Source organism: Microtus oregoni, unplaced genomic scaffold (assembly GCF_018167655.1).
Source record: "Microtus oregoni isolate MIOR12 unplaced genomic scaffold, Mior012 000117F_ref0000505, whole genome shotgun sequence".
Classification (NCBI taxonomy): domain Eukaryota; kingdom Metazoa; phylum Chordata; class Mammalia; order Rodentia; family Cricetidae; genus Microtus; species Microtus oregoni.
In genome coordinates this window covers 1,346,444-1,417,186 of record NW_024544746.1, presented here as the reverse complement: position 1 = coordinate 1,417,186, position 70,743 = coordinate 1,346,444, and the positions used below count along the sequence as shown (strand labels likewise).

At 47.7% G+C, this 70,743-nt stretch overlaps 3 protein-coding genes across 3 annotated transcripts; all 3 read right to left on the bottom strand.

Moving 5' to 3' along the window:
* Window positions 1-22,999: 22,999 nt before the first annotated feature.
* Window positions 23,000-25,711, bottom strand: LOC121444138 (T-cell antigen CD7-like). The gene is made up of 4 exons (XM_041645932.1): window positions 25,582-25,711; window positions 24,274-24,570; window positions 23,923-24,056; window positions 23,000-23,365 (listed from the first exon to the last, which is right to left on the bottom strand). The coding sequence occupies exons 1-4, from the start codon at window positions 25,685-25,687 to the stop codon at window positions 23,261-23,263; spliced, it is 642 nt and encodes a 213-aa protein (XP_041501866.1). The 5' UTR covers window positions 25,688-25,711; the 3' UTR covers window positions 23,000-23,260.
* A 6,065-nt stretch (window positions 25,712-31,776) lies between these two features.
* LOC121444130 (secreted and transmembrane protein 1b-like) lies at window positions 31,777-44,524 on the bottom strand. The gene is made up of 5 exons (XM_041645919.1): window positions 44,418-44,524; window positions 36,321-36,476; window positions 35,749-36,060; window positions 34,880-35,151; window positions 31,777-32,024 (listed from the first exon to the last, which is right to left on the bottom strand). Exons 2-5 carry the CDS (start codon window positions 36,412-36,414, stop codon window positions 31,944-31,946), a joined length of 759 nt encoding a protein of 252 aa, XP_041501853.1. The 5' UTR covers window positions 36,415-36,476; window positions 44,418-44,524; the 3' UTR covers window positions 31,777-31,943.
* Window positions 44,525-50,546: 6,022 nt separating this feature from the next.
* On the bottom strand, window positions 50,547-53,991 carry LOC121444087 (secreted and transmembrane protein 1A-like). Its single transcript, XM_041645842.1, has 4 exons — window positions 53,863-53,991; window positions 52,945-53,241; window positions 50,962-51,015; window positions 50,547-50,710 (listed from the first exon to the last, which is right to left on the bottom strand). The coding sequence occupies exons 1-4, from the start codon at window positions 53,951-53,953 to the stop codon at window positions 50,547-50,549; spliced, it is 606 nt and encodes a 201-aa protein (XP_041501776.1). The 5' UTR covers window positions 53,954-53,991.
* Between the last annotated feature and the right edge of the window lie 16,752 nt (window positions 53,992-70,743).

The following is a 70,743-nucleotide window of genomic DNA, read 5'->3' as shown; positions in this document are numbered from 1 at the left end:
CGTGCTGTGAGGAGTGGGATGTGGGGTGGGGCTAACATGGTTGTCGTGGTGATCATTCCACACTCTCTCCATGCTGCCTTGGATGCTGCAGAGCTCTGGGCCCTTGTTTCTTGAGCACTGAAGACTTTGGGCTCACCTACTAGCCAATGGACCGGGGACATGAGGGTTTCCGGCAATATGTACTTGCTGATTTCAGGGTTACCAGGGTTCATCTTCTCCCCCCTGCCCGCCTTCTCTTTCAGCTTCCTCCCATCTCTCCTTTCCTCCCTCCAGTGTCCCTCCCATGCCCAGGTCACAATTCAATTGTCCTTACTGTTGTCTGGGGCATTGCTCTACTGGGCGTGTCCTTGTAGATGAGACCGAGACCAGAGGTCATGGTATAAGTAAAGGACTGTGCCATGTTCCCCAGATTGGTCATGACTCCCCCTAGCAGGAAGAGCAGAGAGGGACCAGCAGCAGTGTGCATGATTGATGGTCCCACTGGTAATGCTATTGGAGGGGTCAGGCATGGCCAGGGACTTGCCACACAGGGGTGCCCACTTGGTATAGAGCCCCTTGACCCTCAGGTTCATATAAGGGTTCTTTGCCAAAGTGGGTGCATTTTGTGGATCCACCTTTGACCTGGTATAGGGGTGTGAACTGTTCAGTGCCTAAGTTGAGGATCCTAGCTGGTATTGAGCAGTGGGGGCTGGTGTTAAACAGCAGGAGCCCTGAGAACTTGTTGGGTTTCTGCAGACCCAGCAGGTTCTTCCTGCGTCAACCACAGTAAACCAAAGCCATAGCCACAGCTAGAGCCACAGCTCAGGCAGACAGGTGCCCATAGGCAGCTTGTCCTCTTTAGGTTGCTCTGCATTCTGGGGAAGGGCAGCAGGGGAGGGGCGCCAGCTAAGTCTTTCTGGGAGCAATGAGTGGTAGGGGGACTTCATCACAACCTTAACCCCTTGACCAGTTGATGGGGCCATGTGGGGCTGGGAACTAGGTGCAGCATGATCAATTGCTAGGAAAAAGTCCAGGAGCTGAGTATATGGGGCAAAAATTACAAATTCTCACACCCACTAGGCTAAATTAGGAGGAACTCTAATGAGTTCAGGGTAAACTCAGGCAACATTGTAGCTTCTAGACCAGCTCAGGCTGCAGAGTGAGACTGTCTCCAAAACAAACTGCAAGAGGTTGGAGAGAGGGCTCAGCTGTAAAGAGCACTAGCTGCTCTTGCAGAGGACCCAAGCACCCAGGCAGTTCACAACCGTCTGTAGCTCCAGCCTCAGTCTGTAAGTGACAACCTCTTCTGGTTTTCATGGGCACCAGGTACACAAATGATGCAAAGGCACAAGCAGCAAAACACCCACACATATAAAAAAATAAGAGACCTAAGAGTTCAAGGCTGGCCTGAGCTATATGAGTCCTAGTCTCAAAAACACAAGCAAAAATCAACAACAATAAAACCAGCCAAAAAGTAGCTGAGAGATGGCTCGTCAGTACAGCGCTTGCTGGGGCATAAACATGAAGGTCTGAGTATCTCTTTGCCAGAAAGACAGAGACAGGAGAATCCCTGGGGTTTGCTGGCCAGTTGGTCTAGCTGAATCTGTGAGTTCCTGGTTTAATAAGAGATCCTGTCTCAAAGAATAAAGTGGAGAGTGTCAGTCCTCTGATCTGTGCACACAGTAATATATACAAATAAATCAATAAATGAACAAAACCTAATTTTGTGAGCCATGGTTTTGGACTGAGTTCCTTCACGAGGTCCTAGAATCAGTCAGGACCCAGGCTAATCTCAGACTTACTACTTGCCTGAGATTGGCCTTGAACTCCTGACGCTCCTACCTCTACCTCCTAAGTGAGGAGATTACAGGTGTGTGCTACCTTGCCCACCTTTGTTAGGAAAAGCTTGCTTGCTTTCTTCCTTTCCTGACTTCCTTTCTTTCAGTTCTGGGCATTGAACCTGGGGCTTCACGCTTGTAAAGCAAGCACTCTACCACTGACACTACTGAGTGACAGCCCACTTGTTTTTCCCTTGAAAAAGTTTTAATATAGATTCAAATACAAGAATGGGAAGAGAAGTGTGGGGAAGGTTTGGACATATTCTAGTGTGAGCATAAAATTCTTAATGAAGAGTACAATTTGCTTTTTGTTTTTTTCAAGACAGGGTTTCTCTGTAGCTTTGGAGCCTGTCCTGGAACTAGCTCTTGTAGACCAGGCTGGCCCCAAACTCACAAAGATCCGCCTGCCACTGCCTCCCGGGTGCTGGGATTAAAGGTGTGCGCCAACACCACCTGGCTACTCTTAAACATTTTTATTGGTTATGTGGATGCTGAGAATTAAACCTGGATTCTTTGGGAGAGTAGCAGTCCTTTAATGAAGAACCATCTCTCTAGCCCTGAAATGAAAACAAATAAATCTTTTCTTTTTTTTGAGCCATAGCCAGGTGGTGGTAGTGCACGCCTTTAATCCCAGCACTCGGGAGGCAGAGGCAGGTGTATCTCTGTGAGTTTGAGACCAGCAGTTTGGTCTACAAAGCAAGTTCCAGGACAGCTAGGGCTACACAGAGAAACCCTGTCTTGAAGAAACGAAAAAAGAAAAAAAAAGAAAAGAAAAGAAAAAAGGAAAGAAAGAAAAGAATCACATTCCATTGTTCTCACAATGGCTTTATGTATGATTTTGAAGTTACACTAGCCAAAGTGTTTACAATTAAGAACATTTCCACTGACTTTTTTTTTTTTTTTTTTTTTTTTTGGTTTTTTGAGACAGGGTTTCTCTGTAGCTTTGGAGCCTGTCCTGGAACTCGCTCTGTAGACCAGGCTGGTCTCGAACTCACAGAGATCCGCCTGCCTCTGCCTCCCGAGTGCTGGGATTAAAGGCTTCCACTGACTTTTATCTAAGAAAGTTCACCAAGTGAGATCGTCAGTGGTGTGTGAGACGCATCTTACAGGTGATACTGGGAGATAAGATTGAAAACAGCTCGGGAAAGCGCAAAGGGAAAAACCTTCAAGACTTCTTTTGATAGCAAACGTGTTCAAACTCTCACTCGTGAGATTCTCAGAAAGATTCCCGGTTGGTAGATGAGAAAGGAGTCTCTTAAACTCAGAGTTCACAGACATTCCGACCTTTAGCACAAGTCATTGCCCTTTTAACGTTTTTCAAAAAACGGTTTATTTATTTTATGTGTATGAGTGGTTTGCCTGCCTGTATGTTCGTGTGCCACGTGAGTGCCTGGTACCTTCGGAGGTCAGAAGGGGGTGTCCGATCCCTGGAACTGGGGTTACAGACGGAGGGTCAGCGCCACCATATGGGTGCCAGGAACTGAACCCGAGGTCTGTGAGAGCAAATAGTTCTCTTAACCATCTAGTCATCTTCCTAGCCATTAATTTAACATTTTTATTTGAAACATCTTTCAAGAAAAGAGTACAGTCCCTGTGGGTAGTCATCACTGTGATTTTTGTTAGCTGTGTTAACATTTTTGACTCTTAGGCAGTGGCGGCACATGCCTTTGGTCCCCGCACTCGAGAGGCAGAGGCAGAGGCCGGCGGATCTACAGAGCGAGTTCCAGGACAGCCAGGAAAACCCTGTCTCGAAAAAACAAAACAAACAATTCTTGACTCTCAGTGCGTGGCACGCCTAACCCTGGTCAAGAGCTCCCTTCCTTTCTCCTTGTCCTCTGAGGTTTCTGTCACTCCGGCTCCGCTGGGCTGGCTCAGGGTTGATGGGAGGCTGAGCTGAGGCTCACCAGTGCCCCTTGGAGTTAAATGGAGGTGACTAGAATGGTTGGCTGTGTGTAATCCACCAAAGTTGTAACAGTCTTGGGAAAGGCTTAGTATGCATCCACACCTTTTACACACACACACACACACACACACACACACACACACACACACACGCTTTCACTTACCCATGATGCAGCTGCCTGTCAGATCTGTAACCACGTTGTTCTATTTTACTATTTTGAGAAACTCTCAGGAATCATTTTCCAGAATCCCTGTGTGTGTGTTGTGAACAACACCCACGTCTGGAAATCCCCAGTAGGTTGCTCTTATCTGGGTACCCTAGACACATCTCTGTTGAATCAGCATGTAGACTCCATAACTTTACTCTAGAAAAGGACTCTGTGGAAATGTGGTCACCTGAAGAGGCAGAGAGAAGGCTGTGACGTCATCCAGCAAACAATAGTTATGAGCAGCCAGGCGTGGTGGTACACGTCTCTAATCCTAGCACTCAAGAGGCAACGTAGGCAGGAGAATCTCTATGAGTTTAAGGCCACAGCTGATCTACATAGTTGGTTCCAGGACAATTAGAATTATATAGAGAAACCCTGTTTCAAAAAAAAAAAAGTTATAAGTAGATAGTTTGTTTTAGAGAATTGCTAGTTCCTGGGTATTTTCCTCCTGGCAATTTTTTTTTGAGAGTATTTTTGCAGCTAGCTGAGGTTAAAGGATTGCATGCTGGGCTATGGTGGTGCATGCTTTTAATCCCGGGACTGGTGAGTCAGAGGCAGGTGGATCTCTGTGAGTTCGAAGCCAGCCTGATCTATAGAGCGAGTCCTGGCATAGCCAGGGCCACACAAAGAAGCCCTGTCTCAAAAAACAAACAAACGAAAGGACTGCATTACGATTAATTTCCTACCATGTAAAAGTTTAAATTCTGTATCAAGAATATATGAAAATGAACTTGCTGTGGGTCCTTACCCAGTCTGAGTGGCGATACATACACCATCAACGACAGCTATGCTTCTCTTTACAACCATAGCTTCACTAGGAGATGCGGATGTGCAGAGGTAACAAAGTTATTTTTTTTCGTAGTCTAGGTTTTAGTTTTGAAAGTTTATAAATTAAAAATTATTCACACAAATTTAAAAATTTTTCCTTGTTCTTTTCTCTAAAATTTCACAATTTATCTTTCCTTTAAATTATGAGAAATACACGTAAGGTCCTGAATTGCTTATATATTCTTTAAAACATTAACCTTTTAGGACTTTTTGTATTGAAAAATTTAGAATGGGAAGATGGCCCAGTGGTTAAGATCAAATACGGCTCTTGCAAAGGACCCGAGTTTGATTTCCAGCACGCATGTCAGACAGCGCACAACCACCTATAACTCCAGATCTAGTTACGCTGGGGGCTTTAACGAGCATGGACATTCATGTGCCTTTCCCCACACACATATGTAATCCTAAAAACTAATAAACTTTTTCTAAAAAACTGGGCTGGGATTGGGTTTGACACGCTGGCACATGCCCTCAATCCCTGTACTCAGGAGGCAGAGGCAGGAGGATCTCTGTGAGTTCAAGTCTATCCTGGTCTACACAGCAAGTTCCAGGACAGCTAAGCTACGCAGAGAGAGCCTCTCTCAAAACCAAAAAAACAAGAACATAGGACTGGGGAGATAGTTCAGTCGGCAAAGTATTTGAATCGCAAGCATGAGGACTTGAGTTTTGTCCCCAGAACTCACATCAAAATCCAGGCATAGTGGCAGACGTCTAGAGTTCACTGGGCAGCTAGCCTAACCTAACCAGCAAGACTCAGGCTACTGAGAGACCTTGCTTCAAAAACTAAGGGAGCCAGTGCCTGAGGAGCAATACTTGGTGCTCACCTCTGATCTCCATATATACGGGCACACGCATGACTCTGCATACATACAAACATTCACACAAACATACACATTATAATTTCCTTTCCAATCTAAACAAGTAGCCCAGGCTATCTTAAACTCATGATATAGATGCCGATGACTTTGAACTCCCCGATTCCCCTGCCTCTACCTCACCGAGATGGCGCAGTTTTACATCTGTGGTTTGGTGTTTATTTTCTGGGTGTACTTTCTCTCAACCTCCATCAACTGAGTCATTCCAGATCCATGGGGACCCAAGAAGCCCTTTGGGTTGTTCTTGTTACCATTAGCCTGAAGGTGAGCCTCTCCAGAGCTGGCCAACCCGGCATGAGCCTGGTGTCTAGACCTTGGGCATTTGCTGAGTGGGAGACTAAATACGAGCATGATAAGATGTGGTTATCTCTGGTTGTAGGATTAAGAATAATTTTCACCAGGTTTTGGTGGTGCGTGCTTGCAATCTCAACACTTGAGAGACAAACAAGAAGATTAATGTGAGTTCAAGGGCAGCCTGGCTCAAAATACTTGCACGAACAAAATATTTTTATTCTCTCCTTTATATGTTACAATGAATGTGCAGCTAATATTACTCCCCAAAGCAAAAAACGCTTTTAAAAATGTTTTATATTGAGAGGCGCAGCGGCGGCGGCGCCAGACGCACAGAGGCGCAGCAGGGCGCCAGACGCGGCGGAGCACGGCCAGACCCAAGCGGCTGGGACAGGCGTGCAATAATGAGAGCAGATCGCCCTACTACAATTGAATCAAAGAGGTAGGCCTTTGGTTGGCCAGGTCACTGGCACAAGGGGAGCCTGGTCCTGTCCTGAAGATCCTTCGGAGGGGTGAGAGGGTTCTTGGCCTGCAGCAGGAACCACGAAAGAGAGTGAGGGCATTTTGTAAGCGGAGCCCTTGGCCAGCAGGGAAACCTGATCCGGTTTCTAAAGGATCCATTGGATAGGATCAATAGGAGGAGATGGGCAGGCGCCAAGGCAAGAACTCACCCAATAATCCGAAAAACAACATGAAAACATCAGAACCCAATGATCTTACAACAGAAGTATTTGAACAACCTAACACAGAAGAAGTGGAAAAAATCGACTTTATGAAGATAATAGAGTCCCTTAAACAACATGTAAAAAATGCCCTTATAGAAATGGATGAGAAGTATAACAAAAAGTTTGAAGAAATGAGTAAATACGTACATGATACCCTGGGAAACCAAGAAAAAACCATCAAACAGGTAATGGAAACAGTTCAAGAATTGAAAACTGAAATGAAGGCAAAGAAGAAAATACAAACTGAGGACCAGCTGGATATGGAAAATCTAGGCCAACGAGCAGAGTCTACAGAAACAAGCATAATCAATAGAATACAAGAGCTAGAAGAAAGACTCTCAGATGCGGAGGACACCATAGAGAAAATAAACGAACAGATCAAAGAAAACAGCAAAGCCAACAAATTCTCAACACAAAACATTCAGGAACTATGGGACACAATAAAAAAACCAAACCTAAGAATAATAGGAATAGAAGAAGGAGAAGAGTCACAGCTCAAAGGCCCAGAAAATATTTTCAACAAAATTATGGAAGAAAACTTTCCCAACTTAAAGAAAGATATTCATTTAAATATTCAAGAAGCATACAGAACACCAAACAGACTGGATCAAAGAAAAACATCTCCTCGCCATATAATAATCAAAACACAAAATATACAGGTTAAAGAAAGAATATTAAGAGCTGCAAAAGAAAAAGGACAAGTAACTTATAAAGGTAAACCGATCAGACTTACACCTGACTTCTCGATGGAAACTATGAAAGCCAGAAGGTCCTGGATAGAGGTTCTGCAGAAGCTAAGAGACCATGGATGCAAACCCAAACTACTATACCCAGCCAAGCTATCGTTTACTATCAACGGAGAAAACAAGACATTCCAGGATAAGAACAAATTTAAACAATACGTAGCCACAAATCCAGCCCTACAGAAAGTAATAGAAGGAAAATCGCAACCCAAGGAATCCAACACTGCCAACACTGCCTACAATAACCCAGGCATCTAATGACCCTTCACGAGCACATCTCAAAGAAAGGAGACACATAATCTCTACTACCAAAAGCAATAAGAATAACCGGAGTAAACAACCACTGGTCATTAATATCACTTAATATTAATGGGCTCAATTCACCTATAAAAAGGCACAGGCTAAAAGATTGGATACGAAAACAGGATCCAACATTCTGCTGTTTGCAAGAAACACATCTCAACCACAAAGACAGGCACCTACTCAGAGTAAAGGGTTGGGAAAAGGTGTTTCAAGCAAATGGTCCTAAGAAAAAAGCAGGTGTGGCCATACTAATTTCTAACAAAACTGACTTCAAACTAAAATCAATCAGAAGAGACGGAGACGGTCACTTTATACTCATAACAGGAACAATTCATCAGGAGGACGTCTCAATCCTGAATATATACGCCCCTAATATAAAAGCACCTACTTATGTAAAAGAAATATTACTAGAACTCAAGGCAGACATCAAACCACACACACTAGTAGTAGGAGACTTCAACACACCTCTCTCTCCAAGGGACAGGTCAATCAGACAGAAACCTAATAGAGAATTAAGAGAATTATTGGAGGTAATGAAGCAAATGGACTTAACAGACATCTATAGAACATTCCACCCAAATAGGAAAGAATATACCTTCTTCTCTGCAGCTCATGGAACCTTCTCAAAAATTGACCACATACTCGGAAACAAAGGAAACCTCCACAGATACAAAAAAATATCAGTGTCCACCTGTGTCTTATCAGATCATCACGGATTAAAGTTAGAAGGCAACAACCACGATGCCCTCAAAAAACCGACAAACTCATGGAAACTGAACAGTCAACTACTGAACCACACCTGGGTCAAGGAAGAAATCAAGAAAGAAATTAAAGTCTTCCTTGAATTTAATGAAAATAAAGGGACAACATACTCAAACCTATGGGACACAATGAAAGCAGTGCTAAGAGGAAAGTTCATAGCACTAAGTGCCCACTTAAAGAAAACGGAGAATGCATACATTGGGGACTTAAAAACACACCTGAAAGCTCTAGAAAAAAAAGAAGCAGACGCGCCCAGGAGAAGTAGAAGACTGGAAATAATAAAACTGAGGGCTGAAATCAACAAAATAGAAACACAGAAAACAGTCCAAAGAATCAATGAAACAAAAAGCTGGTTCTTGGAGAAAATCAACAAGATCGACAAACCCCTATCCAAACTAATTAAACGACAGAGAGAGAACACGCAAATAAATAAGATCAGAAATGAAAAGGGGGACATAACCACAGACACAGAGGAAATTCAGAGAATCATTAGATCTTACTACAAAAGCCTGTATGCCACAAAACTGGAAAATACAAAAGAAATGGACATTTTTTTAAATAAGTATCATATACCAAAGCTAAACCAAGACCAGGTGAATGATCTAAATAGACCGGTTTCTCGCGAAGAATTAGAAATGGTTATCAAATATCTCCCTTCGAAAAAAAGCCCAGGACCAGATGGTTTCAATGCAGAATTCTACCAGAACTTCCAAGAAGAATTAATACCTATACTCCTTAAGGTATTTCACAATATAGAATCAGAAGAGTCATTGCCAAATTCCTTTTATGAAGCTACAGTTACCCTGATACCAAAACCACAAAAGGACCCAACCAAGAAAGAGAATTACAGACCGATCTCACTCATGAACATCGACGCAAAAATCTTCAATAAAATACTGGCAAACCGAATCCAAGAACACATAAGAAAAATTATCCATTATGATCAAGTAGGCTTCATCCCAGAGATGCAGGGCTGGTTCAACATACGCAAATCTATCAATGTAATCCACCATATAAATAAACTGAAAGAAAAAAACCATATGATCATTTCACTAGATGCGGAAAAAGCATTCGACAAAATTCAACACCCCTTTATGATAAAGGTCTTGGAGAGAATAGGGATACAAGGGTCCTACCTAAATATAATAAAAGCTATTTACAGCAAGCCAACAGCTAACATTAAATTAAACGGAGAAAAACTCAAAGCCATCCCACTAAAATCAGGAACACGACAAGGATGTCCACTCTCGCCATACCTCTTCAATATAGTGCTTGAAATTCTAGCAATAGCAATAAAAGACAACATAAGGAGATCAAGGGGATTCGTATTGGAAAGGAAGAAGTTAAGCTTTCGTTATTTGCAGATGATATGATAGTGTACATAAGCGACCCCAAAAATTCTACCAAAGAACTCCTACAGCTGATAAACAGCTTTAGTAACGTGGCAGGATACAAGATCAACTCCAAAAAATCAGTTGCCTTCCTATACACCAAGGATAAGGAAGCAGAGAGGGAAATCAGAGAAGCATCACCTTTCACGATAGCCACAAATAGCATAAAATACCTTGGGGTAACCCTGACCAAGGAAGTGAAAGATCTACTTGACAAGAACTATAAGTCTTTGAAGAAAGAAATTGAAGAAGACACCAGAAAATGGAAAGACCTCCCTTGCTCTTGGATTGGGAGGACCAACATAGTAAAAATGGCAATTCTACCAAAAGCAATCTATAGATGCAATGCAATCCCCATCAAAATCCCATCAAAATTCTTCACAGATCTGGAGAAGACAATAATCAACTTTATATGGAAAAACAAAAAACCCAGGATAGCCAAAACAATCTTATACAATAAAGGTTTGTCTGGAGGCATTACCATCCCTGACTTCAAACTCTATTACAGAGCTACAGTATTGAAAACAGCTTGGTATTGGCATAAAAACAGAGAAGTAGACCAATGGAATCGAATAGAAGACCCTGACATTAACCCACAAACCTATGAACACCTGATCTTCGATAAAGGAGCTAAAAGTATACAATGGAAAAAAGAGAGCATCTTCAACAAATGGTGCTGGCAAAACTGGATGTCAATCTGTAGAAGAATGAAAATAGATCCATATCTATCACCATGCACAAAACTCAAATCCAAATGGATTAAAGACCTCAATATCAGTCCGAACACACTGAACCTGATAGAAGAGAAAGTGGGAAGTACTCTACAGCACATGGGCACAGGAGACCACTTCCTATGTATAACCCCAGCAGCACAGACACTAAGGGCATCATTGAATAAATGGGACTTCCTGAGGCTGAGAAGCTTCTGTAAAGCAAAGGACACTGTCACTAAGACAAAAAGACAACCCACTGACTGGGAGAAGATCTTCACCAACCCTGCTACTGACAAAGGTTTGATCTCCAAAATATATAAAGAACTCAAGAAACTAGACCGTAAAAGGCTAATCAACCCAATTATAAAATGGGGCACTGATCTGAACAGAGAATTCTCAACAGAAGAACTTCAAATGGCCAAAAGACACTTAAGGTCATGCTCAACTTCCTTAGCGATCAGGGAAATTCAAATCAAGACAACTTTAAGTTACCACCTTACACCTGTCAGAATGGCTAAAATAAAAAACACCAATGATAGCCTTTGCTGGAGAGGTTGTGGAGAAAGGGGTACACTCACCCATTGCTGGTGGGAATGCAAACTTGTGCAACCACTCTGGAAAGCAGTGTTTCGGTTTCTCAGGAAATTCGGGATCAACCTACCCCTGGATCCAGCAATACCACTCTTGGGAATATACCCAAGAGAGGCCCTATCATACAACAAAAGTATATGCTCAACTATGTTCATGGCAGCATTGTTTGTAATAGCCAGAACCTGGAAACAACCTAGATGCCCTTCAACGGAAGAATGGATGAAGAAAGTATGGAATATATACATATTAGAGTATTACTCAGCAGTAAAAAACAAGGACTTCTTGAATTTTGCATACAAATGGATGGAAATAGAAAACACTATCCTGAGTGAGGTAAGCCAGACCCAAAAAGAGGAACATGGGATGTACTCACTCATATTTGGTTTCTAGCCATAAATAAAGGACATTGAGCCTATAATTCATGTTCCTAGAGAAGCTAAATAAGGTGAATCCAAAGACAAACACATAGGCATCCTCAGGAATATTAACCTTCATCAGGCGATGAAAGGAGACAGAGACAGAGACCCACACGGGAGCACCGGACAGAAATCTCAAGGTCCAAATCAGGAGCAGAAGGAGACGGAGCACGAGCAAGGAACTCAGGACCACGAGGGGTGCACCCACACACTAAGACAATGGGGATGTTCTATTGGGATCTCACCAAGGCCAGCTGGCCTAGGTCTGAAAAAGCATGGGATAAATCCGGACTAGCTGAACATAGCGGACAATGAGGAATACTGAGAATTCAAGAACAATTGCAGTGGGTTTTTGATCCTACTGCACATACTGGCTTTGTGGGAGCCTAGGCAGTTTGAATGCTCACCTTACGAGATCTGGATAGAGGTGGGCAGTCCTTGGGCTTCCCACAGGTCAGGGAACCCTGATTGCTCTTCGAGCAGATGAGGGGGGGGGACTTGATCGGGGGAGGGGGAGGGAAATGGGAAGCGGTTGTGGGGACGAGGCAGAAATCCTTAATAAATAAATAAATTAAAAAAATGTTTTATATTTTATATATTTTAAGGATTTACTTTAATGTACTTTAATGGGTCTGTGTATCGCCCCTCCCTCCTCCCCACACACCCCAGTCCAGAAGAGGCCATCAGATCCTCTGGAAATGGAGTTTCAGGCAGTTGTGCGCTGCCCAGCATGGGTCCTGGGAGCCAACTCAGGTTCTCTAGAAGAGCAGCCAGTGTTCTTAGCTGCTAGGCCTTCTCGCTCCCTTTTAATGACTTTGCATTTACTGAGTATGCTTGCGAGTGTGTGTGTGTGTGTGTGTGTGTGTGTGTGTGTGTGTCTAGGTATGCTTATGTCACAGTGTATGCATGGAGGTTCGGAGGAGAGCTTATGAAGTCTCTTCCCTCCTTCCACCATTCAGGCTATCAGGCTTGGTGATAAGTGTTTTTACCCACTGAGCCAGCTCTCGCCAGCCCTTTCCACATCCTCCATTGTCTGTCTTTCCTTCCTTCCTTCCTTCTCTCCCTCCCTCTCTCTTTCCTTCCCTCCCTCCCTCCCTCCCTCCCTCTCTCCCTTCCTCCCCCTCTCTTTCTTTCGTTGTACTATGGGTTGAGCCAAGGGCCTCGGGCACACATCCTAGGCAAGTTCTATCACTAAGCTACATTCTCAGCCCCCAGTCTCACAGAGTTGCCAGACTGGCCTGTAGGCCAAGTTAGCCTTGAACTTCTGATTCTCCTGCCTCAGCCTTCTGGATATCTGGAAGGACAGGTCTGGTTCACCCATTATGGCTTGCCCTCCTTTTTAAATGCCCCGATGGTCTTCTCTCTGACTTTCTGGGGTTTCTGCACAGATCTCTGGGCCGTCCACAGCAGCTACCCCTTTAAGACCATGGACTGCTGGGAAAGCTATGAAAGGAACAAGAGATGGGCTCACACAGAGAGGCACACTCTAGGGTCCTCTATCCTGAGCTGGGCACGAACCTGCAGCCCAGGTGGGAGAATGGGTGGTCAAGGGTTTGAGTCCTTTCCTGGGGGAAGGGGCAGATCTAGGTTTTGGCACAGGGTCCTCAGGTTGGGTCCAGACAGAGGCCAGGCTGAACTTCAAAGATAATGTACCGGCCTGGGGCCCCCTCAGATGTGAGGACCAGGGTTATCACCTACCTGCCTTATCACAACCGCCCTCCTGTTTTGTGGTATCTTGTTGTTTCCCTTGCAAGAAAACCGAGATACTCATTCTTGACTCTGAGTTGAAATGCTCTTTCCTTTTGTCTGCTTACAGCAAAACACGCGCTGACATTTTCTGCAAGTTCATGAGCTGCACGGAGGGCCCTGGGCTCATAGACCTCATCCTGTTTCTCGCTGAGCAGGGCCTGTTGACACAAGCTAGAATTAAATATGGTTAGCCGGGCGGTGGTGGCGCACGCCTTTAATCCCAGCACTTGGGAGGCAGAGGCAGGCGGATCTCTGTGAGTTCGAGACCAGCCTGGTCTACAAGAGCTAGTTCCAGGACAGGCTCCAAACCCACAGAGAAACCCTGTCTCGAAACCAAAAAAAAAAAAAAAAAAAAAAAAAAATATGGTTTCACACACTCTGGTGGTAGCGTCTGAATGAGTGTGAAATCCCTGTTGACTGGGTCTGTGAACTGGATCTGCAGGGGGCTCAGAATCTCCCCCCAAACACAAGCATGGTGGTATACACTTATGGCCCTAACACTTGGGATGCTGAGGTCAGGAGTTCAAGGTCATCCTTGGTTGTCTACTGAAGGAAGTCTGGGCTGCGTGGGACTCTCCCTGTCTTCTTCTCCTCACCCTACCCTGTGAAATTTCTGCTTAAACTATTGATTTATCTATTTATGTCTGTGGTTACAACATCCTCAGCTGCACAAATTTTACGTCTTCAGAACATATGTTTTCTTTTTTTAAATTGTTTTTATTGAGCTATATATATTTTCTATGCTTCCCTCCCTTCCTCTCCCCTCCCCTCTGCTTCTACCCTCTCCCATGGTCCTCATGCTCCCAATTTACTCAGGAGATCTTGTCTTTTTCTACTTCCCATGTAGATTAGATCCATGTATGTCTCTCTTAGGGTCCTCTTTGTTGTCTAGGTTCTCTGGGATTGTGATTTGTAGGCTGGTTTTTCTTTGCTTTATATCTAAAAGCCACTTATGAGTGAGTAATATGATATTTGTCTTTCTGGGTCTGGGTTACCTCATTCAATGTGATGTTTTCTAGATCCATCCATTTGCCCACAAATTTCAAGATGTCATTATTTTTTTTTTTTGCTATGTAGTACTCCATTGTGTAAATGTACCACATTTTCCTTACCCATTCTTCGGTCAAGGGGCATTTAGGTTGTTTCCAGGTTCTGGCTATGACAAATAATGCTGATTTGAACATAGTTGAGCACATGTCCTTGTAGTATGATTGAGGATTCTTTGGACATATACCTAAAAGTGGTATTGCTGGGTCTTGAGGGAAATTGTTTCCTAATTTTCTGAGAAAATTATCCAGTTATGTCAGCACCATTTGTTAAATATGCTTTCTTTTTCCATTTTATATTTTTTCCTTCTTTGTCAAAAATCAGGTGTTCGTAGGTGTGTGTATTGGTATCCGGGTCTTTGATTCGGTTCCATTGGTCCTCCTGTCCGTTCTTATGCCAATACCAGGCTGTTTTTAGTACTGTAGCTCTGTAGTAGAGTTTGAAGTCAGGGATTGTGATGCCTCCAGAAGTTCCTTTATTGTAAAGGATTGTTTTGGCTATCTTGGGGTTTTTTTTTTTTTTTTTTTTTTTTGCTTTTCTATATGAAGTTGAGTACTGTTCTTTTGAGTTCTGTGAAGGATTTTGGTGGGATCTTGATGGGCATTGCACTGAATCTGTAGATTGCTTTGGGTAAGATTGCCATTTTACCATGTTAATTCTACCTATCCAAATGCATGGGAGATCTTTCCACTTTCTGGTGTCTTCTTCAATTTCTTTCTTCAAGATTTAAAGTTCTTGTCAAAGGTCTTCCACTTGTTTGGTTAGAGTTACTCTAAGATATTTTTTGTTATTTGTGACTATTGTGAAAGGTGATGTTTCTCTGATTTCTCTCTCAGCCTGTTTATCATCTGTGTACAGGAGGGCTACTGATTTTATTGAGTTAATCTTGTATCCTGCTACATTACTGAAAGTGTTTTTTTTAAAGATTTATTTATTCATTAAGTTTACAGGGGTCTGCCTGCATGTTTGCCTGCAGGCCAGAAGAGAGCACCAGATCTCATTACAGATGGTTGTGAGCCATCATGTGGTTGCTGGGAATTGAACTCAGGAACTTTGGAAGAGCAGGCAGTGCTCTTAACCACTGAGCCATCTCTCCAGCCCATTATTAAAGTGTGTATGAGTTGTAGAAGTTCCTTGGTAGAATTTTTAGGGTCGTTTATGTAAACTATCTTATCACCTACAAATAGTGAGAGTTTGACTTCTGCTTTTCCAATTTGTATTCCTTTTGATCTCCTCTTGTTGTCTTATTGCTCTAGCTAGGACCTCAAGAACTATATTGAATAGATATGAAGAGAGTGGACAATCTGTCTTGTTCTTGATTTCAGTGTGATTGCTTTGAGTTTCTCTCCATTTAGTTTGATGTTGGCTTGCTGCATATTGCCTTTATGTTTAGGTATGTTCCTTGTACCCCTGCTCTCTCCAAAACTTTTGTCATGAAGGGATGCTGTGTTTTGTTGAAGGCGTTTTGAGCTTCCAATGAGATGATCATGTGCTTTTTAAAATTCTGTTTATACGGTGGATTACATTGACATATGTTTGTATGTTAAACCATCCCTGCATCTCTGGAATGAAGCAGACTTGGTCATGGTGAATGATTTTTCTGATGTGTTCTTGGATTTGGTTTGCCAGTATTTTATTGAGTATTTTTTTTTTTTTTTGGTTTTTCGAGACAGGGTTTCTCTGTTTTATTGAGTATTTTTGCATCAATGTTCATGAGGGAGATTGGACTGTAAATCTATTTCTTAGTAATGTTTTGTGTAAATGTGGTTTGGATATCAGGGTAATTGTAGCTTCATAAAAGAGTTTGACAATGTTCCTTCTGTTTCTATTGTGTGGAACAATTTGAGGAGTATTGGTTATTAGTTCTTCAATAAAAATCTTGAAGAATTCTGAGCTGAAACCATCTGGCCCTGGGCTCTGTTTTTGCTTAGGAGACTTTTGATGACTCTTTCTATTTCTTTAGCAGTTATAGGTCTATTTAATTTGCTTATCTGGTCTTAATATAATTTTGGTAAGTGATATTTATCCAGAAAATTGTTTGTTTTCTTTAAGTTTTCCAGTTTTATGGAGTACAGGTTTTTGAAATATGACCTAATGATTCTCTGGATTTCCTTCATGTCTGTTGTTATGGCTCCCCTTTTCATTTCTGTTTTTGTCAATTTGGATATTCTTTCTCTGCCTTTTGGTTAGTTTGGATAAATACTTATTTATTTTGTTGATTTTCTCAAAGAACCAACTCTTTGTCTCATTGATTCTTTGTATTGTATTCTTTGTTTCTATTTTGTTGAATTCGGCTCTCAATTTGATTATTTCTTACCATTTAGTTCTCCTGAGTGAGTTTGCTTCTTTTTGTTCTAAAGTTTTCAAATATTCTGTTAACTCACTAGTGTGGGATTTTTCCAGCTTCTTTATGTAGGCATTTAATGCTATGAACTTTCCTCTTAATATTGCTTTCATTGTGTCCCATAAATTTGGGTATGCTGTGTGGTCATTTTCATTGAATTTTAGGAAGTCTTTAATTTCTTCCTTGACCCATTGATGATTCAGGTGTGCATTGTTTAATTTCCACGTGTTTGTGGGCTTTCTGAAATTAGTATTGCTGTTGAATTCTAATTTTAATCCATGATGATCGGATAAGATACATGGGGTTATTCCAATTTTTTTTTGTATCTGTTGAGGTTTGCTTTGTTATTGAGTATGTGGTCAGTTTTTGAGAAGATTCCATGAGGTGCTGAGAAAAAGGCATATTCTTTTATGTTTGGATGGAATAGTCTATAGATGTCTGTTAGGTCCATTTGATTCATAATGTCTGTTAGTTCCCTTATTTCTCTGTTAATTTTCTGTCTGACAGACCTGTCCAGTGGTGAGAGTGGAGTGTTGAAGTCTCCCACTATTAGTGTGTGGGGTTTAATGCATGATTTAAGCTTTAGAAGTGTTTCTTTTACATAGGAGGGTGCCCTTGTATTTGGGGCATAGACTTCAGTATTGGCATTTCCTCTTGATGGATTTTCTCTGTGACTAATATGAAATGTCCTTCTTTGTCTCTTTTGATTCATTTTAGTTTGAAGTCTATTTTGTTAGATATTAAGATAGCTATACCAGCTTGTTTCTTAGGTCCATTTGATTGGAATATTTTTTCCCAACCCTTTACACTGAGGTGATGTCTGTCTTTGATGTTGAGGGATGAATTCTGTTTTTGTATCCAATTTGTTAGCCTGTGTGTCTTCTTAAAGATGAGTTGAGTCCATTTATATTAAGGGATATTAATGACCAGTGATTGCTAGTTCTTTATATTAGGTTTTGTTGTTGGTGATGTTATTGTGTGTGTTCTTCCTTTCTTTGGAATTTGCTGCTGTGAGATTATCTATTGTCTGTGTTTTTGTGAATGTAGCTAACTTCCTTGGGTTGGAATTTTCCTTTCAATATTTTGTGTAGGGCTGGTTTTGTGGCAGGCTATTAGTTAAATCTGGTTCTATCATGGAATATCTTGTTTTGTCCGTTTATGGCAATTGAAAGTTTTGCTGGGTATAGTAGTCTGGGCTGGCATCTGTGGTCTCTTAGTATCTGCATAATTCTTGACCAGGACCTTCTGGCTTTCATTGTCTCCAATGAGAAGTCCCATGTAATTCTGATAGGTCTGCCTTTATATGTTACTTGGCCTTTTTCCTTTGCAGCTCTTAATATTCTTTCCTTATCCTCTATATTTAGTGTTTTGATTATTATATGGTGAGGGGAATTTTTTTGATCCAGTCTGTTTGGTGTTCTGTAAGCTTGTATCTTCATATTTATATCTTTCTTTAGGTTGGGAAAGATTTCTTCTATAATTTTGCTGAATATATTTTCTGTGCTTTTGAGTTGGACTTCTTTTCCTTCTTCTATCCCTATTATTCTTAAATTTGGTCTTTTCATAATGTCCTATATTTCATGGATATTTTGTGTTAAGCTTTTTTAGATTTAATTTTTTCTTTGACCAATGAGTCTATTTCCTCTATTGTATCTTCAGCGCTTGAGATTCTCTTTTCCATCTCTTGTATTCTTCTGTTTATGCTTTTGTTTGTGGTTCCTGATCGTTTTCTCATGATTTCTGTGTCCCGAATTGTTTACACGGGCTCTGTTAGAAAATATTCTTAATACCAGAGCCCAGAAGACATTGGGTCTGTTGGGACTGGAGTTACAGATGGTTGGGAACCTTCATGTGGCTGCTAGGAATTGAACCCTGGTCCCTGGAAGAGCAGCCAGTGCTCTTCACCTCTGACCTCTACAGACCCAGTCTCTGATTTCTTATATTTTTGGTAATGACTCCTACACTTGTTTGTACCCTGGCTTGAGTACTGCCCCTAAGAGTGACTGCAAAGTTGACTTTTGATGGTGTGTTTTAAGAGCTTAGATGTCTGGGTATCTATTCTGTCCTGAAGTTGTATAATTTTGTTGAATATGATTGTCCAGGGATCAAGTTCTTGACCCCCAGTATTTAATTACTCAGTTGTCCTCATCATGAGGAGCTTGGCACCATCTGGGTCTGGAATCTCCTCGCCATTTGGCTGTTCTCATAGGCTGAACCAAAGCAACGCTCACCCTCCCCTTTCACCTGGCGCCCCACAGGATCTCTCTGCTTGCTTCTAACCCTTCCCTTCCCTTCCTCCCCATTGGCTGCTACCTCTTGGCCAGGTTCTTGTATCAAAGTATAACATTAACAAAGAGGCTTGGAGGAAGGGAGGAAGAGGAGGGGAAGGTGTGTGGTGGTGTGTGGTTGGTGGCTTCCCTTCATCCTGGGATGCCTTAGGCTGAGGTTGACGTCTGTTTCAGGATGCTGATCTCGTGAAATTCTCAAAAGGAAGGGGTTGTGGGGGGAAAGTTCTCCCCTGTGGGTGAGGCTTCCCCTGAGGTTTTTTTTTTCCCCCATGTAATCTATTCCCTTGTCTGTCCAAACCTGGGTGGCTGAGGGCATATTGCTCTGTAGTGAGCCGGACGGGATCGCCATTACAAGATGGCGCTGACATCCTGTCTTGTTGGTTATAAACAACTCCATATTTGGCTATGGCTTTGAGAGCTGCGTGTCCCCGCTTCCCGCATGCGCGGTGGATGAGGATCCTTGAGCCTATCCCGATGCGGTCTGGTGTCAGCTGTTGGTGGCAGCCAATCACAGGGCGACCTGTGTGCCAATTCCCTATTTAAGCAGCTGCCTAAGAGCCCTTCACCCCTTCTCTTCATGCTGTCTCTCCCCTTAGCTCCCTGCCCCTTCGCTCCCTGCCCCTTCACTTCATGCTCTCCCTGCCCCTCCCTTACTGCCCCTTGTTTTCTTGCCCCCCTCTTGTTTCCTGCTCCCCATCAATCAAGGGCACTCCAGTAAAGTGTGTTCTGAGTAGAATCCTGATGTGGTGGTTGTTCTTTCTCGGTCGAGAGGTCCGCCACATTGCTCTATGGTGGTGTTGCATGCAGCATCTTGGTTAATCTTTATGGCATCCAATCACTGCATTGTCCCATGTTACATATGAAGGACCCACATCCTTGAGAGAACCTCCCCAAAGCCCCAAGGGCCAAAAATAAGGCTTATGTGTGGAGTAGCCAAGATCTAGAACCAGAAGTCAGCAAGCCCCTGGTGGCACTGCCCTTGGCTGAGTCCCAAGCCATAGATGTCTCCACTTCCTGCAGGGAAGTGGGAGGCACAGAATTTAACACAGTGGGGCCGGAACTCAGACCTAGCACACGCTATTGTCACTGGAGTCACCAGAATATTACCCAACATGCAAAGCTCATAGTGGTGCTCACTAAGTGGGTGCTTCTGAGCCTGGGTGGGGACGGGGACGTAATTGAAAGACTCATTCCCATGTACCACACCATCCAGGCCTCAATGAAGACAAAGAGGAGGATTGTGGGGAGCTCAGCACATGAGAGCAGGGTCACGGGAAGGATCATGGGGTCCTGAACATGGAGGGGTCAGGAGGACGACCATGAAGTGAAAGCCCTGAGCAAACATGGCTAGGAGGAGGGAGAGGAGCCTGGGGGTTCAGTTCTGTGGACACACGGCCTGTTGTTGCCGGGTGGAGTCTGGCAAGCCATGTTTCATATCACAAGGCCTCTGAGGTGGGCTTGTGGGCAGTCTGCTTATCTTTCAGGAAGTTGCTTCTGAATTGAAAGGAGGAACCAGAGTAGAGTAGCTTCTCTCTGGAACAGCTTAGCTGATGTCAGCGAGCCTTGGCAACCAAACCAGCACTTGAAGAGAAGCAGACCCCCACCTCTCTAAGTCATTCATTCACAATATTCAGGCCCCTTTGTCGAATCAGCAAGACCCTGGTGGCATCCGCTGTATGTGTGGATGTGCCCTTGGCTGAGCCCCAAGCCATAGATGTCTCAACTTGCTTTAGGGAAGTGGAGAGCACGGAAATCAGCCTCCTGGGCTCTGTCCCCTTGCTGATCCTTTGCTCTCTGTGTGGAAGGCTGTGCCGGAAGGAGACTTCTGTTACTGCACAGGGCACAGCTGCCAACATGGTCGCTTTGCAATGCGAGAGGAGCATTTGTATATACGACATCTTCACGGTGAAGGGTGTTGACCAGGCTTGAGGATCTCAGGATGTCAGCTGTGCCCAGCCTGTTCCCCAGGACCCCACACCTGTTTTCTTTTGCCTTTCCTGGTCACTGCTGGCTGGTGGGGCTAAGTGAAAAGGACTCAGCTACAGCCATCCAGGCCCATAGATGCTGCCTGGGGTCAAGCTCTTCTAGACTTAGACTTTACGTTATTGCCCAGATCTGCAGAGGGTTGGTGGCCTCCAGATGCTGAGGAGCAGACCTGATGCAGAGAGAGCATTAAATGATGGCAGACATCACTGTGAAAAATGGGATATTTGGGTATTGCTGGCTACCTGCTCGTTTTTGGTATGTTCTTTTATCCAAATGTTGTCTTCTTATTCACGGACAAGTCAACTTATAACTTAAATAAATATATTGACTTCTGACCTGTATTTTGTTTAGTAAACATTTCCCTGCAGTTCGTAGTTCTCTATCATTTACTTTTGAGATGTCTTAAAGCATGCAGCTGACGGCACTTGCTTTGTCTCTACGACTTACGCTGGTGGGCAGACGTAGACAGCCTTGGGGCTCACTGTAGGCCTCTGGACTTGCGGCTGTCTTAACCAGGTTCTCTTCATGCTGATGGAGGACTCTCAGTGGATGACCCCAGCTGAGCAAAGCCCTCTCCATGAAGGCCTGTAGCGAGGGCCAACCAACACAGGAGTGATGTGTCTCTTCTGAGATGTTAGGGGTAGATCAGGCCTTGGAGCTGGGTCAGTCCAGCCAGGCCTGGATGGAGGACAGAGGGCCTGAGTTTAGGTTTAGAGGGAGGTCTCATGTCCTAGAGGCCTCATTCAAGGTTGAAAATGCACATTTCACCAGTGAGGTTGATGACGCTGTCTAGGAGGCCACCTAGACCCAGGGCAGTGGCCCAGACAGATGGGACTTGGGGCAGCAAGTGAGAGGTACTTACAGAGGGACAAAGGTTGCTGGGGCTTATTAACAGAGGCTTTCGTTGCCCCAGGGGTTTTAACCTTATACGATCCAGGTCCCTGTGACCCTTGACCCGGGTTCTGTCTACACAGCATGTTGGGCTCTTCAGCCTCTGGTGCTCCCGGGGCTCATTCGGGCTTTGCTGTCACTAGTGTCACAGTGCACAGCTCTATTGGGGCCATGGTGGTAGCTTGGGGAGCAGAGGTCAGCCTGGGTAGGGAAGGCTGAATTGGGGATGAGCTGGCAAGACAGGAGGCTCTGTGGGGAGGTGGATGGAGCCGTGGTCTGGGTCCGAGGGTGCCACTCACTGGGGGATTCTCTGACCCCTGTTTTCTAGGTGCACAGAGCAGAGCTATTAAACCCCCCACGGTACAGCTGCTGCTAGTCACTTGTCCTGTGCACCTACCTTATTCTGTTGGCAACGGGGAGGGGTCAGAAGGGCAGAAGACAAGGGTGGCAGGCGAGAGCATGGAGCAACTGTGGGGCCAGCACAAATGTGTCTATTTTGTTCTTGTCCTTTCTGTTGCTTCCGGTTATCCCAGGAGTCAGCGATGGGAGGAAGACGAGGGACTGAGCAGCTCACCATGGATCAGCTGACCGCTCTGGCCTCAGTTTCGGGTTCCTGTCCCCAAGAGCAACACTGGGAACTGGGCTGGCCCCCAGGTTTCGGTACAGTGCTGCTGTGGCCTCATGTGTCAGTCCCTAATAGTGGCCTCTGGACAAGGGAGGAGTCTGGGAAAGCCAACACTCACTCTCTTCTCACTGAGGGCCCTAGGGCTGCACCAACAGGGACCTAGCAGGGCTGGGCCCTTAGGAACATGGCCTTTTAGAATGGGTGAGGCTGTTGCCACTGGCTCTTCCCCTGTGCAGGTGAGCTGCTCCTTATGGGGGTGTCTGGAGTGCTGAGCCTCCTGGGGATCGGGGCAGGGGAGTGTCCTTTATCCCCGCTTTTGCCCTCTGCTGCTCTCACAGACTCTGGCCACAAAGCCCTGGAGGAGCGACAGTCTGAATCCCTGCCCTCTTCAAGTAGGAGCTGGCTGGAAAATAGAAACCAGGGTCGGAGGTGGAAAAAAGCAAGCTCTTATTTACTTGTTTGTTTATTTATTTACTTACTTATTTCCGGCCAGGCTACTCAAAGGCAGGTACCACATTCCCCCCCCCCCAAGTTTTTTTTTCTCTGATGGCAGCATGGTCAGGGCTACCTGGCTAGGGTAGGGATAGATTGCAGAGCCCTGTGGACTAGCTTACAGAGGAGGAGTCCCACTCACCCAGAAGCACCAAGGGGGCACTTGAGTGCCATGGTCAGGGTGCTGGGGGAGCTGGGCTGGGTGGGTCAGCAGGACCACTATGAACTCTGCTGAAACAAGGCATGGGGCGGGGGACCGTGGGTAGAGGGGCTCACTGGTACGGGTTGGGGGCGCATGGAGTCTTGTGCTTGTAGGACATGTCTTCATACACTACACACCGTGAGTCCTTCTTCTTTGAGGCACACAGTTCCTTGATCTGAAAAGACAGTGGCAGTGGTCAGCATGGCGACATGGGTAAAGTGTGCCTGTCTCGAAGCCGCCCCTATCCTCAACAAGCAGTTTCCCCAGACTTGGGGGAGCAGAGCAAGCGTCCATCTGCACCTGGCAGGATGAACTGCAGGCAGGACCCAGGGCCAATTCTGAGCGATCAGGAAGAGCTGACCGCTGTCGGGACCCTTGCCCTCTGTCTCACAGCACACGGGACTCGAACACATTAACACAAATCTCAGGGGCTCCACATATCCCACGTTCATACATGTCCACGCACACTCAAGCATCGCACACAGTGCATACACACGCATGTTCACACATGTGCTGCCTCACTTTGCTGTGCACAGGGGCCTGGCCAGAAGCCCCACACTCTGCCTCTCGGCTTCCCTCTGCCATTTTGCGTCCCTGCAAGACGCCTCATTTACGCCCCTCTGCATCTTCAGTGCCTTTGACCAGATCTTTGGCCTGAAGCCTTCTGTCTTTCCTTCTGTCAACCCGTGAGGAGGGCCAGCTCGTTGGTAACAGCCATAGGCTCACACTGACCTGTGTCTTCCTCAGCATGCACAGCATCCCGAGGACCAGCCCAATGAGGAAGAAGCCTACAGCCATGACAGCCAGGAGGAAAATGGATGTCCCCTGAGGTTCCTGGGATCTGTATGTCTTCTGGGACACTTTTTCTGAGAAGACGAACAAAAATAACCATTGGTAGGAGAGGATCCTACTCGAGGCCTTAAGGTCGAACCAGGAAGGAGCTACAGCAGCAGCAGAGGGGGAGCAACTGGAGGCTCCCAGGAGCAAGCAGGCTCTGAGCAGACAGTTCCAGAAAGTGAAGAGAAGCTCCTGGGAGCCAACGGGCTCCTGGCCTAGCCAGCAGTAGATGGGGTCATTCCCTACCTCTCACCACAACCATGGTGGATGGGCCATCTTTTATGGTTTTTGTGTTAGCGTGGCAGGTGTAGATGCCAGAGTCTTCCCGCCGGAGGAGGTGCATGGTGATGGTCAGGTTGCTCTGGGAACCGGAGAAATCAATTCTGCCTGTGAAGGTCTTGTCTACTGTGGCGTTTTCCCCATCTTCAAAGTAAATCACATTCTTATTCTTGGGCCAGGTCTTCTTCAGGAAGATCCCCTGCAAGTCCTCACGTGTAGAGCAGGTGATGTTGATGGAATTCCCCTCAGAGGCAATCTTGATCTCTGTGAAGGACCAGCCACCATTACCACTGGGCTGGCGGAGAGATCTTCCCCCTTCCCGCACAGCACACGGGGACTCAAACACGGTAACACATATCTCACGGACTCCACGTTCATACATGTCCACGCACAATCAAGCATCTCACACAGTGCGTACACATGCATGTTCACAGACGTGCTGTCTCACTTTGCTGTGCACAGGGGCCTGGTCAGAAGCCCTGCACCCTTCCTCTAGGCTTCCCTCTCCCGTTTTGCATCCTTGCAAGATGCCTCTCTCAGACCCCTCTCTGCAGGACTGGTGTAGGGACTTGGTCAATCCTGTGCTAACACGGCACCTCAGCGAAGGTGCTGAGGGAACCCTGGAGCTGCGCTAGGTGCTGATACCCCTGTGCTCAAGTTCTGAGCGGTCCACGGCTTCAGGGTGGGCTGTCGGCAACTCTGTTGTGTTCCAGCACTAGGACTTCTTTTTTACCCTCCCCTCCCCAAGGCTCTACCCTTTCTCTCTCTTCTAAGTCAGTTCCATCTCCTCTTTGCCTGCTCTTTCTGGTGCTGGCTGCGTCGCCAGCCTTCCTCCCCTGTCATTTCCAGGCATCCAGAGCCTATGGCTCTGTAGGAGGTGCACATGTTGGTTATGGGATTCCCCACTCTTTCAGAGTCCAGCCTAGTTTGCTCTGCCCAGAGCCCGCACCACCAGCCCGAGGGCAAACCTCAGGACCTCACAGACTGAATGCTGTGCCCTGGGAGCCACGGCCTCCTGTGCTTTCATTGCAGAACCTTTGAACCCTACCACAGGACTTCCCACAGACAGCTGCTCTGAACGGGAACTAGACAAAAACATCCTCACTAGCAACAAAGGCCATTGCTAATTATGTAAACAAAGCTTTCAAGTCTCAGCTCTTCCTCAGACCTGAGGCGGCTCCAGGAGACTCAGGGAAGTCAAGATCAGTGCCAACTCTTCCCAGGCAGGTGTGTGAGGCTCCCCCTGGGAGCCCTACAGTGTGGAGAAATGCTTACCTTGGGCATCCAGGGGGCCAGGCAGGACCATGGCCAGTGTAAGGAGCAAGATCGGCAGTACATCCTTAGACATGCTGCCCAGATCAACCGACCAGAACCACATCATCGGCCACTCTGGCGGAAACACATTAGTGAGCAAGATGACAGAGGCTCCCCCAAAAGCCCCAGGAGAGGAAGAAACAGGGGCGTGGTCTTTCAATTTGGTTGGTGGTAAGTACAGAGGGAGGGCTTCCTGGAGGTGAAGGCAGTCTTGGAGGTGGAGCCGCACAGCAAACACTTTAGTTACATCGCTACTGGACCCCAACTGTTCTCTTTGGCTGGTTGTCTGGTCCACCTCTTCATCGCCCCAACCTAGAGTCTCCACCAGAGACATCGAGAGAGGAGAGATAAGGGCTGGGGCTGTGTCAGAAAGAGAAGGGGGTCTTAGAGTGTTAGAGGCCAGGAGGCAGCTGGGATCTCCTCTGGTTTTTGGTATCATTTTCTGCTGGGACACGCTGAGGTCTACGGTGTCACCTGGCATCATCCCAGAGCTTACCTGGCTATAGCCCTAGAGGAGAAGTCACATATAGGCTAGGCTGTGATTGCTTCTTCCTTAGAAGCAGTGTTGAGTCAGACTGCTGGGTCAAAGGGTGGTCAGGAGCCCCTTCAACAGCAGCCCACCTTCTGGGGTGAGAGTGAAGACCCTGTGTCCGGCTCCCAAGTCAAGGGACATCTAGGACTCTTGCCCACCGTGAAGCTTTATTTGGAGGTACCAGAGCCAGGGTGTGCCACAGTGAGGGTTAAAGGTCAGTGTGTGTACACTGTCACGTAAGGACCTAAATCCAGTTCTTCCGTGGGGGTCCCACTTGGAATTGCTGGAAGATGTGGGTAGGCTGGGTGTTCCAGGGCACACGGAAGAGGAACTTGGGTAGAGGAAGGTCAAATCTGGAAGGTTTTAGCAACAAAGGATTGGGGAGGGGGCAGTTCACGTGTGCCCAACAGAGGGTCAACAGGTAGAGAACCCTGTAACTGGAGAAAATGGGAGAGAACCATGAGGGGAGCTGGGGCAGGCAAGCAGTTGGGGAAATCATCACTCAAGCCCCAGAGGAGACGACCATGGTTACAGGGAAACAAGAATATTCAAAGGCCTTAACCTAGTCTTCCTCCTAGGATTCCTGTGGCCATACAGGGGGCACATGGACTGGACTCCTGCCACCCCCAGGGCTGGCCTTATGGAGCCTTCATGTATGAACACTTTTGACTGTTTGAGGTACCATGTGGCATGTTTCAGAGGTTACAGACACACACGGCTCCGTGGACGGTGCCCAAATGTAACCCAATACTACAGGGGAGATGAAGGCCCAAATATAATGTACTTTATTGATTAAAGAGACACAGACTCTTTTTTTTCCCCTCGGTTTTTCAAGACAGGGTTTCTCTGTAGCTTTTTGGCCTGTCCTGGAACTAGCTCTTGTAGACCAGGCTGGCTCGAACTCACAGAGGTCCACCTGCCTCTGCCTCCCAAGTGCTGGGATTAAAGGCATGCATCACCACCTTCCTGTAAGAGACACAGACTCTTATGTCCCTGGGCATAGGGCCATAGCCTCAGGGGCACTATGGTAGTGGCTTTGGAGGTCATAGTCACCAGGCAGTGTCTTTAGCTCAGGGCTTCATGGTTAGGTCTCAGCATATGGTGTTCAGCAAGTGTTATGCGTTCTTTTTTTTTAAATGTTTCTTTCAATCGTATTTCCCAGAAGATGATGATTTCTTCCATCCAGTGATTTACCGTACTCATTTATTTAAAGATCGGAATCACAGAGGTTTACCCGCAGACTGGGTCACAGCACAGCATACGTAGGGGGAAAAATCACCCAAGTTGAGATTACCATGAAAAGAAAAATGAGTCCAAGAGGAACAGAGGGTGAACATGGGGTGAGAGGGCAGTCAGGGTGGGGATCTCTAAGGAGAGGTCCTTAGGGAGATTAAGGTCTCCAGAAGCTTTGGTCCCTAGGGCTCCCTGCAGGCAGGCACACTCTGCCCCCTTGTGGTGGTAGCCGGATGGCGTTGCTTGGACGGCTAATACCAACTGCTCCTGGAACCTGACCGCTGTGAGTCAGAACAAAGCAGTGTGACCTTGATCTCCTGAAGCTAGCTGACTGGTCGCTGGCCTTGGAGACTACCAGAGAGAGGAGAGCGAGATGATGGGTTCTGCTGAAGTCGTGTGCTCTCTCTCTCTCTCTCTCTCTCCTCTCCCCTTCCCTCTTTCTTTCTTTCCCCCTCCCTTTCTCCCTCTCTCTACCCTTCCCTCTCTTCCTTGGTCTCTCTCTCTCTCTCTCCTCTCCCCTTCCCTCTTTCTTTCTTTCCCCCTCCCTTTCTCCCTCTCTCTACCCTTCCCTCTCTTCCTTGGTCACTCTCTCCCTCTCTCGCTGTTTCCAGAGTCTCACTACGTCACTCTGGCTGGTATGGAATTCCCTATGTTGGTAAGGCTGCCTTGGACTTACAGCGATGGTCCGGCCTCTGCCTTCCAAGTGCTGAGTTTTAAAGGCAGAAACCACCACTTATAAAAGGCAGAGGCTGTAGAATCTGAAGGTCAAGGGAAGTGAGAAGCAAACCCCCAGGGTTTTTAAGGGTTGTGCTTTCTGAGGTCATTCACAATTTATTTAGCAGCAGCTGGATTTCTAGACGCTGGGTGAATGCATCTCTTGTTTCCTGTGGCTTCCTTCTAACGTGTGGCTTTGCCCTGTGGGTTCCTTTTCTCTGAATTTTGTTGGGGTTGTGCCTGTGAATGCATGGCCCCACACAGGATCAACCAGAGATGTGTCTAGCGTCCTGGAACAAAGCATGGTATAGCTAGCTGTTTCCTCAGAACTGAAACTTTTCCCTCCTCGAGGGAGGTGGGAGGTTCATCAGATTCTGGAAGCTAAGCAGGAAGCTCAGGAAGCTGTAAGATTCTGGCAGGCGATGGTGGCACACTCCTTTAATCCTAGCACTCGGGAGGCAGAGGCAGGAAAATCTCTGTGAGTTTGAGGCCAGCCTGATCTACAGAATAAGATCCAGGACTGGCTCCATAGCAACTGAGAAACCCTGTATCGAAAAACCAAAAAATAAAATATAAAATAAAATGAAAAAAGAAAGATAACTGTAAGATTCAGGAGGCTTCTCTCCAAGTTGTAAAACGAGCAAAAAATTTCTATGGAAAGAGTCTGTACTGGGCTGGAGAAAATGCTCAGACCTGAGTTCAATCCCCAGTACCCACGTCAGGTGGCTCACAACTTCCTGTAACTCACCTCTGGCCTTGTGAGCACTTGCCCACACACAGACAAAACACATAAAATAATAAAAGTAAATCTAAAAAAAAAAACAGAAAAAGAGAGAGAGAACAAGAGAGAGAGTGTGTGTGTCTAGAAGATTCTAGCCTGGCGACGGTGGTGCATTCCTTTAATCCCAGCACTCTGGAGGCAGAGGCAGGCGGATCTCTGTGAGTTGGAGGCCAGCCTGGTCTACAGAATGAGTTCCGGGACAGCCAGGGCTACACAGAGAAACCCTGCCTTGAGAAAGAGAGAAAGACAGACAGATAGACAAAAAGATAGACAGACTATGGTGGTGCTAACTGCAAGTTGGGCAGAGACCCAGGGGCTGATAGAATCAAAGATAAGGTCAGGGAGAACACTGGAACGGGCCCTGTGAGTAGTAAGACATGCAAACTGAGGCCAGCCTGTCAGGAAATGGAACATTCTCATGGCTACCTTTTCCTGTGTGGTATAGGATGGTCTGCTTCTTTGTGGCGGTGGTTGCAGGCTTACGGAGAACAGTCAAGTAATAGAAATCTCAGCTCCGGCACAACATTCTAGCACCCACAGATCCCTTTACGTGTGTTGGAGGCAGCGGCAAACCGGGGGACGTGTGCTCCGGATTTTGGTTTAACCATTTTCAAAGAAACCGGGCACCAATGGCTCTCTGAGGTGCCATTAACATAGCATTTCTCATCCCGCCCACTACCCTAAACCTCTCCAGCCACTGAACTTCCCGTCCCCTGGTTTCTCTTTTCTTATAAGACCCAGTCTTTTGGCTTTGTGCTGTCTTGGCCTCTTGGGTCGTCTCTTGGCTCCATTCCTGAACCTCCTCCTCTTCCATCCCTCTTCTCTTCCTCTCTTGCTTCCCCCACCCCTCCCGTGCCCCGTCACACCCGGTCCCATCTGCTCTCCTGGCCCAGTTCAGTCTAGACCCTTCCAGATGTCTCCGACTCTTCTCTCTCATATCCACAATAAAAACCTTCTCAACTACAGCTAGGGGCAGTCATGTCCCCATTTCCACTCAGCACCTTATTAGGAAAATGAAACGGTCTCAGACCACAATACCAAATCCCTAAATTTCATCCTCTCCTTAAGTGGTCTTAACTTATAGATATTTCTTTCATGTCTTAGCTTCTACCTTTGTTAAAATCCCTGGGCTGGAAAGATAGCTCAGTGGTTAAGAGGGTTTCCTTCTCTAGCAGGTGACTTGGTTTTGGTTCCCAGCATGTGTTTGGTGTTTCTCACAACCCAGTGCTACCAGCCCAGAAGTAGCACCACCCACTGTGAGTCTCTCTCTCTCTCCAACAGAGAAAACACACCACAGCCTTGCCCATTGGCCGATCTTGTGGAGTCATTGTCTCAACTGAGGTTCTCTCTTCTAAAATAACTCTAGTTTGTAGCAAGTTGACATAAAACTAGCCAGCACATCCTTCTTGTGCACCTCAGCACTAATTCAGGAATGGAAAGCAGAACGTGGGCAATCAGACTCTCCTCCTCCTCCTCCTCCTTCTTTTTCCTCTTCCTCCTCCTTCCCCGTTCTTCTTCTAAGACAGCCCTGGCTGTCCTGGAACTCGCTCTGTAGACCAGACTGACCTGGAACTCAGAGGTCCACCTGCTCTTCCTCCCGAGTGCTGGGATTACAGGTGTGTGCCACCACTGCCCGGCCCAGACTGGCTTCTTATGTCTATCCTAACATGTCAGTGAACTCAGCTATGGGATTAGCATGTGCCAGCAGCTCACGAGGTCTTCCAGGACCAGCTTGATCCTCTGCCCTCAGTCTTTCTCTAGAACTGCCAAGCCTGGCCCTGGGAGAGGGATGCGGAGTCTATGCCCATCCATGAGGGACAGTGCCAGCTGGGAGATGGTGCCCTGGAGAGGCACTGCGTCTGGCTCTCCTGGTTACTAATTCTCCTGGGTCCAATCACCTGCTTAACTCTCCCGTTTTGCTTTTACTTACTTAATGCTCTTGTGCAATTGTTGGAGATTACGAATCCTTAAAGCTTCAGCTAGTGCTGTTTCGAGAATATCAGTTTTCGCCATCAGCACCAGTGCCTGTCTACGGCTCTCAAGGACTTCTCAATCTCCAAGAAGATGTCACTCTCCAGCCTCAACCTCTTTTGATAACTACTCCTCCCTCCAAAACGCTGCTCAAGCCTTTTATGACTTATGGTTCTATGACCCTGTATCGGTTAAGCAAAACCGGCCAGAGTACCCCCAAAGCCTCTCTCCACCGTGTAGCTGTCCGGAAGAACAGAGCTTCATCTCTGTCATTGATTTGACATTGCTGACCTGGGGAGAGACAGGTCTAGAAACCAAAAAGCAAAAAAATAAAAACAAAAGGCCCGAATCTAGCAGTTAGATACTGACTTTCGGAGTTTTCCGAGCAACTTGTGATGCCTTAAGTAACAGCTCCCAATGACCCCTGACCCTCGCCCCCAATGACCTTGGTTGGTACAAAAGTTACTACTTAAGAGGCAGTGAGAAAGCTGGATTTGCTCTTGCAGAGGACCTGGCTCCAGGCATGCATGTTATGACATGCAGCTGCTTATGATTCCAACTCCAGGGGATCAGACGCCCTCTTCTGGCTTCTGCAGGCAGGGCACTCACATACACAACTCCCACCCTGCACCCCACACATAGACACATAATTAAAAATAAAATCTTTAGCCAGTCATGGTGGTACACACTTTTAATACCAGTACTCAGAAGGCAGAGCAGGTGGACATCTGTGAGTTTGAGGTCAGCCTGTTCTACATAGTGAATTCCAGGCCAGCCAGGATTACTTACTCTGACTTTGTCTAAAATAAAACAGAATAAAAATCTACAAAAAATAAAAAAATAAAAAGATAAATGGGGTGTGGTGGTGCATGCCTTTAATCCCAGTACCCAGGAGGCAGAGCCAGGTGTAGCTCTGTGAGTTCGAGGCCAGCCTGGTCTACAGAGTGAGTTCCAGGACAGCCAGGGATACACAGAGAAACCCTCTCTCAAAAAACAAAACAAAACAACAACAAGAATTGTGGACTAGGCAGTAAGAGCACTTGTTTCTCTCGCAAAGGACTTGGTTTCAGTTCCTGGCACGTGTGTGGTGGTTCAAACCATTTGTAGCTCCGGTTTCAGGGGATCCAACACTCTCTTCTCACCTCCGCGAGCACCAGGCAGCCAAATTATCTTCTAGAAAGAGGAGGAGAGAGATTTCCACTTTTTACCCATCCAAATGAGACTCTACACAAGCAGCACGAGATGAAACCAAACAATTTCTCTTAACTATTATAAAAGGAACGCTTCTTCCAGGGAGTGACTTTATAATAATTCACCCTTTTGGCTCTCTCTAGCTCTATCTATCCTACAGAATATATTATTAAAATTTTTATATCCAGCTCTGGAGAGATGGCTCACTGGGTAAGGGTGCTTGCCACCAAGTCTGATAACTCGAGTTTGCTTCTTCCACATGGTTGACAGAACTGGTTCCTAGAAGCTGTCATCTGACTTCCCCATACACACTCCCAAGCAGAAAATAATAAACTGATTTTAAAAGTTTAAAAAAATTTATTTATTATATATACAGCATTCTGCCTGATTGTCCGCCTGCAGGCCAGAAGGGGGCACCAGATCTCATTATAGATGGTTGTGAGCCACCATGTGGGTGCTGGGAATTGAACTCAGGATATCTGGGAGATCAACCAGTGCTCTTAACCACTGAACCATCTCTCCATCCCTTAAAAAGAACTTTTATATCCATTTTGGATATACTCTTCATTCTTTGAGAAAAGAGATGGGTATCTAGCCCTGATCCCACAGGCACAGGTACATGGGGGAAGGGCCTGTTGGAGGAAGGCCAAAAGCCACGGAGAAAGGAGATCACAGGACTAGAGAGGGGCGGGTCACGTGGTCACAGCATGAGGACGGTAGGTATGGAGCCCTCTGGCTGGAGTGAGGGGCAAAGACACAGAAGGGAGCCAGGGTGACTAGGCATGGCAGGACTAGCATTCTGTCTCAAGCAGAGAAAACCTGGACAGACAGAAGCCATGAGGGAGCAAAGAAAAGCCAAGGGCTCCTATCCAGTTTCCCTCCTAGGCTTCTCGTGGCTGCTGAATGGGGGTGCCTGGGTTCTTAGTTCCTCTCCTCTGAACTACAGTTCAGAGCTGGCATCTGCTATGACTTCCTTTAAAGCAGTAGCACTCTGGATTGGTTTAGGTTTCGGGACCCCCAGATGTATGGGTCCCATGCTTGTGCCCAATGTGACCCAGGGCACCAGAGGAGCTGGTGGGCTGGCTTGGCTTGAATTGGCCCAAACCCAGCATCATAATGACATGGATCTTAATTTAGACTATTAGGTACACATCCCTGTGCACCTGGGTTCAGGGCCACCAACTCACAGCTGCTATGGGCCTGCTCTGGGCCAGGTCAAGGACATCAGGGAATGTCCTCCACCTCAGCCTTCATCTTTAGGACTCAGTGTATAGCACTAAACAAGTGTTATGTGTTTTTTAAAAAATATTTATTGTGTGTGTGTGTTTGTGTGTGTGCGCACGTGCACCTAAGGGAAGGGCATGCTTGTGTACCATGTGCATGCAGGAACCTGTGGAGGCCAGAGAAGGCATTGCACCCCTGGAACTGGAGTTGCAGATGGGTGTGAGCTGCCACATGGGTGCTGGGAACCAAACTGAGGTCTTCTCCAAGAAGAGAAAGTGCCCTTAATCCCTGACCCATCTTTCCAGACCTGTTTTGTGGGTTTTCATGTTTCTCACTATCAAGTGTATTTCCTAGAAGGCCTACAGCTTTATATAATCATTGATTTACCATATTTCCTTAACAGTTTGTATCATGAAGGCTTTTCTGAAGCATGAGTTATATAAATGATAAAATTATTCAAGTAGGCATTGCAATAAAGATAAATGGGCCCAGAGGAACAGCAGGCGAGGGTGGGGATAAGCAGGGAGGTTCGTGGGGGAATTTAGGAGCCTGGCTGTCCTCCCCAGAAGAGCAATGTCCACCAGCAGGTATTTCCCCCTTTATCAGCTCATTGTCCCTGAGGACTTCCTGCAGACAGGCCCACTCCACCCCCTTGTGGTAGGGGTATAATAATGCACCATTCTGGACCTCTAATCCTCTGCGAAGACCCTGGAACCTGACAGCAGGGTCCTGGGAACTTGCTGTTGTGTGAGTTAGCAGACAGATCTATGTGCCCGGGGAAAAGCTGGCTCAGCACCCCCACCCCTCAGCTGGCACTGGAGGCCATAGGGAAGTGGGGGGGGGGGCGTTCAGCAGAAGGGAAGGAACCCGGGCCCCTTTTTAAAAGGCAGAGGGGATGAATCCTGAGAGCCAAGGGCTATGCAGCTTGGAATTCCCCCACCATTGGAAAAGTTGAAGCGCAGAGTTAGGCACTAATGACCACAGGAAAGTCTGTTACTGTGAGTGCCAGAGAGAGGCCCGGACCACTGCTTAGCAGGCCCTTCCCTAGTGAGCCAGTGTCGCTCTTTCTACAGAGGACATGGATGGGATCCTGTGTACAGAAAGGAGGGGGAAAGAGTGGGAGGGAGGGAGGGAGGGAGAGAGGGCGAGAGAGAGGGAGGGAGGGAGAGAGGGAGGGAGGGAAGGAGGTGCCTGAGAGCCTGGTTTGGGTCTTTGTGAGGTACAGAGGCACTGGCACAACCATGTACATAACCCACAGCTTACACAAATAAGCAGGTAGACTACACACACTTGAGATACTCTGAAACACTTTGATGTCTCCCAAATCCCAATAGAGTTATGTTTTGAGTACAGGAGGGGCTCAGTCAACTTCTAGGGCATCCTGAATCAAAAAAAAAAAATCACAACTCTGTTCTCATTAAAAAATTTCCCTGGAGTCCTGGGAGGAACCTGAAGAGTACAGACCCCATTCTGTTCTCAGGGTGTTCCAGGGTCGAGGTGAGAGCCTGGAGACAGAAGATTTCCTGTGAGCCTGTCCAAATATAGATTGTCAGCCCTAGCCAGTAGAGGTCCTTGTAGTCTGCTGTCTGGAACTAATAAGGCCCCTTGAGTACCTTTTGCTGCAGGACGTGGAAGACCTTGGGCAGTGTCCGGTGGGGACCGTGAGGACCGCCAGGAAACCCATGACTCAGACCAGGCCCTGGCCCTTCATATCTGTGGTACTTCAGGGAATGGGAGCGCTTGCAGCAGACACACACACTGACTCCTATTATGCTGATAACGATGATGATGATGACAATGATGGCAATGACCCAGTTGCTTCCTGAAGGTGGGGGCTCAGCATTGACTTGCAAGCTCTCTGGCTCCTGGTCGGTGGTGTCTAGGTCTGGAGCAGGGAAGTCAATGAGAATTGGCTGGCGTAATTCACCCCCTCCAGCCCTACTCAGTTCCCCCTTGTTCCCCTCCCACCCCTCAACACTCCCATCATGATCTCCTATATGGGTAGGAAACGGTTGTGGAGGAGGCTAGAAGGGGCCTCTGGGTTGGGCTCCAGAAATAACAGCTATGTGGCCTAAGGGGAAAAGGTGTGAAGGTCTTGTGCCTTTGGAATTGGAGAATGTGAAGAGTTTCCCGCCTTTAGAGCCTTCCTGGTCTCGGGGTTCTACCAGAGACAAATGATCAGGTTTGGGGACTTCAGCCCTGGTGTACCTCCAGGTCAGAGAGAGAGAATTCTGATGTCACCCCCAATCTCCTATGGGCTCAGGGGACTATGGTGGATTGAACTGGTTTGAAGGACTAGAGGGAGCGGAGCCCGGAGGGACTAGGTAGGGAGGTAGGGGTGAGGAGGGCGGTAGGTTTAGACACATATAGAGTCCTCGTTTGTGTGTGGAAGCAGATGAAATTCAGAGCTCAATTGTGAGGGGCTCCTCCCTGCTCCTTCCCTCCCCCTCCCCACCAACTCACTTCCTCGCCTAAAGCTCACCAGTAACATTCAGGGTCAAGATTTCCTCTTCTCTCTGGAGTCCATGCAGCCTCCACAGGTACTCCCCTGCGTGGGTGTCCTGGGCATTTGCGATCACCAGCTGGGCATGACCTCCTTGAATATGGAGGTGAAATGAATCTTTAAAGTAGCTTCCTGGAGGCTTTTGGTCAAAGATGGTCGTGTTATTTCCATTGGCAGTCAGCTTAATGGTGACGTCTCTGAAGGTGTTGGAGATGTTACAAGCCATCAGCACGCTGCTGCCTCTGGGAGCAGACACTTCCAGTGGTTCCGTGCATACTGGGTTGTCCCACTCTGTGGAGAGAGCACAGTCTTTACTTTGCAGCCCAGGCATGGTCTTTGATACCAATGCCCCTGCAGTGATCCCAGGACTATTGGTGCTTCAGGGTCAGCTATTCTCAGGGATACATGGCTCACCCTTCTATAGTAGCCCAGCTTCCACCAAATTGGGACTACAAAGCCAAGGTCACTATCTGGTCCTGACCTTGGTCTGACCCTCCTACTATGTCTGGCCCCGAGGCCCTGCACTTAGGTGAAGTAAAACCCAGACTTACTTTGATTATAGGCATTCAGAGAGGCAGTCAGGAGAAGGAGGGTCCAGAGAATTCTGGGAAATGAGCCAGTGGATGTTACAGGGTAGGCCGCCATGGCTCATTCATAGGATGGGCCTCAGGAGACAACTGTTCTGGTCAGTGGTTTTTGGACAGTACCTAGAGGAAGGAAAAAGAAGGGGTCAGAAGTCCCCAAAGCTGATGCAGAGGCTCATGAAAACAGCACCAGCCTCAGAAGGGCTATACAGCCCAGGGTCCTTGAGCTCCTCCTGTCTACTCCTCCCCAGATTCCTGAACCTGGGCAGGGGTCCCAGCCACCAGCACTGTTCTTACATTTGGTAAAGAGTGCGGGACTGACCGAGGTAGAGCAATGGGCAGATAGATGAAGCCAGGAATGAGGCACATTGAGCTGGCTGTTTGGCACACTTCCTGCTTAGAGCTGCAAAGTTAACCAGGCAAACAGCTTGGGTTGTACTTTGTACAGAAACAGTTTTGTCATTGACTTGACCTGTGCACTGTCTACAGTGTACTAAGTGGCCTCTGTTCAGAGCCTAGTGCCTGCAATTCTCACGTCCCGCCCGCCTGTCCCTTCTTTCACTTGCTCAATCACCCTCACTGAGCACCAGGTATAGGATGAGGTCCGTGTAATCCAGCAATGACTGCAACGTGCCACAGAGGCCAAGAATCTGGTAATTGTTCAGCCCACTAGGCTGCATGTTTCCTCTGTCCCAGTCTGGTGCTGAAGTCCTGAAGAAGGAGGGCCTAACACTGGTGAAGGAATTCTTCAGGGGAGATGCAGCCTCCAGTGAGGGTGAGGGCAAGCAGGCCGAGGTCCAAGCTTCTTTCTTCCATTCCTCTTATCTGGGCTGCCATCAGAAGGTGCGGCCCACATTTAGGGTGGGTCTTCTGGCTTCAAATAATCTGATGAAGAAAATCCCACACAGAAGTTCCCAGAAGCTTGCGTTTTAGTTGATCACTGATGTAGTCAAGTTGACAATCAAGATTAGCCACCACAGTAGCTCATGCCAGAATAGGGGAGACCTTGGCCGTCTTTCAATCAAGCAGCCTGCCCAGTGCCTTTTCTTGCTTTAACCCTGGACTCTGCCTACCTGCCCTCATATTAACTTTGTACTATACACTTCTAAAGCACAGGTGAGCTTTATATTTCTTCTGTTTACCCTAGGACAGGCTGATTGCTGCTTTTAGTAGGTGGGCAAATCTCCTAGACCTCAAAGTCAACCCAACCGACCCTGTCTTATGGTAGAGGAAGCTCCAGATCCCTGGACAAGTAAGCTGCATCTCGCACCATCCTTCAGTCTCAATGCTTAGTTTCCAGCGCGGGATAGAGACTCCTCGTACACATCCTCCTCACCAGTGCAGCCACCGTGGGATGTGTAGATCCTGTTCTGAGGGTTCCTGGGATGCTGACTGGCAGTAAAGGAAGGAGAAAGTTCCACAGAACATTGACAGTTCCTGTTAGGGAACTTGCCTTCCAGAGAGCTTCTGAGACACAGCATGACCTGACTCCTACTTGTAGTTTACTGCTTCCGTTGCAGAATATGTAACACCCTGTTTCCTGACTGCTTCGACCACCACAAACATGTACACGTGTATAGAAATACATGTATATACATGCACGCATATACATGTACACAAATATTATGTTGGAGGAGGATGAGACAGCAGAGATGAATCTCTAATGACCCTGATGATATCATCTGTTTCCCACAGGCCTGGTACATGTTATGTACACAGTAGTAGTCCAACAAATGTATCTGGACCCACTGAGGTGTAGGAGGGGTAAGGATCCTGCCCAACCTTCCCTGACAGACACAGAGGACAGCTTTACTCTTTGTGACATCAGCCAGCAGCCCTTCAGAAAGGTTTGGTCAGTGCCCCATGGGAAGCCTGGTCCATATTCCTGGGCTGGAGCTAGGCTGGTCAAAGGTCAGTCTTGGTCCACATCTGGACCCAGGTGATATGGAAAGCTAGGAACCTCAGTCAACAGTGTCGAATGGCTACTGAGTCACAACTGTAGGACAGGGACACCCACAGAAAGTGAAAGCCAGAAGCTGGACTCTTGCCTCGAGGCTATGGGAGCTTAGGTCCAACAGTTCTGGGAGGCTGTGCTCTTTAGCTTTGGAGACTCAGCTCTCTGGGGAGGCAGGAGGCTCTCAGCGGAGGCACCAGGTGTGATAGGAACTTTCAGTTTCCCTGTTGGCTCTTCCTAAGAGCTAGTCTACAATACCTCACACCCCATGTGCTAATCACCCCACAGGCATTTCCTCACTGTTAGAGCCTACCTTGCTGTCACCCCCTCCCTTCAGAATCAGACATTTATGAAGTCCCCTCCAGCATGTCACTGTGTATGAAATGCCACAAGACATTCATACCAGAAGGCATCTTGGCTCTGAGGATACCAAGGCATCTTGGCTCTGAGGATACCACCATCCTCATGGTGGCCTCCATAGGAAGCTGGAATCTTTGGTTCACAAGAATGGCACCCAGGTTCCAGGCTTCTCCCATTGCCCAGAGCCAAGGGCATCCTCCAGCCTCAGGGCCCTGATCATTTCAAACTTCTTTTCATGCCCACCATGAGGTCATCACAGTAGGAGCCCCAGATGGCTCTGTAATCCAGCTTGGGGATTCTATGGTCACACCTCTGTTTTACTCTCAGGTACCTGTGTTTGGGGAGGTGCTGTGGCTTTTGCTATGGTCCCTGTGGCACTGGTCAGGCACCATAGACAGTCAGGTGACTAACGAAAACCACAGTGTAATGACAGACCTCACAGTAAACCAAGATCCCTCTGCAGAAGGACTGAAGGCCTAGGGGCCAACTTCTTGTTTCTGGCCTAGCTGAAGCTGGGCAGGCTGCCCTGGTCTTGAGAAGATCTTTGGTTTGCACTATGATGAACACAGTGCCATGTGGTCTGAGGTTGGCCATCAGAGAAAAGGGCAAGCCTAGATCTGCCCCTCAAGATACCTCTCAGTTCCCAAGTGAGAATCTTCTGTTGTTCCTGGAACTGGAAGCCGATCCTCTCCTTTTTTCTGGGAGTCTCACTTTGCCTCTCCTAGGTACGCAGTTAGAAATGGACTCAAAATCAATGCTTTGGGATAATGCTCCTGTACACTGTAAAGTCTGTCACTCTTATTAGTTTTATAAATCGCTGATTGGCCAGTAGCCAGGCAGGAACTATAGGCGGGGTGACCAGAGTAAGAGAATTCTGGGATGAGGTAAGGCAGAGGGACAGCCATCTTCTGGACACAGAGGAAGTAAGAAGAGAATGCCTCACTGAGAAAAAGTACCAAGCTATGTAGCTAAACATTGATAAGAATTATGAGTTAACTGGAGTTGTAAGAGCTGGTTAATAATAAGCCTTAGCTAATAGGCCAAACAGTTTATAATTAATATAAGCCTCTGAGTTTCTTTGGGACTGAATGGCTGTGGGACCGGGTGGGACAGAAACTTCTGTCTACAGTCAAGAGGGTAGGAAAAACATTCCAGATATATTTTCAAATAAAAATGTTAAAATAATTGGCTGTGGCAGCACACACTTTTAATTCCAGTAACCTGGACAAAGAGGCAGGCAGAAGCACACAGAACTTTGTGAGTTCAAAGCCAGTTTCATTTACATAATAAGGTCGGGGCCAGCCAGGGTTATACAGGGAGACCCTGCCTTGAAAAAAAAAAAATTAGAGACTGGAGAGATGGCATTGGCTGCTCTTCCAGAGGTCCTGAGTTCAATTCCCAGCACCCACATGGTGACTCACAATGTCTGAAACTCCAGCTCCAGGGGATTTGACACCCTCGTACCAACACACATAAAATCAAATAAGTTATTTTTTAAAAAATAAGCAATGAACATGCTTAAGGTCTGAGCATAAATGAGCTAAAGTATGTCCTTATTCAATCTCCCTGACATTTTCTGGCACTCAAACAAACAAGGCTATTGCCTTCCACTTACAATCACGGTACCCTACCTCCTTGAACCTGTGACTCGAGACTTATTTTATCGATTACAAGCCTGGCTAGCATCCTCAGACACACCGTTGCACTGTCACTTGAGTGTTTAAAAAGATTTGTTTATTTATTTGCTTTTTGGTATATGAGTGTTTTTGCCAGCAGGTATGAGCACCACACACGTGCCTGGTGCCCTCAGAGGTCAGATGAGGGTATCAGATCCCCTGGACAGTTGTGAGCAGCCATGTGGGTACTGGGAACTGAAGCGGGGTCTTCTGAAAAGGCAGCCAGTACTCTTAACCGCTGACCTATTGCTCCAGCCTCATCATTTAAATGTCTTAGTAACCCTTTGAAGGCAATAACTTCAAAACACACCAAAAAAATCCTATATATGATTTTTAAAAAGTTTTTAAATTTATTTATTTATTTTTTTCGAGACAGGGTTTCTCTGTGTAGCTTTGGAACCTGTCCTGGAACTTGCTCTGTACACTGGGCTGGCCATCAACAACATGACTATTTCAAATACAAAGAAGAGACTCATACCCACACTCTTTGTTGTAAGTCTTACTCTTTCCCTGAGTTCCTTTCATTCTCTTAATCCGTCCTCAAATCAGTCTACGTTAAATAACATACTGTAAGGCCTGGTGAGCTGGCTCAGCAGGTAAAGGCAGTTTCCCTAAAACTATGGCCACTGGGGGATCTAACCCCGGAAGCCTTGTAAAGGCACAAGGAAGAAACAGACGCCACAGAGTTGTCCTCTGACTCCCTCCTTTGTGCACACAAACATAGCCACATCCACACTCACACACATCCCTACACACACACACACTCCTACACTCACACACACCCCTACACACACACACTCCCTACACTCACACACACCCCTACACTCACACACCCCCCTACACCCCTACACTCACACACACCCCTACACTCACACACATCCCTACACACATACACCCCTACACACACATCCCTACACACTCCCTACACTCACACACACCCCTACACACTCCCTACACTCACATACCCTCCTACACCCCTACACTCACACACACCCCTACACACACATCCCTACACTCACACACACCCCTACACACACACCCCTACACACACACACCTACACACACACCCCTACACTCACACACACCCCTACACACACACACACCCCTACACCCCTACACTCACACACACCCCTACACACACATCCCTACACTCACACACACCGCTACACACACATCCCTACACTCACACACACCCCTACACACACACACACCCCTACACACACACCTACACACACACCCCTACACACACACACCCCTACACACACACCGCTACACACACACCCCTACACTCACACACACCCCTACACACACACACCGCTACACACACACACACCCCTACACTCACACACACCCCTACACACACACACACCCCTACACACACACACCGCTACACACACACCCCTACACACACACCCCTACACACACACACCCCTACACTCACACACACCCCTACACACACATCCCTACACTCACACACACCCCTACACACACACACCCCTACACACACACCTACACACACACCCCTACACACACACCCCTACACTCACACACACCCCTACACACACACCCCTACACTCACACACACCCCTACACACACACCCCTACACTCACACACACCCCTACACACACACACCCCCCTACACACACACCCCTACACACCCCCTACACTCACACACACCCCTACACACACACACACCCCTACACTCACACACACCCCTACACTCACACCCCTACACACACACCCCTACACACACACACCCCTACACTCACACATACCCCTACACACTCCCTACACTCACACACACCCCTACATACTCCTTACACTCACACACACCCCTACACACACACCCCTACACACACACCCCTACACTCACACACACCCCTACACTCACACACCCCCCTACACTCACACACCCCTACACACACACCCCTACACTCACACACACCCCTACACACACACCCCTACACACACACCCCTACACACACACCCCTACACTCACACACACCCCTACACACACACCCCTACACACACATCCCTACACTCACACACACCCCTACACTCACACACACCCCTACACCCCTACACTCACACACACCCCTATGCACACAATATTTCTAAAGGTTAAGCACTGTTTTTGTTTTTTTTAAAGATCTATTTATCTCTTACACAGTGTTCTGCCTGCATCTCATTACTGATGGCTGTGAGCCACCATGTGGTAGCTGGGAATTGAACCCAGGACTTTTGGAAGAACAGGCAGTGCTCTTAACCACTGAGCCATCACTCCAGACCTCCCCCTCCCCCCACACACAAATTTTTAATGTCTTTTCCCAGGTGTGGTTGCATCTGCCTTTAATCTCAGCACTCTGGAAGCAGAGGCCCCAGAAATAAGGAAAAGAAAGGGCTACCTGCTCAACAGGTACAGCCAGGCACTTCCTGCCAAGTCTGATTGAGTTTGAGCCTTGCGACCCACATAGTGGAAGGAGAGAAACTAAAAGTTTGACTCTCCAGAGCCAATATGGCTCCTATTTTCCTCCAGAGTCCTAACTGCTCCAAGCCTCCACCTCCTGCCATGAGGGTTCTCAGCCTCCTTCCAGCAGACTCGAGTAGTGGGCCACCCTGGTGAGGGTGAGAGCAGCCAGAGAGAGAAGCAGGTATTGTGCCCCTCTCTGGCCTCTGTCTTTTCTGTGGTCCCAGTGCCCAGCCACCTCCTTACCTAGGACAGCAAGACAACCAGAAGCAGGATGAGCCTCCTTTGCAGCTGTCTCCTTTACACTCCGGTTCCTGCTCATCTCTGCGCGTAGACACAGCAGCTACGCATGGGGCATCCCTAAATCTAAACTCCTCATGGCTGGAGAAACGAAGATGGAAGTCACTGACCAGCCATTGCTTTTAATGTACTGTGGCCCAGGGTTTCAGAATAACGCTCACTTCTTGGGAATCCCATTATTCCTCAAGCAACAAAGACTTCTGTGCAACACCCTACACAATCAGAACAGAGACAGCGACCAAGCAGGCCACACTGTGACCAGGACTTTTTAATCATGTACACCCTTCCTCTTTCTCTCTCTAAGCCTGAAGCTCATGTTAGTTCCTTAAAGATGGGCTGACAGGCTTCAATGCTCTCCTTGCCCAAGGACTGTATTGGTTAAGTTCCTCTCCTGTGTTTTTATCTGCTTTCTAAGGCATGAGCAGCAGAAACCGCACGTTGGAACCCCTAAAATCTGTTTCAGGACTCAGGTTATACAGACAATACCCAGTGTCACTTTTATGACACCCTCCTCCCAATGCCTTTGTAATTACTGCCTCACTGAGTCCCCTGATGATCTGTCACCCTGACCCGTGTCTGGTGGATGTGAGTGCTGAGCTGCAGAGCGGTCAGGAGCAGATTTGTTGTGACATTTCACCGGCGGACCCCACCCACAGATTTGACCCCCTCTGCAACCTGTCTCATACAGCACAGAGGCTTCCAGCTCAGAGTCGGGCTGGGAGTTACGTGCACGGAGCTTCAAGAATTCCGGAGTCGAAGGAAAGTCACAAGAAGAACCTTCAAGCCCACAACTAGAAGTCAGCTTCTACTTACATTACGATGGGAACAAAAAAATCAGGATTCACAGTGTCCCTGACCAAACGTGGCATAGATTCCCAGTTCTGAGTGGCCAGCCTTAGAAGTCCACAAATACCAACCACCGCGGCCCCGTGTGCACCAAGCCCCTCTTCTGGAGACCTGGGCAACTGCACGCCCCTGGCTTCCCATATACATAGTCAGATGACAAGGAAGAGTGAGGTGGCCATTCTCCTCTTCCCATTCAGTACCGAAGAACCCAGCTGCTGCCTATGCCCTTCCTGGAGCTCAGAGTGAGACACTGCTCCAGGCAGCATCCAAAGCCCAGGTCTACTCTGCTCCCGGCGGCGGCTGCAGCATCCAAGGCACCTGGGCAGTAAGCACCTCAGCCCCGCCTTTACTCTGGACAGATCCTCGAGGCAAGAGGCAGCCTCAGGGACACCCTGCCTGATGGTTTCATTCTCATAGAGCCCCAAACCCTCTGAGCGCCAGGGTTCCCTTTAGTCCTCACCTGCATACTTGGCTCTTGTCTGAACTCTGCAACTGCCACTGGTGAAGTCATCCAGCTCAGATGTCGTTGAGGCCCAGATAAGGCAGGTCAAGTACCGCCCATGGGACTGGCCTTACCGCGAAAGAAAACAAGAAGTTCTGGAAAGCAGTGTGACTTTCAGGAAGTACCAAGTCAACACAACAATCAAGTCCTGTGTTAATTAGCCACTGCAGCAGGAAAGCGGGAGGAGGGTCCAGGTTCTTTCTAGAAGGGTCCCGACTGGGCCAAAGTTTGATTCAAGGCTCTGGGGCTGCTCCTTTAGGAAAACTGGGTGTATTTGTTTCCTTGCATGGGACAATACGGGCATGACCACTCTGGGCAAGCACACAGGGAAAGGCAGTAACTTCAGGATTGAGCTAAGGAAGGCAGGAGCCTAGTGCCCCACACTGAACACAATCCATGGATTCCATACTCACGGTACCCCTAGTGCCTACCTATGCTGCAGAGAGGGTCAAATAGCCGCGATCTTATTATTCCCTCCTGGCAGGGCTTTGGGTGACAGATTAGACGTAGGGGTCCTTGGTCTGGTGGGACTAGAACGCCCTGTGGTAAGGGAGAGTCTGGAAGGGCAGCTCAGGTTTCCACTGTCTCACCCCATTAAAATGCCTTTCTGCGAAAATGAAACTAGTCCATGTGTTTTGAAACTACACGGCCAGGTCAAGACATTCCAAGTCTTCCCCGGCGACTTAGTGTCAATGTCCACAGACGATGTGTGCCTGGCCTTCTGGAGATCATGCCTGCAGAAAACCATCTTGATCAGGCACGTCTCCTCAGGGGTGCTTATGCGTCTCACAGGTAGACACAGCTGCTTGTGTTCCGCCTAGCTCCACTAGGAGACGCCCTCTGCATGTCCCCTGGTCACAGCCTCCTCTCCCAAGGGCTCTGTCATCTGCTGACTTGCATCCATGGGGTTTCCAGAGACTTAAGTTCCGAGGTCAAGCTCCATTTCTTCGGCAGGATCTGCTAAGAATTCAGGAGTAGTAGGTGTTTCTCTCCTGTGGCTAGATTCTATTTTAAATTAAGTGTGCGCACGCCTTGCACACGTGTGTGTGTGTGCGCGCGCACGCGTGTGCGACAGAGGACAACTTCAAGTATCTTACCTTAAGCACCCTTTGCATTTTTGAAATGGGGTCTCTCACTGGCCTGGGTTTCACCGTTAGATTGGCTGGCCAGTGGCTCCAGGGATCCTCCTGTCTGTACCTCCTCAGTGCTGGGATCACAACTGTGCACGTCATAATCAGCTTTTAATTTTTTTACATGGGTTCTGGGGATCACTGGGTCCTCATGTTTGTAAAGCAATCCCTTTAGCAACCGAGACATCTCTCCAGTCCTTGCCTTTGTCTTTCATGTTTCTTGGGGTTGCGTGCGTGACCCCATGGTCACACTCAGGATCTTCTGTAGATATGGCTCATGTCTCTGTGTGTTCTCTTCTTGGGACGCTGAGTTCTACAGGTGTCTCCGTATCCAGGTGGTCAATGGCGTGGGTTACTCATGAACCTATTTGGACTGGCTTGAGCCATCAGTGATGGGGTAGGGGAAGCAGAGTGAGGAGAGCGTTAGCAGAGTCTTAGGGGCTGGAGCAGCAGGAAAGATGGGGACACAGGGTAGAGGGAGGGATCTGAATGCAGCTGAGGTCTCTGCTATCCGGAGTTTGGTCTTTGAGGTCTGACTATGTCCTTACATCTGTACCATCATCTGAACTAAAAGACTAGCCTGGCTGAAGAAGACCTGGTTCTGGCCCTGAAGAAGCGACCGCAGGCTGTGACTGCCCCAGGAGCAGAGCAGAGGCAATTGGTCAGGACCAATGGGTAGCCAGGAGACCCAAGAGTGGCCCTTCTCCTAGGAAGAGAGTGACAGGCTTGTGTTCAGACCCAAGGTCAAAGACCCTGCTGGCTCTGACCTCCCAGAACAGCAGAAGCATGTACTATCCCCGAATCTCATGTAATGCTAATGACAGAGTCAGTGCGTGTCACTGTGCACGGAGATCTCATGTGCACATGCATAGTCAATGCGTGTGCATCATCATACACATTCCTGCCTGAGTTGCAGACTTACTCCCTGTGCTGGCGGTGAGTTTGAGGTCCCGTGACATGGACCGCAGGACAGTGTAGGTACAGATGAGTTTCTTGGGACTAGCTTCCTACTCTACGAGGACTAACCTGTTTGGACCAGGCAGCATCTGTCGAGGTGGCCTTCGAAGGACCCTATAGGGATTCTGTGTCTTTGGCTTTGAAGACAGAGAGAACCAGAGCAGAAAAGCACCGAGGGACTGGCTCCCACTCAGTGCCCAGAAGAGAAAATCGGGGAGACAGAAGCCATAGCAAAGTGAGCACAATTGAAGCTCCCGACTAGGTTTTGTTCTAGGGTTCCTGTAGCTGCAGGGGGAAGAGGAACTTCATGGACTTTGAAGTTTCCCTCCTCGGCAGAGGCTCAGAACTGACTTTTGATGAATCTTGTTGCATCAGCATACTTCACTGGGTTAGAAAACACATGACAGCTCTTGCTTCAGAAGCCAGGGCACACAGGGCCTCACGCTGTCGCCCAGTGTGAGAGGGGAACAGGGGAGCTTGATTGCATTTAGGATCACCATGGAATCACACCTCTCTGGATGCGTCAGGCAGTGTTTCCAGAAAAGTTTAACGGAGGAGGATGTGGGTGGCTCCACCCCATGGGCTGGGATTGGAATTCCAGGTTGGCCAGAAAAGAGAGAGCAAGCCGGGTACCAGCATTCGGTTTTTCTGCTTCCTGTCTGTGAACACAATACTTCGAGCTGCTTCATACATCGGCCACCAGGTCTTCCCTGCTGTGACGTTCACACCTCTGCCACCAGGCCTTCCCCAGTGTGATGTTCACACTTCTGCCACCAGGCCTTCTACGCTGTGATGTTCACACCTCTGCCACCAGGCCTTCCCCACTGTGATGTTCACACTTCTGCCACCAGGTCTCCCTGCTATGATGTTCACACTTCTGCCACCAGGCCTTCTATGCTGTGATGTTCACACCTCTGCCAACAGGCCTTCCCCACTGTGACGTTCACACCTCTGCCACCAGGCCTTCCCTACTGTGACATTCACACTTCTGCCACCAGGCCTTCCCCAGTGTGATGTTCACATCTCTGCCACCAGGCCTTCTACGCTGTGACGTTCACCCCTCTACCACCAGGCCTTCTACGCTGTGATGTTCACACCTCTGTCACCAGGCCTTCTACGCTGTGACATTCACACCTCTGCTACCAGACCTTCCCCGCTGTGATGTTCACACCTCTGCCACCAGGCCTTTCCCGCTGTGATGTTCACACCTCTGCCACCAGGCCTTCTATGCTGTGACATTCACACCTCTGCCACCAGGCCTTCCCTGCTGTGATGTTCACACTTCTGCCACCAGGCCTTCCCTGCTATGATGTTCACACTTCTGCCACCAGGCCTTCACTGCTACCACAGACGGTATCCTCAAACTGAGCCCACATCAACCTTTCTTTCCCAGGCTGCTTGTGTTGGGTATTTTGGTCCAACAACAAGAGAAGTAACTAACACATGGCCCCAAACAAAGAACAGCATTGAAGTGCTGTATTTCACCTTAGTTTGATCTGGGAAGCTCAGGTCCTCCTGCAGCCACAGAGATACCATGGGGCTGGCTTTGGAGGCCACAAGCAGCAGGCAGCATCTCTGGCCTCTGCTTTCATTCAGGCCCCAGTGTGTGAGGTTTCTTGTAGACTTTTATGCTTTTGATAGCTGTATTTCCCAGCTGACCGGCTGGTCTCTTTATTAGTTTATTATTTATCTGAAGATTACATCCAGGTGATTGTCTAAAGGGTGGCATATCTTGTGGTCAATGAAGGAGTTCAGCAAGTAAAAGCATTTGCCCAGTGACCTGAGTTCAATCCTAGAACCTATGAAGAAACCGGATGTGGTGGCGTGTAATCCCAGCACTCTCAGGGTAGGGTAGGCGGTGGAGGTCGGAGACTTGTTTGAATGCTTGTGGGCAAGTTAGGCTAGAAAATACAGCCCAGCAGAAGTATCAAGAGAGATACTGCCTCAGGACGAGGTGAAAAGCAGGAGCTGACGCCCTTCACACACACGTCCTGGCATGCCCATACCCATGTTCATACGCAACAACAATGATAATAAAATAATAATAAAGCATGGAGTTTCTATAAAAAAATTCCCTTTTTAATGTATGTTTAAGGAAAACCAGGATTGTAACCGAGACAAATGCCAGAAAAGGACAGTGGGGCATGGATACGAATCAGGGAGTTGGGTTGGGGCTGGGGAGTTCCAGGGTTGGCCACCTTCCCTAGGAGAGCAATACCTGCCAGAAAGAACCTACACCCTTCTTCCATAGTCCTCTATTCCTGAGGGCACCCTACCTTCCAGGGGCAGGAGTGGGGGATAGTTTATCTCAGACTTCTAATCTTCCTATTTCGGCCCCCAAACTTGATATTTGAGATTCCCAGATCGGTTACTATTGTGAGTCAGAAAGCAGGTGTGTGGCCCCCTCCTACTTGAAGCAAATCTTGGTGCAGCCTAGGCTTGCACTGGAGATCTTTGGGTAGTGGACAGACATTGACCTCAGGGGCCCAGCAGAAGAAAAGGAGCCCAGGCCTTTGTAAGAGGAAGAGAGTGCGGATGCTGAGGGTCAAGAGCTGTGCAGCTTGGAAATTCTCACTTTTGCAAAGAGTTGAGGAGCTGATCAGATGATTGAAGACCGTAGTCCAGAAGCTGAATGTAGTGATATTTTGTTTGTGTTTTAACAAATAAAGCTTGCCTGAAGATCAGAGTGCAGAGCTAAGCCACTAGAGGCCAGGGAGTGGTGGCACACACCGTTAATCCCAGGACTTGGGAGACAGAGGCCTACGGATCTCTGTTAGTTCAAGGCCACTGTGGGCTTCACCAAATTGATCCAGTCTCAAAAAGAAACGAAGCCAGGTGGTGGTGGCTCACACCTTTAATCCCAGCACCAGGGAGATGGAGACGGGAAGGGATATGGCTGGGCAGAGAGAGGGGAATATAGGTGGGAGGAGACAGGAGCTCAGATGCTGTCTGTGGGTTTATTCTGAGAATGCAGTATAAGGCTTCATAGAGACGGATGCAGTCCGAGGTTTTGATTACCCCTTTGGTCTGGGCATTGGTAGAGGTAAGAACTCCCTAGTGGCTGGCTGCTCTGCTTCTCTGATCTTTCAGCTTTAACCCAGGATCTGAGTCCAGGTTTTTATTATTAATACTAATTAGAATTTGTGCCACAGCTGTCTTCTTGTTCATGTGAATGAGAGATGCCCAGATGTTCTCCAGCTTCCAAGGCCCTTCCTCAGTGAGTCACTCTCCCCTCCTCTACATAGAACCAAGGGTTCCACCCTTGGGAAAGTTCTGTGCCCAGCAAACATGAACAGTCTTCTGCTCTGCCAAGCATGTGATAATGGCTCCGTGGTGTTTGGGTTCCAGAGAGTCGTAGCAGCTGCCAAGGGCTAAGAACATGACATGCCCATCCTGGTGGCCTCTCTCTGGAATCAGCTCCGCCGGCAGCTCCTTCAGCTTCCGCTGGCCCACAGACTTAGAACCTCCTTGTATAGACAGGGAGAGATGAAAGGAGAGGGGGAGGGTGAGCCCCTGCGCTCAGACCTGGGTCCAGGGAAGCACAGGCGTGTACAGGTGGTCCATCGTCTCAGACACGGTGATACCACCTAAGCTGGGAACACCCACCTTGTTCTCACACTTCTCCTCCCAGCAGAACCTGGGTCTAAGCCCACAGTGAACTTACTTCCAGGGTGCCAAAAGTCTGAAACACCCTGGATCAGAAACCACAGGTTCCCAAGAGTCCCGAGAGGATCCTGAGGATTATAGACTACATGCTGCTCCCCAAGCTGTCCAAGGGTCAGAATAGAGCCCCGAGAACAAGTGATCCTTGCAAACCCAATTCAGGACTTATGTTCTTTGCTATTAGAAGACGGAAAAAATCCTTGCAGTGGGACCTGCGGTCTTGGCCCTGTGTGACCTCCATGATCCCTCTGAACCCCTGTTGAAGCAGAACTCAGGGGACACCTCAATGAGGTACGAAGTAAGGACCCAGAAAGACCCCACCCATACCTCAGATCAGTCACTGAAGTACATATCCATGGGGACTTCTTGAATGGTAGCGCCTGTAGCAGATTAGTGCGCCGATTCCTGTGAGTCCCAAGATCAGGATGACAGCGACCAGGACTCCCGCGAGGGTCTCAGGCCCGTCCTCTAGTGGAGCTCTCTTGGGCTGGATCAGTGCGTCTGAAGCGGGCAGGAGTAGTCAGGGGTGATGTTTGCCACACTGGTCCTTTACTATATCCTCCCTGGTTCACAGTCCCACGATGTCCATTGTTCACCACCCGCTGACCCCACACCCTCCTGGGCAGTGACATCTGGTGAGCAAGTTCAGGAGGGGCTAAGGGTGAAAGGTCCCAGGTGGCCAGCACTTGGCTCCATGGCATCAGGAGCAGCTGGGATGCTAAGAAGCCTGGGGACAGGGTTAGGACACCTACCTGAGGGGGGTGTGGATAGCCTCTTGTCTGTGGGCTCATCCTTGTTTGAAGGCTCTGCCAGAGACATACCATCAGGTTGGATGTTATGTGTTTGCACCCCCAATTCCAGCTGCAGTCCTGCAGGGCTGGCTGGTCCCAGGAGGGACCAAGCATCAGGCTCACCTTCAGGGGCTCAGGGATTATGACAGATCCAATTGGTATGGGCAGGGTAAGAGGGACATGGAGACTTCACAGAGAAGATGGAGTGGGCAGTGGGTTCCAGGTTGGGAGGAACTCATTTCTAGGTGCAGTAAGGATGGGCATCACGGGGTATACCAGTCTCTAGAGAGATACAGGGGTGACCAGAGGGATGTAGGTAGGACAGGGGTCCTCTGCAGTTACTTCCACCATGTGAATGAATCATGAAAGTTGCTAGGGTAGTATTCTAGCTAGCCTAACTGCCAACTTGACACAGCCTAGAGCCTCCTGAGAAGGAAGTCTCAGCTGAGGAACTGCACGGATCGGATTGACTTGTGAGCATGTCTGTGGGGGATTATCTTGATTGTTAACTGATGTAGGAGGGTCCAATCTACTTTGGGCAGCATCATTCCCTGGGCAAGTGGTCCTGATGTATCTAAGAAAGCTAGCTAAGGTGGCACACACCTTTAATTCCTGCACTTAGGAGGCAGAGGTAGGCAGACCAGCCGGGGCTACACAGTGAGACCTGTTCAGAGAGAGAGAGAGATAGAGAGAGAGCGAGTGAGTGAGAGAGAGAGAGAATCAGAAAGGCAGAGATATAGAGAGACAGACAGAATGGAGGGAAGAAAGAAGGAAAGGAGAAGGAAGAGGAAGGAAGGGTTAGACAGAAGCCCCGTGAATAGCATCTTTCTTTTCTTTTTTTTCTTTTCTTTCCTTTTCTTTCTTTCTTTCTTTCTTTCTTTCTTTCTTTCTTTCTTCTCTGTCTCTCTTGAAGTTTAAACACTTATATTTTTATTATTGATACAATTGGGCATTGTTCATCAACAATAAAACCACATGCTTCTCTTTTTAAAAAAAAAAACAAAAACGTTGCCCAGGTTGCTTAGTAACACTAGGTCCATATTGCTACAGAACATCAGTAGGACGGAATTGAGTAACATTGTTCTTTTGGACCAGTCTCTGCCGTGTCTTTCAGTCTCTAGAACACTCATTGTTATCTTATCACAAGCTTGGATAATTCCCTTGTATTAGTTTTCCCACATCTACTAAAGAAATCGAGACAAAGGCTTTGTCTGTTGCCATTCGGGGGTTATTTGTGGTGGAATTCCCAAATGGTGGCTCCTGGCTGCAGGCCTCCCTTTGACAGTCACACAGTGAACTGAAAAGCTAGAGGGTGTTTCTAAGAGGGTGACCCTCACGGTTAGGCTGATTGGCATTTTTATGATGCAATTTCCTCCATGGTTTCTGTCTCAAGTTCTTGCTTGAGTTCCTACCCTGACTTCCCTCAATAACAGACATTGCTCATAAGCTGAAATTAACCCTTTCCTCTCCCAAGTTACTTTTGGTCATGGATTTTTGTCATCGCAACAGGAAGTGTGTGTGGGTCTTTGCTCTTTGGTTCTTGTTTTGAGACAAGGTCTGACCCTGAACTCATGATTCTCCTGCCTCACAGCCTCCTGAGTGCTGGGATCATATCATACTTGACTGAACTTTCTTTTTCTAAGGCACACAAAGTCCAGGGCAAGCTTCCGTGGTGGAAGACGCTGTGGGGAGGGGGACAGGGTCACTGTAGTGTGGGTACTCCTGGAACTGGGACCTCATTCTGTGGTCACCAAGGCTAAGCACATTCTCAGTCAAGGCTTAGATGGTCTTCTGCCCTGAACAATGGAGCTCCTTTCTACATCTCAGACAGATTAAGCTCTTTGCCTTCCTCTCTGCCCTCCTTCCTGTCCCCCAAATCACCACACTCTACATACTGGAGCCTTTATCCCCTCTTACCCCCTTACTCCACAGACCCCACCTCACCTGAAACATTCAGGGTGATGTTTTTGAAATCTCCCTGGCATCCGCGCAGGTACCACAAGTATACCCCTGTGTGGACATCCTGGGTGCGGCTGATCACGAGCTGTGCCTGGCCCCCTTGAACGTGGAGCTCCCACTCTTTCCAGCGGAAGTATCCTTGGGGCGTCTTATTGAAGATGATGTTGTTTTCTAGCCAGATGGTGACGTAAGTGAAGTTATTGGAGATGTTACAGCTCATCTCTGCGCGGCTGCCTCTAGGCACAGACAGTACGCCCTGGGTGCAGTTAGCAAGGTCCCAGCCTGTGTGGAGAAGATGATCACACATGGGCAAAGGCAGAGCTGCGGGACAGTTGCTGGCTGCCCTTGTAGGCCGTGGGCAGTGAACCAGGTGTGGAGGCCTCCAAGAGACAGGATGGGATATCTCACACTGATTGAGTCAGAGATTGGCACACACGCACTGGCAGTGATTCCACGACCTCTCTGGGGATGTCAGATCTGGAGAGCTGTGTTGGGGGAACTCCATGGGCCCCATTTTCTATACTCACTCCAATTGATTAAGGGTCCAGAGGGTGCCTAGGCTGTGGGACAAAGCTGGATGTATCCAGAGGAGGTTAAGCAGGTCCTCAGTTCTGTCCTGCCCCCGTTGCCTGGCCAGGACACCCTCTTTTCCTTGCAGCCTAGGTGTAGTTTTGGGCACCCCCTCAGTGTTCTAACATCAACTCCAAGTGTTGCTGGCTCTTTCTCTGTTGTTAGCCATCCTCACAGCTCACTCTTGTGTAACCCAGGGGCATCAACCCTCCTGTGAGTCTTTGATGCTGAGTCTCCTGGGCAGCAGACATCACTTGGCTCTGACCTCGGTCTGTCCTTCCCATTCTGTCTGCACCCTTGCAACCCTCCCTCTAGCAGAAGACCCAAACCTACTTTGATTCTGAGCGTTCAGTGAGGCAGCCAGGAGCAGAAGGCTGAACATACTGGGAGTGTGGACAGCGGACAATGATGGCCAGGTCTTCATGGGCAGGTGGTGGAATGGGAGGTCTCAGGAGACCCTTGTCATTTCCAGCTGTCTGGGAACAACACCTAGAAGGAAGAAAGCACAGAGGTCAGAGGCCCATTGAGGCTGCTGCACAGCATGGCGGGGGGGGGGGGGGGGGGGGGCTGTCCTAGCCTGGCCAGGGGTGCACAGCTCGGGGTCCCTGCCTGAATACCCGCGCTCCTGCAGGATTCTGAGCCACCACCATTCAGTGAGGTGTCATAGGCTGCGGAAAACACATGAAGCTAAGAGCAAGGAGCACCAGGCTGAATGATGGGCACTTCTGTAGAGATTCCCACGGAGCTAGCAACTGCCTGGATCTCACTGCTTGTGGGAAGGGAGCCAGGGCAGAGAGAACATTTTTTTTATCCTATTTATTTATTTATTTATTTATTTATTTATTTAAGATTTCTGCCTCCTCCCCGCCGCCGCCTCCCATTTCCCTCCCCCTCCCCCGATCAAGTCCCCCTCCCTCATCAGCTCGAAGAGCAATCAGGGTTCCCTGACGTGTGGGAAATCCAAGGACCACCCACCTCCATCCAGGTCTAGTAAGGTGAGCATCCAAATTGTCTAGGCTCCCCCAAAGCCAGTACGTGCAGTAGGATCAAAAACCCATTGCCATTGTTCTTGAGTTCTCAGTAGTCCTCATTGTCCACTATGTTCAGCAAGTCCGTTTTTATCCCATGCTTTTTCAGACCCAGGCCAGCTGGCCTTAGTGGATTCCTGATAGAACATCCCCATTGTCTCAGTGTGTGGGTGCACCCCTCGCGGTCCTGAGTTCCTTGCTTGTGTTCTCTCTCCTTCTGCTGCTGATTTGGACCTTGAGATTTCAGTCCGGTGCTCCAATGTGGGTCTCTGTCTCTGTCTCCTTTCACCACCTGAGGAAGGTTAATATTCAGGAGGATGCGTATATGTTTGTCTTTGGATTCACCTTCTTATTTAGCTTTTCTAGGATCGCGAATTATAGGCTCAATGTCCTTTATTTATGGCTAGAAACCAAATATGAGTGAGTACATCCCATGTTCCTCTTTTTGGGTCTGGCTTACCTCACTCAGGATAGTGTTTTCTATTTCCACCCATTTGTATGCAAAATTCAAGAAGTCCTTGTTTTTTACTGCTGAGTAGTACTCTAATATGTATATATTCCATACTTTCTTCATCCATTCTTCCATTGAAGGGCATCTAGGTTGTTTCCAGGTTCTGGCTATTACAAACAATGCTGCTATGAACATAGTTGAGCATATACTTTTGTTGTATGATAGGGCCTCTCTTGGGTATATTCCCAAGAGTGGTATTGCTGGGTCTAGGGGTAGGTTGATCCCGAATTTCCTGAGAAACCGCCACATTGCTTTCCAGAGTGGTTGCACAAGTTTGCATTCCCACCAGCAATGGATGAGGGTACCCCTTTCTCCACAACCTCTCCAGCAAAGGCTATCATTGGTGTTTTTTATTTTAGCCATTCTGACAGGTGTAAGATGATATCTTAAAGTTGTCTTGATTTGCATTTCCCTGACAGCGAGAACATTTTAAGTCTCTCATTTGCTTGTTTATTTAGACAGTATCTTGTTATGCAGCTCAGGGTGACCTTAAGTTTGTATTTCCTCGCCTCAACCTCATTAATGCTGGGATTATAGGCAGGTGCCACCACACCTGAGTGATTTTATAGAGAGAACGATTGACAGCAAACCATGAAGGATTTCCATACATCCCTGTTTGACCTGGATCTGCATTGTCCGTGTTGCTGACTTCTCCTCTTCTCTTTTCTTTTCTTTTCTTTTCTTTTCTTTTCTTTTCTTGAGATAACGTATCACTTTGACACTATGGCTGGTCTGGAACTTGCTTTGTAGCCTACTCTGGCCTCAGATCACAGTATGCCCCCCCACGCAGCTCCTTTGTTGTTAATATCTTACACCCAGTCACAGGCTTACAGGACATACCTGTTGAATTATCTCGGGCCGAGAAATACTACAAGACCAATTATATTTTTCTTTATTATAAGGGGCAAACTCACGAAACAGGAAAGAGGCAACCAACTTTGGCTAAGGCCATTTTCAGAGGCAGGAAAGGTTTTAGAACTTTCTTATCCTGTCTTGGCAAGGTTTGGCAGTCTTTTTCTTGTGGCCTGCTTATCCAGTCCAGATACCATGTACCTTGTCAGTGGTCGAGGCATGGGCAGTTTTTTGCTCAAAGGCCAATTGTGCCAAGAAGAAAACAAACTCCAAGTGGAGTGTCTTTGGTGCTCAACAATGTCTCGGGAATAGACATGTCTTGGAGTAGGAGGTCCTTCTGTCTATATGTTACTTTCATTGGTCAAATAAAGAAACTGCCTTGGCCTTTTGATAGGACAACAGCTTAGATAGGTGGAGTAGACAGAACAGAATGCTGGGAGAAAGAAAGCAGAGTTGGGCAGATGCCATGAAGCTCCAGCCCGAGATGGACGTAGGTTAGAATCTTCCTGGTAATCCACCACTTCGTGGTGCTACGCAGATTATTAGAAATGGGTTAATCAAGATGTGAGAATTAGCCAATAAGAGGCTGGAACTAATGGGCCAGGCAGTGTTTAAATGAATACAGTTTCCATGTAATTATTTTGGGGATTAGCCAGGCGGCCAGGAACTGGGCAGGACACAGCCTGCTCACCGCTCATCTTTGCAACAGAGTGGCACCCACGCCGGGTGGCAGGAAGCGGCCCGCCTCTCCTTCTACAGGTGCTGTCAGGAGCAATTGTGTCTGAAGTCAACAGAACCCTAAGTTATTTAAATGCCACGTTCCACAGATCCTTGAAGTGGTTGAAGATTACCTATCTAGGCAGAATACAATCTCTATGTATCCAAATAACCTAATTAATCTGACTATATGTATAATAAACATGAAAAACTATTGACCTATCATACTTAATACCTATATAACTTAAAGACTAAGACTTCATATCAGAATATTAAATAATCTATAAACAACTGTGCAATGAGGAAACAATGAGGAAACAATGAGGAAAATGACTTCAAAATGTAAACAATAAGCCGGGCGATGGTGGCGCACGCCTTTAATCCCAGCACTTGGGAGGCAGAGGCAGGTGGATCTCTATGAGTTCGAGACCAGCCTGGTCTACAGAGCTAGTTCCAGGACAGGCTCCAAAGCCACAGAGAAACCCTGTCTCGAAAAAGCAAAACAAACAAACAAACAAACAAAATGTAAACAATGTATAAGTATCTTGATCAGAGGTAGGACTATATAATACAATATGAAAATATATCCTAAAAATTGTATCTATATACAAAATGTCTTAGACAGAGGTAGAAACATGCATGCATACAACCTGACAAAATAACTTTGCATAGGTGTACAAATATTGTAAACAGAAAAAACAAATATAATTTGAACTTGTATTAATATATAAAAACTATACCAATGTAAATAATATCTCACAAGTATTTATTCTATTACCCACTACTATTATTATTAGTGTGAGTAAGTTCACACTAAATTATCTATTATCTCATTCAAACCCAAACAGAGGCACAGCATCCCATTCTGGGCTATGGGAGTGGAACCCTAGACTCTCAAATTCCAGCCCTACCCTGTGTTCGACACCAGCTTCCACCTCCACTCCGGCTCACACTGCTGCTGCTTCACCTGCAACCTGTTCCCAAGCTCCAGGGGAAGGCAACGGGGAATCTCCCTCTAATGGCCACATTTCAGGCTGTTCCCGGGTGACAGCTTGAAGTTAGGTCTGTATTATGTGCTTCCAGGACTGCAGCTGGAGTGTCTTTGAGTTTATGGCAGCTGGTGTTTCTATCTTATTTTAAAAAGCTTTTCTGCACAAGCATAATATTGCACGCCTGTTATCTTAGCCCGTGGGTGGTAGAGACTTAAAGATCAAGGCCAATTCCCATTGCACAGCAAATTCAAGACCAGTCTGGGATTCCTGAAACCCTGCCTCAGAAAAACAAACCAACAATAACCTTTTCTTTTTTTTTTTTTGTTTAGAGACAGGTCTTTTTATATAGCCCTGGCTGACCTTGAACTTGAGGTCCTCCTGCCTCAACCTCCTGAATGCGGGGGTGAGAGGTATGGGCCACCACTCCGGGACCTTTTCTTACTTCTAGCTTGTTGTAAGAAGGATGGTTTGCTTAAATTGCTACATTGCTCCCACGCTATGAGATAAGCTGGTCCTGGTGGCTCACACCCTGTTGTTCCAACACTGGAAGGCGAGGCAGGAGGATTTCTGCGTGTTGGAGGCCAGCCTGAGTGTGAGACTCTATCTCAGCAGCACCACACTTCTCTCCACCCCTCTCGCCTAGAGAAAACTAAGGAAACGCAGATGTTGGAAACTACCCGAGAGACACAAGTCGAGAGAAGCCAGGAGCATGTCAAACCAACCTTTCACGCATGTCCTGTGTTTGTGCATGCACATCCACACAAACGAGAACATTTTCATGGGAAGCTTAGTTACAACACCTCCCTCTCTCCTCTGCCTCTCCCCGTGGTACCACCTGTCCCTCAAGACTCTTCTCCACGGGACAACTGTGATCTTATTTGGAGTTAAGTCACCACGGTGTAGCCAGTCAGGATGGGTTTGTACTGAATCCAGTGAGTTGTACCCAGCAGGGCTGACATTTGAGAAGAAGGAATTTGGCACATAGGCACAGAGATGAAGGCCATCTGACATTGGCAGAGACGAGATGGCGTAGCCACAAGGCCACAGCCACAATACCCAGTCTCTTGGAGCCTCAGGACAGAAATAGACCCTCCCTGAGCCTGTGCAATGTGGCTTCTGTTTCTGACATCCAGGACTATGAGGACATAAATTCCTGCAGTTGTGAGTTGTGCAATTAGCCCTTGCTATGTCAGTTTCTCACGCGGTATCTGAATTCTGATTGGTTTGAGAGACACTTGTGTTTAGAGAAGCACATTGTCATTCTTACACAAGGCCAATTCCTTTCTTGGTCACTCCTCGCTCTCATCTCTTTTCCTTGGAGACTGAAAAACTCTACACCCTGATGCTTTCCTTGCCTGTTTTTTCTTTCAAAGCTTTAAGTTTTAGCTTTGAAATGTTTACCGGAGGCTGAAGAGATAGGTCAACCAGTGACATGCTAAACAAGAGGACCTGAGTTTGATACTTAGAACATAGATTAAAAAGTCAGGTATTAGGCCAGGTGGTGGTGGCGCACGCCTTTAATTCCAGCACTCGGGGAGACAGAGGCAGGTGGATCTCTGTGAGTTTGAGGCCAGCCTGGTCTACAAAGCCAGTTCCAGGACAGAGAAACTCTGTCTCAAAAACAAAACAAAACAACAGCAACAACAACAACAAAAAAGTCAGGTATGAGGGCTAGAGCAGCTAAGAATGCACGTTACTCTTCCAGAGGACCCAGGTTTGATTCCCAGTGCCCACATGCTGACCTAACATAGCTTGTAACTCTAGTCCCAAAAGATCTGATGGCCTCTTCTGGCTTACAAGGGCACCAGGCACCCAGGTGCAATATGCATATATATTGCCAGGCAGAAATGTATGCAAAACACCCATGCACATAAAATTAAAATCTTTTAATTTAAAAAGAAAAAGTCAGAGATGGTGGCACACACTTATAACCTTGCCACAGGGGAAGTGGAAATAAGAAGATCCCTGGGGCTTGCTGGACAGCCAGCCTAGCCTACTCGATAAGCTCCAAGCCAATGAGAGACCATGTCTCAAAAAGGGAAAGTGGTCAGTGCCTGAGGGGCAACACCCTCCACAGTGTGTACATATGCACCCACCCACACGTGCGTGACACACACACACAATCTTCCTGAAGTCATGTTGAAAACCATGACTCTGAGAGTCTGCTGTGGGCAGCATGTCAGGGGACACTGGCTAAGCAGGGTTGACCGTCCACTACACCAGGAACCCTGATGCTCAAGCCCTTGTGGCCCTAACTTGGCCATCTGCCTTCTTACTTTGCAGGTTTCAGCAAGCAGCTTTGACACCCAAATTAACAGCTGGCTAAACAATCTCCTTGGTTTTTATCTTCCTCTAGATCTCCCGGCAGACGTAACTCTGCTCCTTATTTCTGTAGAATCGGGAGTTAGCCAGAGCCTATTTTGCATGCTACAAGTGTGCCTCTTTGTGCTTTTTTTCCCACCCCTGCCTATGATCAGGAGAGCGCCATAACCAGTTTTCCAGCATTCTGGGTTGCTGGGAACTTGATGGGCGGAAACTAGAAAGGTGTGGCGACTCTCTTGAGGGGGCTTTCCACCTCTGACAAGATCTACCTAACACTTTCCCTGAGACAGCGCTGTGAAACACTTTCCCCCAAGTTCCTGCCAGAAGGAAAACCCCTAAGAGACTTTGCTGAGTGTGCTGTGGGTTTGCTGAGTCCCTGGGCCTCCCTTCTGTTCACAGAACTGCAACTGATCAAGAGTGGGCCCTTTCTGGGGTGCTGTCCAAAGCCAAAAATGGGCTGTGTATGGGGCTGTGTATTGGGATTATGTCTTTACATACTTCGAGGCAAGAGAGAGCCTGGTCTACCCTCTGCCTGCTATGCCTGGAACTGGGTTGGGGAGCTGGGGTGCATCCCTGTTTCCGAAAGGTCATCTTCAGGCAGCGACTTCAGTAGACTTTTGCTTCCTGGGCCACAGGTTCTTCGCTGCCTGAAGATGACTTTTCAGAGACAGGGATGCACCCCAGCTCCCCAACCCAGTTCCAGGCATAGCAGGCAGAGGGTAGACTAGAATCTCTCTTGCTTAGAAATATGTAAAGACATAATCCCAAGGGCCAGCCATTGACTGAAGACTTTAGCCCCACAGATCCTGCTCTAATCCCTTGGGAGACGTGAAAGCCCAGCAGGGTCAGTATCACAGACCCAGGCGAGAATTACCTCTAGGACACGAGGCCAGAAGCTGGCGGTCAGCTGGCCTTCTTCTGTACAGCTCAGTGAGAAGCACGGTGGGCCCTGGCTCGTTTACCACCTGAAGGGGGACAGCCAGTACTTCTTTCATGTTAGTGGCTTGTTGTTATGGGTCCACTCAGTGCGAAGTTCCATGAAGTTTATGCTCCTGGCATGTGGCTAGGAAGGGTAGCTGGCACAGGAAGCCGGCACCCCTGCTGGGAGCGGATGGACCCCTCCTTGCAAGGACCCCAATCCTTTTAGAGACTCACTGGCCAGACACAGAACAGCTGCCCTGTGGGAACCAGCTCAGGCTTGGCTTCCTGGCTGGAACTCTTATACCCAAGACAGATATTAACTGGAAGGTGGGAGGTGGTCTGAGAACGTGATGTCCTCAAAGGAAATAATGAGAGGGAGAAGGAGCCACGGAGCACCCTGGTGTCTGGTCTGCCTGTGTACGCGTTCATGTGTAAGTTTGCCTGTGCAAGTGTGCATGTGTGCGTGTGCATGTGTATGTGTGCATGTGTAAGCGTGCATGTGTAAGTCTGCCCGTGTACGTGTGCATGTGCAAGTGTGCATGTGTAAGTCTGCCCATGTACGTGTGCATGTGCAAGTGTGCATGTGTATGTGTGCATGTGTAAGCGTGCATGTGTAAGTCTGCCCGTGTACGTGTGCATGTGCAAGTGTGCATGTGTATGTGTGCATGTGTAAGCGTGCATGTGTAAGTCTGCCCGTGTACGTGTGCATGTGCAAGTGTGCATGTGTAAGTGTCCACGCAGGTATGTGTGAGTGTTCAGGATGTGGGTATGAGCAAGGGCAAAGGCTCAGGATCCCACATGAAGGTGTGCACACAAACCTGCAGGTGACGACACTCTGCAGGAATCGGGGCTACTGGGTGAGTTCATCTTTTTCTTATTCACAGGCCTGGAGCGCAATGTCCATCCTCCCATCCTCCAAATCCTCTACCATGCATGTTTAGAGGGCAGAGAGAACTGCTTCCTCCTCGCCCCACTCAGCTGAAGAACCTTGAGCTGCCGCTACCCCTCCAGAGCTGAGCCTGAGGCACTTCAAGACACACAGACAGATCCCGCTTAATGCTGACACAGCCCTGATCCTGCCTCCTGCTGTTTCCCGAATCCTGACACCTTGACGGCGCTCAACTCTGCTTCCGTTCATCTCTTTTCTGAGGCAGCCATTCCCACCCCACAGAACCCTCAACACTCAGAGCATCCAGTCGTCCTCAAATCCCTGTTCCCCTCACCTGCTCCTTCCGCAGCAAGTTCGCCAATGTTACCGTAGCCTCAGCTGCCACAGGAACTCTGGATTTGGCCGACTAATTGGGAAACTGAAAGCCTTGGGGGAGGGACTAGAGGAGGCAGTCTGTTCAGTTCCTTGCCAGGCATTCTGTAGGAAACAGCTCAATTTTCAGGAACTACCCTGAACTGACATAACAGAGCCGTGAGTTTCCCAGTGATGCCGTCATTAGCATGTTTTAATTAGAAGCCTGCATTCGCTGCATCCCGGGAACACTGGAGGAAGGTCCGGGATTTTACTACGAAAACCCTGGCTGGAGCTCGGGTTTGTGTCAGGGCTCAAGGGCTGCTCTTTGGGGAGCTTCCCTGAAGGGGTCAAGGCCAGAGGTACTTTAGGACAGCCCTGGGGTGTGTGGCAGGAACAAAATGCAGGGTTAAGATGGAGATAGCAGCAGCAGAATTCCAGGGCTGACGTCCTTGGTCAGCCACACAGTAAAGCCCCAGGGCATATGGAGTCTGCTCTGCTGATCCTCACCAGGGCCCTACATCTTGTAGACAAACCCTAGCCGGTCTCCTGGGCCCCACCTGGAAAAGGTCCCAGATTCAAGGAGATTGCCGGTATTTGACACCTGCTCCTTGCAAAGAGGTTTTGCAGCCTGCTCTGCGGACTGCGTCTGAGAAGCCTCATAGTGAGACGCAGAGACTGCTGTCCACTATTGGAGGGAAGGGCTGCCGTGGACCCAGCCTTGAGCCAGCTCCAAGCTCGGCTCCAGCCTCCTTGTGGCTTAGCAGTACTGCAAGGTCAGCCCAGTGTCTGGGCTCATGGACAGTGGAAGGAGGAGTCTGTGGCCATGTAACCGGGGCACCCTGGGGAAGATATTCTTGAGGGGCAGGAGATAGATGGGGTGACCCTGGAGAGGGTGTGTTTACATCCCAAGTGACTTGCGAGCTGCGAGGAGACCTGCACTTAGAAAATCTGTGCCCACATGAATACAGTGGACACTAGGGCAAAGACCTGAGGCCCCACAGTGATTCTGTAGGATGTCTGTGGCCTTGCGGAGACCCAGGGGGAGAACCCTGAGATATGATCTCTAGGGGTGAAGATCCCTAAAGAGGCTATGCAGCGAGCCAATCCCTTCCCCACATTGGTCCTTCACTTGGCACACTGCACAGAGACAAAAAGATATCTCTGGACGTTAAGAAGAGGCCTTGCAGTCTCCAGACATATGGTGATCAAGCCCCAAAGAAGGTGGTGAGATGTGGTGCCTCCACCCAGTGACTTGGAGGAGAAAAGGAAGCAGATTCAAACTCCGGGAGCCTGCAGCTGTGGGGATGGGCAGGAGGGATGGACTGACTGGTTTGGGGTCCAGCTGTTCCACAGGCATTCAGGAAGTGAGAAGGGACACACTGGCCTGAAAGAGTGGCCAGCAGCCCAGAGTACGGAGCTGACCACAGAGAACCTTGTCCTCTGTGCTCTTTCAAAGCAGTAAGTTACTTCACGTCGGCAGATAGTACCAAGAGCCTGTTCCAGCCTCTAGGAAGACAGTTCCATGCAAGCGTGGAACTCAGATGCTTACAAGGAGCTCTGAGGCCAGGGAGCAGCACCCTCACAGGTTCCCCAGACACCCCCAGTGCCAGCACAGGCTGGAGAAATCCAGACGCTAGGACATCATGGGCTCCATAGCCTTGCCCCTGTCCCTGAGACCATAGCCCAGGTTACCACTGCCTACTCCCTCCCTCCTCTGACTGAAGCATCTCCCAGGCAGGGCCACCAAGGTCTTCGAACATCAGAAGGGGCCTCTGGCTGATGAGGGGCTAAAGGGCATCTGAGGGTACCCAGTGTCTTACCCACAGAGATGCCCTTCACAGTTAAGCAAACGTTTATTTCCTTTGTGGAAGTGCAACCAGTGGGTGTATTTCGAAAGTGAGAAGGAAAAAGGGCAAGAAAATAGACCAGAATGATCCCAGCGGTATAGAGAACGTCCCCACTTTACTTTCCCTTTCATGGCTCCTTCTTCTTTTCCTTTCTTTTCCGTTTTTCTCATTACAGAGCCCCGGTTGGCCTGGATGTCACTGAGTATATCAGGCTGGCCTGAGCCTCACAAAGATCAGTCTACCTCTGCCTCCTGAACGCTGGCTGGGATTGAAGGTGGTTCTACCACAACCTGGAAAGCCAGCTCCCGGGACTGCACCAGGGTGGCAGCAAGATCGCCTTCAGAGCAGCAGAGACTTGGGGAGATCTTCTCCATCTGAAGACTAGACTTTTCCTGTCCGAGGGTAAATAAGGAATCACACGTTTTCTGATGGAGACTTAGGAAAAACAGGAGCAAGCATACGTTTTCCTGATGGTAATCTTCTCTGTTTCTTTGTCTTGAATAATCTCTCCGTCTTGACAGTCTCTCTACACAGCTACATCATCTCTCTCTCTCTCCATACATACGTCTCTCTTCTACACAGTCATACATCTCTACACATAGTTATATCTATTTTCACACAGTTACATTCTCCACACATCTCCACACCTTCACACTTCTTTACACAGCCAAATCTCTCTGCATACAGCTACATTCTCCACACAGCCATAAGCTTCTTCCGTCACATACATCTCTCCTATACACACGCCTCTCTTCTATATCTCTCTACCCGCTCAACTACATCTCTTCACTATTCTCTCTGAACATTCAGCTACCTCCCTTTCAACACACGCACACATCACACATGCACACACGTACACACACGCACGTGCACACAGGCACACACATGCACACACACAGGCATACACGCGCACACACATGTGCACACACATGCACATGCACACACACACACGCACACGCAGGCACACATACACACGCACACGCAGGCACACACACAACACACATGCGTACATGCACACACATGCACACGCACACACAGACACACACATGCACACTCACACACACACATGCACACTCACACACACACATGCACACACACACACAATGCACACACAGGCATATGCCTCTCACATTTCTCTCCTACCTCTTTCTCTACAGCAAAGCCTCTGGACAGATATGAATCACATTCTCGGGGTCGCACATCACTTCTTGAGTAAACAATGAGAAACAGCCATGCTGGCCACACGGATTCTCTCAGGCTGGGGACGTCACGCTGACTGGGCACAGTGCATCTCTGAGTGGCCAGGACACCCAGACAGAAAGTGACATTGAAATTCAGGACTTAAATAATAAACAGGCAGTTAGCTGAACCTTGAAGTTGGGAGTGTGTGCGGAAAGTCCAGTACTGAGAAAGTTGTGTCTGCTAAAGTTGTTTCATGTTAGGCCTTGAATCAGCAATAAATACCTGGGAAATTTTCCTTGTCTATTCGTCTCTAGGGGCAACCAGGTTGCTTTGAATTTGTTCTGAAGTCTAGAATTAGCTGTCTTGGTGGCTGAGAATACTATTGCTTTCCTATGTCAGTCTGAGTAGTGAAAAATATCCTAGTATTATTTCTATTCCTCAGAATTATACCGATTAAGCAGAAATCATCTTCCTGGCCATTCCCAGCGACATGTGTGCACAGTAGATGGAATATTTGCATGAGATGAACACACAAGCGGGGGGGGGGAATACCCATAGCTGTTGTTTTAGGGAGGAGTCACGGCAGCACATGAGAGACAACTCATTCAGAGTCAGTGACCCCCATGGCCTTTCCCAAGCAGGTGCTCCCCATCAGAAATTATTCATTTGATACACGTCAGCTGTCATCTGCTCTATGACCTAATGACCTTCAGCAGTGTTCACCACCATGCCCGGCTCCCACACCAGTATCGATGTCCACTAGTGATGAAAGCTTGGTTTTCTGGAGATTTCGTGGGTACAACCAAGCTCTCAGGCCTGACGTCTTAGTGGCTGACTTGGACTGGAGTGGGCCCTCTATGATGGAAAGAAGTGTGTTGCAGTCTTGGGGGGTCCCACTAGCAACCTCCAATCAAATGCACCAGGATTCTTTGGCTATTTTGTTTTGAGACAGAGTCTTGTGTAGCCCGGGCTGGTCTGGGACTCACATAGATGAGGATGACTTTGAACTTCTACTTCTCCTGCCTTCACCTCCCCAATGCTGGGGCTGTAGGTATGTAATACTACACCCAGAAATGCTGGGATTATTATTTACTTAATTGGAGATCAGGTCTTGCCATATAGCCTTGGCTAGACTAGAGCTCACTATGTAGACCAGGCTGGCTTTGAACTCACAGAGATCTGCCTGCCTCTGTCTCCCGGATTCTAAGAATGCTGGGATTATTATGCCACAGAATAGACTTTCAGGACTAGTCAATATGACACAAAGTTTGAATTTATTAAAAAAAGAATTTGGGGCCTGTGCAATGGCTTAGTTGGTAAGCATTTCCTGTGTAAGAGAATCTCCAGCCCTCACGTTAAAAGCCGGTACAGCCGCACAGACTTGTAACACCAGCTCTGGGGAAGGAGAGACAGGAGGATCTCTGGGGCTCGCTGGCTAGCCAGCCTAACCCATAAGTGTAAGGTATAATAAGGGGCCCAGTGGCAAAAAATTAACAAGGTGAAGAAGATGGAGTGATGGCTTGGTGGGTAAGAACACTTGCTACGGAAGCAGACCTGAGTTTTAATCCCCAGCACCCTGTAAAAAGCCAGATGTGGCTGTGTCTGCCTGTAACCCCGGTGCTGTGAGGAGTAGAAACAAGGAGGCCAGTGGAACTTTCTGTCTAGCCAGGAAGCCTGGTCAAAAAGCCAGCAAGCTTCACATTCTGAGAGACCCCTCCTCGAGAGAACAAGGCAAAGAACGATAGGGCTGGAAGATGCCCAGCGTTGCCCTGTGGCCTCCACAAGCACACTTATATCTGTGTATCTGCACATTCACACATATGAGAGAGAGAGAGAGAGAGAGAGAGAGAGAGAGAGAGAGAGAGGAGAGTTTTAATATAGATTCGACTGTGGGAGAGAGAACAGAAGATTTTTTTCTTTATTTCTTTTGTTGTTGGGGGCGCATTGGTATGGCGTGTGTGTGTAGAGGAAAACTTGAAGAAACCTCGTCTCCAATACCATGAAGGTTCTGGAGGTGGAACTCAGTCCAACCGAGGCAGCTTGAGAGGGTCTTGAGAGCATCCTGGAGCAGCACCGACTTCTCAGCAGGATCCTAAGAATCACCACATATAAGGGTTTAGTAGTTTTTACTGTGGTCATGACTGTCAAAGGTTTTAAAGATTAAACATCAGCGTTTCAGTTTGCTTCTGTTGACCTAAGGAGTTTACTGGATGAGGTCATAGGGTGGTTTCTTCATTGCACAGGGCAGTGCACACGGTGGCTAAGATAAAAACAGATCAAGATGTAGCCGGACGTGGTGGCACACGCTTTTAATCCCAGGACTCAGGAGACAGAGGTAGACACGGATCTCTGTGAGTTCGAGGTGAGCCTGGTGTACAGAGCGAATTCCAGGATAGTCGCCTGTCACACGGAGAAACCCTGACTCAAAAAACCAATTAATAATAATAAAACAATAAAACCAGATCAAAATATCAGATAAACCCTTGGCTTATTAGGTTACAAAGAAGTCAATGTATGTTTTGACTGTGAACAAGGCTGATTATCCTGTTTTTTTAAGTCTTAGGAAATTACAGGCTTAGGGACCAGAAAGGGATCAGGCTAAATTCAAAGGTATATATGTAGCCGGGCGGTGGTGGCACACGCCTTTAATCCCAGCACTCGGGAGGCAGAGGCAGGCGGATCTCTGTGAGTTCGAGACCAGCCTGGTCTACAAGAGCTAATTCCAGGACAGGCTCCAAAACCACAGAGAAACCCTGTCTCGAAAAACCAAAAAAAAAAAAAAAAAAAAAAAAAAGGTATATATGTTAAGTTATAAACATGGGTCACTGATATTTTAACAACCTTCTTGAACTATGTCTATAAAAAGAATTCTGGCTGAGCATACAGGCTCGTCCCTGTAGCTTTAGTGTTTTGGGGGCTGGAGTAGGAGGAGTGCCATGAATTTTAGGTCAACCTGGACTACAGTGTGGAGACCCTGTCTCATAGTAATTGACTCTGTAGGTGTCCCCACAGTTAATTTTATTATGCTGAAATCTTAACTCTCAGCTGGTGAGAGGCGTCTACCAGACTCCTGGTGAGGGGCTCATTTTTCTTTCTGTATTCCTGTATTTTCCCTGTCTTTCCATGCAGCCTCACTTTGCCGTTGTTGGTTTGTAAACGTAGGTTGCTGAGCAATGACGGGGGATTAAAGAAGTCACAGCATTCAAAGAGGACTTGCTGGAGGAAGAAGTCAACAGAGACGCACAAATAGTCGCTACAAGCGCTTCATGGGTAAAGCTTGTCCTTCAGACTGATAACCTGATAACCGGAGTTAAATTCCTGGAATCCACGTGGTGGAAGGAGAGAACTGCCTTCTGCAAATGGCCCTTTGACCTCAATATCATAGTACGCTTACTCACACAAACACACACACACACACATGCAATAATAATAATGACCACGAACAGAAGATAATAGGGAAGCCAGTAGGAGGCCTGAAACGTAGCCAAAGAGTAGAATCAAGCCATGGACGCTCGGGACGGCAACACCAGCACAGTGTAGAGAGTGATGGAGACACTCAGTGCCTTTACCGGCTGAGCTATCTCACCGGCCGTAAGAGACATTTTAAATACAGATTTTAAACATGAGGGTTAAGAGAAGGAAAAGGGCACTTGGGGAGAAGATAAGATACATCTCAGAGTGTGGACACCAGCCACAAATAGTCAAGAATAGAATCTGGGTTGTTTTTTTGAAGTGTGATTCTCTTCAGAGGGCTGTTACTGAGGTCACTGTGTGGTTCCTGAGGGACATGTGACAAGGTGACTGTCATCAGAGTTAAAGTCCAGCTCACAGGATTGGAGGAAGAATACATAGTTCCTCATGTACACAGTTAATTGTCATATGGAAGAGAGTGACCCCTGACCTGAGATCATACACACTCAGATCTTCAGTCCTGACTATTTTATCATTATTTTTCCTTGTTAATTGGACATAAAGTATCTATAAACAAAAGGACTATTAACCACATGTTGTTGACCGTGCTGGAGCTTCCTGGGTTCCCTTAATTTCCATCCTCCCAGAGACAGGGTTTTATTTCTAGGGTTTTAAAGGCAGACCTTTAAAGTGAACTAGGGATTTAGAGGTGAACACCTTACTTTTCGTTCTAAATGCAAAATCAAAGCAATTCTATTAGCTCTCTTCAGCCATTGCCGAGATAAAACACTCTGATAAAATCAACTTAAAGGAGAGAAGGTTTATTTGGCTCACGGTTCCAGGCCACAGTTTCATTTTGGGACGTTCAAGACAGCAGGAACTTGAAGCGATGAGTCACACTGCCAGCCAGGAACGGAGAACAATGAATGAATTCACTCACGCCCCTGCTGTGCTCAGTCTCGTCATTGTTACCCAGTCCAGGACCCCCTACCTAGGGGGTGGCGATGCCCAGGGTGAGTGGGTCCTCCGTGCCAATGAACACAATTAAGACAATTAGTAATTCTCACCGATTCTTCTTCCAGGTGATTCTAGATGTTTCAAATGGACAATGGAAACTAACCAGAACAAGTTACCCCGGGTTTGCAAAAGACTAATCAGTTTGAATTCTCTCCTGGGGACACCAAAACAGTATAGATTTAATATTTTTCATAGTTATACAATTAAAAGAGGTTCCCCTATACTCTTGTTTTTCTAAGTTCCTATTTCCCTTTCCGGCTTGCTACCATAAGATTTAAGCTTCCCCGGATGTAGCCTAAACCCAAATAGCTCAAGGAACCCAGATTTGCTCAAAAGAGCTCAAGGTGACCTGTCACGCAAGTGGCAGTCACCCCAATGGCTCAACAGAATCCTAAGAGCCCAGAAGAACTCCAAGAGATAAGGACCCCACACTTCCTGCTAAACAAGTTGCAGAAATTAAAATTAATTCAGAATGAGCCCAAACAGCTCCAAAGAGTCACCAGACTGACTAGAGAAAGGGTTCAAGGTGTGAGCCACAAGGCCATACTGTGTCCCTCACTTACAAAACTGAAGAGTGGCGTTGAAGGTGTAGGTCAGAGGCAGTGTGCAGGTCTCATTAGTGGGAACACACGGTGACAGTAGGGACGGAAGCTGGTCTTCAAGGAAAAAGACAGAACAAGTCTCCGCCGTGCAGATCCTACAGGAACTCTTTAGGAAACAAAGAATTTGCTAAAGCATGGGACACTTTCACCTACTGTCTCATAAGAAATTCCAAGATTTTTCTTCTTTCAAAACCTGGGGGCGGGGTGGGGGGGGAATCGGTAAGATGGCTCAGCAGGTAAAGGTGCTTGCCACCAAGCCTAACGACCTGAGTTTGATCCCTGGGACCCACAGGGTGGAAGAGGAGTACCGATTCCTACAGGTTGTATACACACACACACACACACACACACACACACACACACACACACACACGTTTAAATAACGTAAACAAACAAGCAAGTCAAAGACAATTTTGGGGACGCACAGGGTCTCTGCAGGTCTGAAACTTACTATATAGGGCCAGACTAGCTTCAGACTCACAGAGGTCTGCCTGGTTCTCCCTCCTGAATGCTGGGACTAGAGATAGGCACCACCGCGGTCTGCCCAGTTCCTTTTTAAATTGGGAATG

Excerpts from the sequence above, each read along its gene's own strand:
- LOC121444087 (XM_041645842.1), bottom strand. The coding sequence starts at position 53,953 with ATGAAGACCTGGCCATCATTGTCCGCTGTCCACACTCCCAGTATGTTC. Across the intron at positions 51,016-52,944 it reads CATCACCCTGAATGTTTCAG|AGCCTTCAAACAAGGATGAG; the intron begins GTGAGGTGGGGT and ends TGTCTCTGGCAG. Across the intron at positions 50,711-50,961 it reads GCTATCCACACCCCCCTCAG|ACGCACTGATCCAGCCCAAG; the intron begins GTAGGTGTCCTA and ends TGCCCGCTTCAG.
- LOC121444130 (XM_041645919.1), bottom strand. The coding sequence starts at position 36,414 with ATGGCGGCCTACCCTGTAACATCCACTGGCTCATTTCCCAGAATTCTC. Across the intron at positions 35,152-35,748 it reads CTTGACCCTGAATGTTACTG|ACCTAGACACCACCGACCAG; the intron begins GTGAGCTTTAGG and ends TCCCTGCTCCAG. Across the intron at positions 32,025-34,879 it reads TCCACGTCCTGCAGCAAAAG|AAGATAATTTGGCTGCCTGG; the intron begins GTACTCAAGGGG and ends TCCTCTTTCTAG.
- LOC121444138 (XM_041645932.1), bottom strand. The coding sequence starts at position 25,687 with ATGATGTGGTTCTGGTCGGTTGATCTGGGCAGCATGTCTAAGGATGTA. Across the intron at positions 24,571-25,581 it reads TGGCCCCCTGGATGCCCAAG|AGATCAAGATTGCCTCTGAG; the intron begins GTAAGCATTTCT and ends GGTCCTTCACAG. Across the intron at positions 23,366-23,922 it reads GCATGCTGAGGAAGACACAG|ATCAAGGAACTGTGTGCCTC; the intron begins GTCAGTGTGAGC and ends CTGTCTTTTCAG.